This window comes from Phascolarctos cinereus, unplaced genomic scaffold (assembly GCF_003287225.1).
Source record: "Phascolarctos cinereus isolate Bilbo 61053 unplaced genomic scaffold, phaCin_HiC Scaffold_2;HRSCAF=192, whole genome shotgun sequence".
Taxonomy (NCBI): Eukaryota; Metazoa; Chordata; class Mammalia; order Diprotodontia; family Phascolarctidae; genus Phascolarctos; species Phascolarctos cinereus.
This window is the reverse complement of record NW_027555625.1, coordinates 119,258,073-119,330,161: the sequence shown is the minus strand read 5'-3', so window position 1 is coordinate 119,330,161 and position 72,089 is coordinate 119,258,073. Positions and strand designations below refer to the sequence as shown.

General features: G+C 38.9%; 1 pseudogene; it reads right to left on the bottom strand.

Moving 5' to 3' along the window:
- Positions 1 to 49,987: 49,987 nt before the first annotated feature.
- On the bottom strand, positions 49,988 to 67,998 carry LOC110207545 (ubiquilin-4-like; annotated as a pseudogene).
- Positions 67,999 to 72,089: the final 4,091 nt, after the last annotated feature.

Genomic DNA, 72,089 nt, shown 5'->3' with positions numbered 1-72,089 from the left:
AGGTGTTGTGACCCCCATTTTATGGATGAGAAGATTGGAATTGTGGGAATTGAAGTGATATGAAGAGGTATGACTTTAGAAATAGAGAATCAGATTTCAAATCTGTGCTCTGTCTGGAGGATGGATGAGAGGTGAATCCCTTTAGCTCTCTCCAGTGCTTAGCACAGTTTCTGGGGCAGAGTAGACACTTACTAAATCCTGTTTGAGTGACCCCTCTGGGGCTTCCTGTTTTCTAAAACGAAGAGATTAAATCAGACGGCCTCTAAGGTCTCTTCCCAGCTTTAGGATCAATTCAATTCAATTCAATAAACATTTATTAAATGCCAGGCACTGTGCTAAGTTCCTGAGGTACAAATTAAAAAAAAAAAAGACAGTCCCTGCCTTCAAGGTGCTTGCAATCTAAAGGAGGAAAGCAATACACAAAAAGAAGCTGAAAAGTAGGAACAGGAAGGCAACAGGGGATTCTTGGGAAAGGGAGAATTGGAAGGGAGTTTGAGGCCTGGCTCTGTGTCCAAGCAACTGTGTGGCCTTACACATGTCACTCCAGTGCAGTGTTCCTGTTTGTCAGCTGAAAGAGCTGAATTAAATGGTGATCCCTGCTAACTCTAAGGTTCCATGGTTACTATGTGCCATTTCAAATAGAGAAATAATGACTTTGGATGAGACATCAATCTGTGTGGCCCTTCTTTTTTAGGCAAGTATCCTAAAATAGGAGAATGGTGGTTTCAGAGCCCCCCACCCGCACCCCAAACATGATCATATCTGAACCAATAAGCACTTACAAGATATTATCTAACACCTAGCACTATAGCTGGTCCTTAATAAAAGTGTACTGACTGACTACCGTGTGTGAGGTGCTGGAGTAGCTACAAAACAAAGCATAGTCCCTGTCCCCAAGAGGCTTATCGTTTACTACAGACATACAACATATTAATAAGTAAATATATACAGGATGGTTTGAGGGTGGGGAGAGAACAGTAACAACCAGAGGCATTAGAATGGGCTTCCTATCAAACAGTGAGTGGTTCAGGAGCTGAGCTTTGAAGGCAGCTAGGGATTTTAGGAGGCAGTCATGAGAAGGGAGTGGATTTCTAGCATGGTGGGAGAGGCAGTCTGTGCAAAGGCATGGAGGTAGAGATGGAACACCAAGTTCAAGGAGCCCCAGTGGGCCAGTTGGGTTGGAATATTGAAGGGGAATTAAATGAAATAGGCCTGGAAAGTTAGGCAGAAGCCAGATCGAGAAGACCTTTAAACGTCAATATGAGGATTTGGGTTATATCCTAGAGGCAAAAAGTAGTCTTTGGAGTTCCTTGAACAGAGTAGCTACAGAGCCAGACCTGAACTTTAGGAAGATTATTCTGGCAGGTGTTTTGAGGTTGGATTGGAGAGGGGAGAGCCTGGAAGATGGGGTGGTCCAATTTAGCTGCATCCCAGAAATTCTGGCATGTTGCCTTGTTGTTATCATCTTTCCCATAATTACATATGCTTCAATGATTTGTTCTTTGACCCACTTATTGTTGAGAATTTAATGATTAAGTCTTCATCTATGTCTTTAAGTTTTGTCTGTGTTCCCTTGACTGATTAATATTTTTATTGCACTATGGCCTGTAAAGACTATGTTTACTATTTCTGCATTTTTATATTTATTTGCAATATCTCTGTTCCTGAATAAATGTGGTATTGAGAAATACATATATATATATATATATATGTATATACACATACATACATCTATATTTGCCTATGTGTATGCGTATATTGTTTGGTTATCTTCTTCATAAAACACTACATCTTTTAGCTCTAATTTCTCCAACAATTTTTTAATCCTATATTCTATGCCTTTACTTTTTAAGGGTTTTAGCATGAATGAATGTTGTGACTTGTTCAAAGGTTTTTCTATAGTAGACATAACCATGTGGTTTTAATTGTTTTTGTTTTTAATATGATTATGTTAATTGTTTTCTAGTTATGAATTATACTTATATCCTAGGTATAAATCCAACTTATTCATAGAGAACAAAATTTATTTATCTGTGTATACAGATATAGATATAATTTTAGGGATTTTTTTGGCTAGGAATTTCCTTTAAAATTTGACACTGACATATATAAATGATATGGTCTATATTTAGTTTGATTATTCTTCCTTTAATTTATTTCCCTTAAATTCTTTCCTAACAATTTTGAATAGTGTGTTATAAGCATATTTAGATATAAAAAATGTATTCTTACTTCTTCCACACTTGTTATAAATTCATGTTAGTCTTTTTTATTTTGACAATTTTATTTTTCATTCATTTTATGATCAGGTTAGCTAAAGATTATAAATTGTTAGTCTTTTCAAAGAATCAACTTTTAGTTTTTATCACTTTTAGTTTTCTATTTTTGTTTTCTATTTCATCTAGGTATCCTCTAATTGTCAAGATTGATTTTTTTGTGTTCATTTTCAATTTCTTAATTAAAATTTTTTAGATTTTAAAATTGCATATTCAGTTCATTAATCTTTTTCTATTTTAATATAAGTTTTAAGAGATAATACTTTTCCCTCTGAGGATCCCTTTAGTTATATTTTTTGGATTATTTTCACTTTTTTCACATAGTAATTAACTGCAGTAATGATTTGCTTTTTGTTCACTCATTTAGGTTGTCATTATTAAGCTTTCATTTAGATCTAATCTTTTGCTTTCAGCACTAATGTTATTCATATTGCATTAGGGTCTATAATAATAATAGCAAAGCTTTATATATTGCTGTGGCGTGCAAATAATTTCACATATCTCATTTAATCCTCACAACAGTCCTTGGAAATTCTATTCTAATTCCAATTTTATAGTTGAGGAAACAGGTGAGAAGGGGAAGTGACTTGACTGGGTTAATAAATATCTGAGGCAGTATTTGAATTTCCATCTTCCTGACTCCAAGTCCTAACTCTCACTATACCCCTTAGCTAGTCTATAAAATATATTGAATATTTCTGCCTTTCATTTTAATAGTGATTTCTCTGTGCTCTAAAATGTTATCAATTTTTGTGAAGGTACCATAAGATGCTGAGGTGTCAATAGAACAGTCCTCAAACTTTTTATCCTCAATCTCTTGACATTCTTAAAAATTATTGAAGGCCCCCCAAAGCTTTTGTTTGTGTGGGTTATATCTATCAATATTTATTGTATTGGAATAAAAACATCTTAGTATTATTATAAAAATAGTTTTGATCCCATGGACCCCCTGAAAGGGTTTCAAGGACCCTTAAGGGTCTCAATACCATACTTTGAGAATTACTGCAATGGAAGATGGAACAGGACAGAGCCAACTAGAGGAGATGGAATTTTAATGCTCAAGGGAAAGAGCATCAGACCCCTCTCTGGAGTTACTTCTCTCCCCCATAAAGTTTATTATGAGTAGAGACCCATCTGATCCTCATACATTCCATCTCAAGGAGTCTGAGGATGCTTCCTGTGAGTACACGTATTGTAGGAAAGTTATGCTCTATAGCAGTAGAAGGAGAGACCAGTGAGGTAGGAAGCAAAGATATACTACTGGTAATATAACAAAAACAATGAAAGACAAAAGTTCCAGGAGAGAAAGATTGAATATAAGCCTAGCTCTCAAGCAAATAAACCAACAGACTTATTTTAAAAAAAAGGAAGAAAAATGAATAAGAAATGCAGTCCCTGAAAGTGGCCAGGGGAGTTTAGCTCAGCTCCATACATGCTTTAAAGAAGATCCCCTTGATTACAATCTCCATTACCCTCCCCATTACATACAAAATTAACACGTGGTTAATCTGTAGGTCAGTAGCAGTTGGAAAATTGGGAAAGCCTTCTGTAAAAGGAATATCTTTCGAGTCAGAAGATCTGGTTTTGAATATTGACTCTTACTAGCTATGTGACCTTGAATAAGGCATCTCAGTAGCACATTTGTCATTTATAAAATGGGGTGATTGATTACATGCAATCCAATCCAGCAAGTGTCACATGAGCTCCTACTATGTGCAAAGCTCAAAAGCATAGGTAGTGCAGTGGATAGAGGGCCTGTCCTGGAGTCAGGAAGACATCTTCCTCAGTTCAAATCTGGCCTCAGACACTTCTTAGCTGTGTGTCCCTGGGCAAGTCACTTAACCCTAATTGCGCAAATTTCCTCATCTGTAAAATGAGCTGGAGAAGGAAATGGCAAGCCACTGCAGTATCTTTGCCAAGAAGATCCCAAATGGGGTCATGAAGAGTCTGACAGGGCTGAATCATTGAACAACAACAAGATGTGTAAGGCACTGTGCTTGCTAATACAAAGACAAAACCTAAAGTAATCCTTGCCTTCAACAAACTGAGGTTTTACTGGGGGGCTGGAGGTGGGGGATGATTGTTGAAGTCCCTTCAGGTCTTAGCATTTTGCGATCAAGTCAGTTGCCTAAGCCAGCTTCTTTAGCTCACAATTGCTAAATTTTCATTGTGAGCAGCACACTGCAAACTGGGACTTGATTTGTTGATTTACTATATTTAAGAAAGTCATGAAGAAATTGTTAATAAATACAGATTAATTTAATAGTGTGTCTTATATACATTTTCCCGGCTCGCTCTCCCTCTCCCCTCCCCCTCAAGCTGGTGTGAAACATTTACCAGCAGACTCCTGGCTTTAGGTCACCTATAGATGATCTTTTGATTTCTAATATTGCGCTTTTTACATTATGCCATCCTGCCTCTCAGGTTTTTTTTCTTTTGGGAAAATATCATCCTTTTAAAGTCCAAGAGAATAAGTGGATTTTAGATATACAAAAGAGGGAGTTGATATATAATTCCAGCTGTCTTGAGGAGTGTATGGTTGTAAGTACTATTGCTCTAAATGAAGACCAACTTTTCTTATCCATCCTCACCTCTGGTTCCTCTTTTAAAACATCATATTTCCATGAAACTTGACTCTGTAGGGTATTCATAAGCAGGACTGAATGAACTCATACTTTATAGTATCAGACCCAAAATGTATCCTTTCCTGGTCTGAGGTAGCTCCTTCCTTTTAAAATCATTCATTTGTTAAAGCATGGTCTTCAGAGATTTCTTGCTATAATGACTACCTTACATGGAACAGGCAAATTCTGTTTGGTGTAGAAGGGGTTTGGAATATTGAGTCTTGCTAGTGTAAGATAGGATGAGATGAAGCACAACATTTTTAGGTCTGGACATCCATAAATATAGCATGAGGGCCCATGACACTTGAGAGAGATATGAGGGGACACAAAAGACCCATCTTACATATTTCACAATTTGACCCAGAGCCCAGCCCTATTCATCCTTTTTCCATAAACTGCTATTTCAAACAGAACTTCAGAGGAAACAAGAGTGTTTTCCTGGCCCTTTAAATACAGCAATTATGGGGAAAAAAATTACCTCCTAATTAATCCTGGCAGTGAATGATGCAACACAGCTGAGAACAAGGCAGTCTAGTATAGCCTCAGAGGCAGTTTCTGTAAAAATGGATGAGTTGAAATGTGGAGAAGCCTGGACCCTTTTGGATTTTTAAAATGGAAGCCAGATACATCTAGTACCTGAATTATGTGCATTAATCTTGGAGACTTTTAATTCTCTGTGCCTGAATGCTAGGCTTGTACTACCTAGGAAGACACCATCCTCTCTGCCTGTGAAAGGCAAACAGCTTGCAGCATAGCTTCTTGGGGTCATGTCTTACGTATTCATTAAGTGGTAGAAAACATTGCAACACCTCACTTTAGCCTTAGGGCAGCTATTTAGTTTAGGCCTGAATGTATAGTAATTCTTTTTTTTTTTTTTTTGTGCAAGGCAATTAGGGTTAAATGACTTGCCAGGGTCACACAGCCTTAATCCTTTTTTCAAAGAAAAAATGGAGTGTGTGTGTGTGTATTGTTCATTGTACCAGTGAAATTTAGCTTAAGAAATGGCACATAATAAGCATCTAGTAAATACTTGTTGACTCACATGGAAGCAAACCTGCTCCTATTTGAGGAAACTGAGGCAGACAGAGGTTAAGTGACTTGCCCAGAATCCTATAGCTAGTAAGAATGTACACATTAGACCTTACGTGAACTCTGACTGCAGGCCCCATACTACCCAGCTACCTCTAAGGGGGTAGGGGGAAGGGGTGATGGCTAGGGAGAGGGAGAGGTAAATATTTTGTCCATTTCTATGGCATTACTCACCTTCCACTCATCTTTTAATAAAACTGCCTATTCAACTATAACCACACTTCCCCCTACTCCCCAAAATCACCTTTGCAGGCAGAAACATGTTTTCCATTTCCCTTTCCCTGCTAATACAACAATTACAGAGAAAAGAAGTTAATCCTTCTGACTTCATCTGACAATGAGTGATGTGTCATGGCTGGGAATAGAGCAGCCTAGCATAGCCACAGATATAGTTCCTGCCAAATTAGATTGGAGTTGAAATCCTTCCCAGGCTACTGAACAGACTCATCTCTGCTCTTATCTGTTGCCTCTGAGTGGCAGGGATGAGGTGTACCGCCAGGACAGAGTTTCAGGGCCTACAATGCAAGTTTGATGAGATGGGGATCACTTCCCACAGACTGAATGAGGTTTATTGTCAATCTGGCTCTGAAGTTACTTTTGGAAAGTTTCTGTCAGCTTGTCAAAAGCAGGATCTTGAAAATAGAAAATATCTCCCTTCCCAGTTTTGGTGTAGTCTAGTGATAAACATCAGAAAAGGCCAGCTGAAAAATTCCAGGAGCCTGTTGAATTGAGGAGCTCTTAAAGCTGCTTTCTGTAACCTTGTTTCAGTTGTTTGCCACTGCATCCAGGGCCATCTCCAGTGGTCCTGATCTGTATCTGGCCACTGGACCCAGAGGGCTTCAGAGGAGAAAGTGAGGCTGGTAACTTTACACAGTCCTAACTCACTTAAATCCAATTCATTTGCATGTCATGGCATCACCTCCCTGAGGTCATGGTCCTCTTCAAGAACGAAGGAGAAACAACGATAACAATGAGGACAGCAGGAAAGTGGAGAGCAGCCAGATAACTTATCTCCATACTCTGATATCATGTGTGAGGGAGGGGAGAGGGGAAGGGAGATAGTTTTTATTGGACTTGGGAGAAGAGGAAATAATGCATTGTCCCAATGAATTTTATGTTGACCAAACTCGATGGGTAACTACTCAACTCCTCACTCTAACTTTTGCACAATTCTGTAAAATTAGTGTTTTAAAAATCTACAATTCTGTACAATTCTACACTTCTACATGAGTATTTTACAGTTGTTAAAATAAAAAAAAATAGACTGTCCAGTGGTGCGCAGTAGGCCAAGAAGCAGTACCACTGGAAGCAGTCAACAGTAAACCAAGCTATGACTAAGCACTGGGAGGTTAAGTACAAGTAAAGAGAAAGAGAGTCCCTGCCCTCAAGGAACTTACAGTCTAATGGGAGAAGACAACCCATAAAAGTGGGAGGTAAGGAGGAAGATGCGGTGGCAAAGTTGGGAGAATTAAGAATGGATGATTTGGGCCCTTCCTCAAAACGGAGTTTGCAGGAGGAACTCATCAATGGGAAAAAAGGGCCACAGTCACAGAGGGAGAAGGCAGTTAGAGTATGGAAGCAAAGAAACAGAGCTCAGATACTCAGAGATTCTCAGGGCTTCATTCCTATGGGGAAGAGGTAAATTATTCAGCAAAATTCTCCAGTCAAATCAGATTCCCTGTGCACATGTGCACCTATATTGTGCAGGTATCCCTGTTTTATGCAATGAATGTGTTCTTCAAAGAGATCAAATGAGATAATATATGTAAAGTATTTTGCAAACCAAAAGAGCCAAATTTTTATAAATCAGTTTATTTTTAAATGCACTCTGGAAACTTGCTATTTATGGAAAACCTAACATGAGTCCTTTTGTGAGGTGAGAAATTTTTTGTTAAAGCAAATTATTTTATCTTTTAGGTAAGTTCAGATATTTGCTTTGAATAAGACACACCTGTGTATCTTAAAGACAATGTGTCTCATAGGAAGCCTCTTAAGTTCATTTGTTTTCTTATGCCAGTGGTATAAATGGGGCTCTCTCATAACAGCTAGGTTTTCCCAGTGTCTGAATGGCACATTCCCCCTTTTTGTGTCTCCCTTTTTTTTCTTTTTTGTACCCTGCCTCATGCTTCTCATGTCATCTCCTTTCTGTATTTCCCTATTTTGACCCCAACCCCACTTTTACTCTTATTCTCTCTCTGCTTCCTCTGTTCTGGATGCTTCCCTGATGTTCAGGCACAGAAAAGATTACTGCTGCTCCTTTTGGAGGAATGAACTGGGGCTCAGACATAGATGGCCACAGTCATGGCGGTCCTTCTCTATCTTTTTCACAGTGTTTATTTATTTATAAAAAAACCCCCACTATTAAATGCAAATCTATTCACAGTCCACAGGTCCTGAGTGTTAAGCATCTTGGGAAGAAAGGGCAAATAAAACTACAAATAAGCATCAAAGACATGACAAAATACCAAAACACCCCTTTGTACAAAAATACATCTTAGTCCCCATCTTAATGGAGTTGGCAGTCTACTTGAGGAGATAAGTGCATGAAATAGTTAAATAACAATAAAAAATACCATATGACTAACACAAAAACTGAATGAAGACAGTGAAAGTTACAGCAGTTTAGTTAAGGGAGATATCAGTGCAGACTAGAGAGCGGGATCCAGAACACCAGGAAGGGGGGATGGGTGGCTATTGTGTTTCATCTGGAATGAAAAGAAGAATTTGGGTAGTTTTTCATCTTTCTTCCAGGTATGGATAGAATCATGCTGAATGCACAAAATAGGTAGGAGATTTGTTGGCAATTCATTTTTTTTTTCGTGAAGGTAACTATAATGCACACACCCTTCCCCTACACTCCTATTCTTACAGGTTTAGGTATCAGCAAACAACCAAATACTGTACTGCTCCATTCACAATGCCATGTACAATGACCAAGTGACTCTCAGTTTACAAATTATTATATTTACAACACATATAACTCCAATATATGATAAAAAGGAAGTCTATTTTGAAATATCCCTTTAAAATAATTTATGCCATCTTACCATATAGGAATGAAACATAGAGACCATTAAATTGCCTTTGTTATCAATGTATTTTACATGAAGTCAAACTCAACTAGGAAGGCCAGATAGACTTATTAAAAACCTCTAGGAGGAAATGTATTTTTAATGAGCGGTGACATCAAATATAGTAAGAGAGAATTCTCATTTGAAATATGCAGTTGGGAAGCTATACAGCTGACTTTAATGTTTCCATAATTTCTGAAAATGAAAAGTATATAGAGCTGAACAATGGCAAGGGTGTGGTTGAAAGGAGCTGGAGTCAGGATGAATGAGGTCATGGTCATGGTCATTTAGCCTCTATAAGTAGCAGTAAGAAGAAGAGAATAATATTCATACTGCCTACCTTCAGAGGGTTGTTGTGATCTATCTATCTATCTATCTATCTATCTATCTATCTGTCTATCTGTATAAATTAAGGTTTATAAAACCATGTATATAACATATACAAAATCATACATATGTACACATATAAATATAAATATAAACCGTATAAATACACATATATACATGTGTATACATACGTATATTCACACACATATACATACACACACACATACAAACAGTTTTGTGAACCTAAAAGTACCATGTAGTTGCCACCTATTACTTCCCACACAACCTTGTAAGTTAAAGATTGTATTTCCAGTTGCTCCAGCTTTTAATCTCTTCTTTTCAGTTTTTTGAATTTGAAACCCACAAGTAGGAAATCAACATTGTAGGGGCAGTGGGGCTAGTTATTAATGCTACAATCCACTTTATCTCCAAACATATTAAGCAGTCAGTTTTTCTTTGGGTTAGAATGGACTTACACATGAGATGACATTCTGGTGTTGGGGGAAGAATACAGGGAGAGTGTTATTCTTCTAGGTGACCAATACTTGGCAGCATTCTTAATTTTATTTCTTGTCTTCCTTTTGAGTCCTAAGATTTTAGAATAAAGGAAACTCAATTCACCAAGCATGTCTCAAGTGCTTACTGTTTTTAAGTGTAACAATACAGAATTACCGCTGGGCCTAGTGGGGTTGAGTGCTCATCTTTTCCCTCTTCCACTAAAGGGCCCCCAACTCTGAAATCTTGTGTGTGGACAGCTTCAGTATAGGGGAAACTTGGCTCTTGAGAGGCATCAAACTCTTTAAACAAACACAATCGTCCCCCCCAATTCTAGCTCTTTAAACCTCACCTCCCATGGACACAAACAGGAACTCTGGGAAAACCACTTTCAATTTAGGTTTGACTTAGGTCTCTCCAAAAAGGAGGAGAAAGGTACTTAATGTGCAATATAGATCATATATAGGACAGTTACTTTTTTTTTCACAAAAAATTTAGCCAGACAGCTAGCATTTATTAAGTGCCTACCATGTGTTAGACCCTGTGCTAAGTGCTAGGCACATAAAGACAGTCCTTGCTCTCAAGGAGCTCATAGCCTTGCTGCAAACATGAAAGACTCATAAGCATGCACTGACAAAAACTTCAATAGGAAGCAAGTTATAATTATTTTACTCTCCTGAAATGGTGGCACTTAAAACCCCAAAGCATGAAACATTTTGCAGCCTTGAAGAATGAGGATTTCACCTTAGCCTTGGTCCTGCAATGTTTCTCTTATGGCCTAGGTCTTCTAACAAGCCAGACCAGGGGCTGGGATTTCCTCCTGTTAGCGGTTATCTTCTCTAAGAAGCTCTGCAGCACCTGTAAGGGGGCACCTCCCATAGTGCGGGTGGCACAGGCTGAGGGACCCAGGAGCTCTTCACATAGAGGCTGTGTATATTGGTGGGAGAGTAAGCCCCAGGTTTATGCGGGAGATGTTCTATAACTATTGCTCTTCCTAGGTCATCTGAGGAGATACCTTTGCTAAGAGTAATTGTGTTTATTGATGCTACACAAAGAAAAAAATTTAGCAAAATCACACATGATTGTTATTTTGTCTGATAACAGGTCAAACATTCTGCCCTGGTAATTCCCCTCCCCTCTAGCTTGAAGAGGGAGATATATTTCATTTTTTTCTCACAACACTGGTTTCTCAAAAACTTAGAATTTGGCTTCCTTCAATCAATCTTTTATTTTACATAGTTGTAGCCATTGTATATATTGTTCTTTTGGTTCACCTTATTTTGCTCTGCATCAGTTTGTAAAATCTTCCCTTGGTTCTCTGATTTCCTCATATTTATTGTGACCCTTTAATATTCTGTATGCAGTTCTTCATTATCATGTAGATTTTAGACTTTTGTGTCTTTCCCCTCCATTGGAAAATATGCTTAGTAGTGAGATTACTGGGTTAAAGGTTAAGAACAACTTAATCGCTTTTCTTACATCATCTCAAACTGACTTTTGGAATGGTTGTATCAATTTACAAATCCACTAATGGTACTTTTCTTCCCAACTCTTTGCAATATTTACTCAAAGTCAACATGGCCAACTGAACTCATCATCTTCCCCCAAATCTTCCCTGCCTTCTAATTTCTCTAATTGTGTTGATACCAATATCCTTCCAATTACATAAGCTTAAATCCATAGAATCATTTTTGACTCTTCTCTTTTCCTCACCTTCATGTATCTAATTACTTGCTTAGTCCACTCAATTCCATCTCTACAATACCTCTCACCCATATTCACTTCATTTCTATTTGCTCTCCCACAAACCTAGTCCAGATTCTCCTTACCTCTTGGCTGGACCATGCTAAACAGAGATCTAACTTGTCTCCATTCGTTTACTTTTAGTCCATTTTTTTTTTGGGTACGGCTTCCAAAATAATCTTCCTAGTGCACAGGTCTGACCATATTACATTCCTGCTCAGAAACTTTCAATGGATCTCTATTACCTATGAGATAAAACTAAAATGTATTAACTTAGAAATAGAACGAAAGAAATCCAGAACTAGGAAATATAACTCCTTATTCTAGATCTTACTGGCCACCATATTCTGAGACACCATGATATAGTGGAATGAGTACTGGATTTAGAGACAGCTAGGTGTTATAGTAGAGACAATGCCAGACTTTGAGTTGGAAGACCCAAGTTCAAATCCTGCCTCAGACACTTACTTAGCTATGTAAGTCACTTAATCTCTATCTGCCCTACTTTTCTCATCTGTAAATTGGTAGTAATAACAATAGCATCCCCTTACAGTGTTGTGAGGAACAAGTGAGATAACATGTAAAGCATTTTGCGAACCTTAAAACACCATTTGCTATTGGGAGTTGGTGAATCTGGGTTGAGTCCTGGCTCTGATATTTACTTTCTTTGTGAGTTCAGGCAAGTTACTGAACTTCTTTGAGCTTCAGCTTCCTTATCTATGAAAAGGAGGTGGACTAGCTGAACTTTAAGAACGCTTTTATCTCTAAACCTGTGATCCTATCTTTCTGGCTTTTTTTTTATGGTGCTTTTATGGAACATACACTCTATGTTCCAGCCAAATCAGATAAGTAGCTGTTCCAAAATCTGGGCATATCATCTTCTTTCTCTGAACATTTATGGAAGCCATCCCAGATTCGAATGTATAATTTTATGATGAAAGAAAGAGTTATTCCCCCCTCCTTTCGATAAGCCAAAGTAGTATGCACCTGAATCAGACATGAACAGATTTAAAGAAATCTCTAAAGTAGACCAGATGAGACTTAAATTTCAGACTTGAGCTGACAGGGCTATCCTAGAATAGTTACAGCTAGTAATGGTGGTGGAGCATGGAGAAACTCTAAGATATATGTAAATAATGACCATAACCTCCGGATTTACATGAATTTGGTACAATTTTGGGAGCTTTCTCAAAATTCTCTCTTTTTGGCTCATTTCTTCAATCAGTCAGTAAACATTTCTTAAATGCTTACTGTATGCCAGGCACTGGGCCAACCACTGGGGATGCAAAGAAAGGCAAAAGATCCCTTCTCTCAAGGAGCTCATAGTCCAGCAAGGGAAGCAAAATGCAACAACTACATATATGCAAGCTATGTACAGGATAAATCAGAGATAATCAACAAAGAGAAGACACTAGCATTAAGGGAGATAGGAAAGTCTTCATGTAGAAGAAAAGATTTTATCTGAGACTTTACTTTTCATTTTTTGCCTTTTTGCTTTTTGGTGAGGCAATTGGGGTTAAATGACTTGCTCAAGGTCACACAGATAGTAAATGTTAAGTGTCTGAGGCCGGATTTGAACTCAGGTCCTCCTGACTCCAAAGCCAGAACTATATCCACTATGCCACCTTGAGCTGCCCCCTTTATCTGAGACTTTAAGGAAGCCAGGGATTGGTGATGAGAAGGAAGAGCACTATATGCATGGGTCCTGGAGTCAGGAGACGGAGTGTTTTACACAAAGAACTGCAAGGAGGCCAGTGTCACTGGATCACAGTACTTATGGGATGTAAGAAGACTGGAAAGGTGGTAGGATCAGGTGATGAAGGCCTCTGAATGCCAAGTAGAGGATTTTATATTTAATTCTGAAGTGACAGGAAACTTGAGTTTATTAAGTGTGTAGGGGTGAGGGAAGATTATATGGCTGGACTTGTGCTTTAGAAAATCATTGTTAGCTGAGTGGAGGATGGACATGAATGGGGACAGGTTTGTGGCAGAGAGACCAGTCAGTAGATTATTTCAATAATCCAGAGATGAGCTGAGGAGGGCCTGCACTAGAGTGATGGAAGTGTCAGAGGAGAGAAGAGGACATATGTGAGAAATGTTACAACCAACAGACCTTGGCAAAATATTCAATATGGAAAGTAAGAGGTAGTGAGAAGTCAAGAATGATACCTAGGGTTAAAGCCCAGGTGACTGAGAAGATGGAGATACTCTCCACAGGGATAGCGAAGTTAGGAAGAGAGAAGAATTTGGGGGAAAATGTGAGTTTAGTTTTAGGTCTGTTGAATTTGAGATGATTCTAATACTTCCAATTTGAAATGTCCAATAGACGATTGGAGATTTGAGAATGGAAGTCAGCAGAGAGATTGGAGCTAGATAAGAAGATCTAATAATCTTGGATATGATGGATATGATACAGATATGATAATTAGATCCATGGGAACTGATGAGATTACCAAATGAATTAGTATGAAGGGAAAAGGTAAGAGGGCCTAGCATAGGAACATTTAGAGTTATGAGGCATGACCTGGATGAAGATCCAAAAAGGAGACCGAGAAGGATGAATAAAATAGAAGAAACACCAAGAGAGAGTGGTGTCCTGAAAACCTAGAAATAGAGATTAACAAGGAGAAGAGTGGGATCGACAATGTCAAAGGCAGCAAAGACATAGTGAAGGATGAGTATTGAGAAAAGGCCATCAGATTTGGCAATTAAGATATCTTTATTACTGTTAGGGAGAGCAATTTTGGTTGATGGCTAGTAAGAAAGTATAGCTAGTAAACCAGACTGTAGAGAATAAAGAAGAGAGTGAGAGTAGAATAAGTGAAGGCACTTATTGTAGATGGCCTTCTCAAGAAATTTAGCCATAAAAGAGATGAAAGGTAAGGGATCATAGTTATTGGGGATGAAAGGATCAAGTGAGAATTTTGAGAGAATGAGGGAAAGGCCATCTTCTATAGCAGCTGTGAATGATGAAACATGAAACATTCTAGTCCTACAGTTTACCTCTTCTAAAAAGAGAAGAAATAAGTGTATATTATTAGCAATCATCTGGAACCAACATTGGTCATTACATGTGATCTGAATTGTGTTGTCTTTTAGTGCTATCTTCATTTTCATTATTATTTTCAATATGTATACTGTTTTTCTGGATCTGCTTTCTTTGGTCTGCATTAATTCATACAAGTCTTCCCATGTTTCTCTGAATTCCTCATATTTGTCATTCCTTTTGATTTCCATGTTATTTTTTCAAAATTTATTTCATTATTGCCTTTTATCTTTGCATTACAGTTATTTCCCATTTACTTTATGCCAAAGTCAAGTTAAGCCAACAAATATTAAACACTATTAGATACTAGGGGCTGTGCCAAATTCTGGGGAAACAAAGAAAAGAAAAAAAAGTCTCTGTTCTTGAGTATTCAGCTGCCTATTGGATATTTTGAACTGGAGATCCCATGGGTATCCTAAGTTCAACATATCCCAAAATGAACTTATTATCTTTCCCCCCAAAATCATCCTGCCTTACTTTTGAGGGTACCACCATCCTCCCAGTCATCCAGGCTCACCACTTAGTTATCATCCTTGGCTCCTCTTACCTCCCCCCAAATCTAATTTCTTGCCAAATCCCATCAATTCTGCCTTCACAATATTTCTCATATACCGCACCTTCTCTCTTCTGACACTGTTACCCCTGGTGCAGGCCTTCATCAACTCATGCCTAGACTTGTGACAATAGCCTGATAGGTCTCTTAACCTCAAGTTTCTCCCTGCTTCAGTCCATCCTCTATTCAACTGCCAAAGTAGTTTCTCTAAAGTGCAGGTCTGACCATGATACTTCCCTACTCAATACACTGTGTTGACTCCCTATAACCTCTAGAATAAAATGAAAATATAATTTGGACACTAATGCACTGTTGGTGGAGTTAGGAAGTAGTCCAACCATTCTGGAGAACAACTTGGGACTATGCCCAAAGGATTGTAAGATGGTGCATGCCCTTTGACCTAGCAATACTACTACTAGGTCTGTATCCCAAAGAGATAAAAAAAGGGAAAAGGACCTTATAACAGCTCTTTTTGTGGTGGCAAAGAATTGGACATTGAAGAGATGCCCATTAATTGGGGAATGGCTGAATAAGTTGCAGTATATGGTTGTGATGGAATACTTTTGTGATGTAAAAAATGATGAGCAGGATGGTTTCAGAAAAACCTGGGAACTCATGCAAAATGAAGTGAGCAGAACCAGGGGAACATTGTACACAGTAACAGCAATATTGTAAGGATGATCAACTGCTCCTTTATGTGGTAGCTGCTTGGTTTTGTGTGATCCTGACTGTGGCTCTATGGTATTTGAATGTTTTCTTTTTTGCTGCTTGGAGTATTTATCTTTGACCTGGGAGCCCTGGAATTTGGTTATAATATTCCTGGGAGTTTTCATTTTGGGATGTCTTTCAGATGGTGATCAATGGATTCCTTTAGTGTATATTTTACCCTCTTGTTCTAGGGCATCAGGTCAGTTTTCCTTAATAATTTCTTGAAATATGATGTATTGGCCTTTTCTTTGATCGTGGTTTTTAGGTAGTCCGATAATTCTTAAATTATTTCTCCTTGATCTATTTTCCAGATCAATTGTTTTTCCAATGAGATATTTCACATTTTCTTCTATTTTTCATTCTTTTGACTTTATTTTATTGTTTTTTGATGTCTCATGGAGTCATTAGCTTTCATTTGCCCAATTCCAATTGAGCTTTTGTACCTCTTTTCCCATTTAGCCAATTCCATCTTTAAGGTGTTATTTTCTTCAGCATTTTTTGTGCCTCTTTTTATCAAACTGTTGTCTTTTCATCATTTTCTTCCTTTACTTTCATTTCTTCACCTAATGTTTCCTTTTTGACTTTTTTTTTTTTGATTTTTAAAATTATTTTTTAGCTTTCCACGAATTCTTATTGGGCTTTTATCCAAATCACATTTTTTTTTCTTTTAGGCTTTTAGCTGTTTAGACTTCATTTTCTTCTGAGTTTGTATCTTGATCTTTCCTGTCACCACCGTAGATTTTTATTGTCAGATTATTTTTTGTTGTTGTTTGTGCCTTTTCCCATTCTATTTCTTGATTTGGAACTTTATGTTAATATTGGGCTCTGTTCCCAGCATGGGGGGAGGGGGAAATAGGGGGCTCTGTCTCAAGCTTAGACTTTGTTGAATGCTGTTTTCAGAGCTTGTTCTAGGGGTTTGAAAGTTTTTGGTGCTTCCAAGGCATTGTGATCTGGGGAGAGGTGTGGGCACTGCTGTTTTGGTCTGTACTCTTGTCCTTACCCAGGAAGGGCCCTTGATCCCTTGGAACTGCAATCAGTACCCCTGCTCAGGGCCCCTCCTCCCTTGGGTCTGGAAATTGTTCCTCAAGGTCCCTGATCCTTTGGGGCTAGAAGTGATACTGCCCCTCAGAGTTTTCACTCCCTCTTGACTGAAAGTACTTCCCTCTATCCTTGAACTATAATCTAGAAGTGGGTTATAGGCAATGGAGTTGTCAAATAGTGTCTTGTCCTACATCTAGTTCTAGCACAGGTGCACTCTGTAATCTCTCTCTCTTTTTTTTTAAAAGGCAATTGGAGTTAAGTGACTTTCCCAGGGTCACACATGTAATCTCTTTCTGATCAGTTGCCAAGTCCCTTACCATTTCTGACTTGAGAGCTCCCAAAGCTGCTGCTGTCTCTGTCTCCATCATCTAGTCCCACTCCTAGTATTTCATTTACTTGGGCTCTAGGCCAGTTGGCTCTCCCATATCACAAATCTCGCTTTCTGATCTCCTATGTTGTCTTAGGCTGGAACAATATCTCACTCTGATCTTTTGTTGGCTGTGCCACTCCAAAATTCAGTTTGAGGCATTATTTTAAAGTTGTTTGGAGGGGAATCTTGGGAATGCTCAGGTTTCCCTACTCTGCCATCTTGGCTCCACCCCTGGAAGACAAATATTACATGACATTCAACATTTTTCAGGCATTTTCTAATTGAGGGACATACGTTTTGATTCTAGATTTTTAACTACCACAAATTATCCTACTATGAATATTTTGGCTGTCAATCATTCTCTATCTTGGAGCATAAGCCCAGTAGTGAGACTGCTGGGTCAAAGGACATATATCATTTAACAAATCTGATTGAGTGATTAAAAATTATTTTACAGATTATTTAAGACACTCCATAGTTCCATCAGTAGCATATTAATGTACCTATATTTCCACAATCCCTCTAATTTTGACTTTTTTCATTTTTTACTTATGATTTTTACCTCCAAACTCACCACTCACCCTAACATCTACTTCTATTGAGAACACCACCATCCTTCCATTGACCCAGGTTTGAATTAATGGAAATATCTCACTCCACTCTCTCTCAACCCCCTTAAGCAACTAGCTGTTGATTCTACTCCCAAAATGTCCCTCCTACTCATCCCTTTCATTTTAGTCAGTCACTACCTTTCTCAGTGATCTTATTATCCTTAGGCTGCATGATTTCAATAGTCTCCTAACTGGTCTCCCTACTTCTAACCACTTCCTTCTCTAATCCAGCCTTCACAAATTGGCCAAATTTATATTTTTAAGTTTAGGTTCTCTAATGTCACTCTACCATTGCTTAAGAGACTCCAATGTCTCCCTACTTTCTCTAGGACAAACTACAGGATCCTCTGTAGTTTTAGTATACCACCATCTGGATGCACACTCTTTCTAGAATGATGTCACATTATATCAAATTATACATTTCTATGTTCTAGACACATTGGTTAACCAGCTATTTCCCACATACTAGGCTTTTGCACAGACTTTTCTCTATGAAATATTCTTTCTCCTTACTTCTGCCTCTTGAAACCACTTGTCCCTCCACCCCAAAGAGAGTGAAAATCCCTTGAGGGGAGGGATTATTGCATTTTTTTCCCTTTATATCACTAGCACTTGATAAATACTTGAGAATAAAGGGGTGAATCTTTTGTTAATTTGATGTAAGATGATACTCGGAAGTTGATTTAGTTTGCAATTTTCTTATTATTAGTGATTTTAAAATAGAGTTTATACTTTGTATTCATTCTTCTGAAAACTGTGTCTTTTGAATTTGTATTGGGGAATGGCTCTTAGTTATATAGATATGTTTCAGTTTTCTACATTTTGGATGTCAAATTTTTATTGAAGATGTTCAATACAAATGTTTCCTCTCAATTAGCTGTTTTTCTTTTTATTCTACTTGTGTAAATTTTGTTTGTGACAATGTTTTTTACATTTAACATACTATCCAAATTGTCCCTTTTGTCTTTCATAATCGCCTCTCTATGTGTTGCCTGATTATAGACAGCTAAGTGGAAGAGTGGATAGAGGACCAAACATAGGGTCAGTTAGACCTGAGTTGAAATCCAACCTCAGAAACTTATTAGCTTACTTTAATTAGCTTTGTTTCTCATCTGTAAAATGAGGATAAATATAACACCTTCCTTCCAGGGTTGTCTTGAGGATAAGTAAGATAACATTTTATAGCATTCTGTAAACCTTAAAGTACTATATTATACTACTATTATTATTATTTTTATTAATTTTCCTAATCAGAGTCATGACCTTTTTTTCTCTAATTTTTTAATGGTGTGACTTTTTATGTCACTTGTTTGGAATTTGTGAACTTATGCTATATCTTTTGATGATGACTTAGTATCTCCAAAATACTTTTTCATTGATTATGTTTTTCACCTCTCTGAAAAACCTCATGAGGTAGGCAAGGCCAGAATCATAATCAATAATTTACAGATAAGGAAACTGGGATAAGTGTCCCAGAAGCCAGCCTTCCTGACTCTTAGTTCAGGATTTCTTGCTACCACACTTTGCTCTACCCACCCCCTTTTTAATTTGTGGACCTTAATTAATCTTGTGGACCTAGTTGCTTCTATTACCACCTTCTGTATTTCCCCCTTTCTCTTTTTTGTTGTTAGTCCAATTTGGCAATCTTCCCAAGTACCGTTATTACGCTAGGAACATTGAAGCAACTTCTAGAACTTCCCTTAAATCTCTCATTGTGGGGTTCCAAAGAAAAGAGAAATGCTGTGTTCGTTGAAGAAGGGGGCTGCTGAACATGAATAAATGTACCCTTTGAGAAGTTTCTGGCTGGACTGATTCTTAGAAATGGCTTTTAGCTTTGATCACAAAGGAACTAAAATGATTCTTCTTCAGCCAATAATAGGGAAACATTATTTAAACAGAATGGAATGTACAAGGAAAACCAATTTTAAACAATTTTTTTTAAAAGCAAAAGAATAAGTAGTTCCTGATGGCTATTCACTTACTGAACCAGATGGGTAATACTCTGGTTATGAGGTCAGATATATGTGTGGAAGTTCCATTAGGGGTTTCATGAGACAGTGTACCATTTAATATTGTTTGAGAATCATCATTAAGTGTCAAGTAACATCTTGTTTACTAGTTCCATGGTCTTGTAAGACCCTACTGACTTTTCAAAGTTTCAGACACTTGGCCATCAGGAGGGAGAATTTTTTTTTGCACTATAGCAACACATGTGACTGTGTCCTAAGGAGCAAAGGGCTTGTGATCTGTTCTGTCAGAGACAATACCCAGCCTGATGAAACCTGACATTGTTTGAGGCATTGGAATATTAATTTCATCTTTATGACAACCTGATGATTAGCTAGGGTGAGTAGCTATTTGTAGCAATTAGACAAGGGATTCTAAACCTTTTTTTTGTGGCGTGGACACCTTTGGATATGTGGGAAGTCTATGTAGTCAATCTCAGAATAATGGTTTTAAGTGCACAAAATACATGGAATCACAAAGGAAATGAATTATACTGAAATAATATTAACAAAATATTTTTAAAAATTCAAGTTCATGGATCCAAGGTTATGAACCCCTTAGCTAGACTGTGGTAGGTCCTAAGGGGTACAACAGGGAGAGAAGAAGCTACTTAGCACAGGCAAGAATAAGATGACATTTATTCCCTCCAAGAAAAGAATTGTTCTTGGCACAATATTCTAGCTAGAAATAATGAAAGACCAAAGAAGCATAAGACCTCAGGATTTATACCCAGAATGAACATTAAGCATCATCTAGTCCAACTTTCTCATTATACAGATGAAGAAACTGAGGCCCAGAAAAGTGGCATAACTTCCTCAAGGTAGGAGAGGAAGCAAGTCGTGGTGTTAGAATTTAAACCCAGATGCCTATACTCCCAATCTAGTGCTCATTTCACTACATCATGTTGACTCTTAACCCTTTATACTTCCTAGTTTGACATTCAAGGAGTTAAGCAACCTAGCTCCAATTAGCTTTTCTCACCTTTTCTCCCACTGCTACCCTTTATACATGGCACACTACAGCCAAATCAGAATCCTTGTTATTCTGCAAACGCACTCTGGATTTTCTTGACTCCATTCCAAAGAGTCCCAGGGTGTCATAAATGGAAGGGAACTCAGAGTCCAACATCTACGGGAACATGAAGCCCCTCTACAATATGGCAGGAAGTGGTGAGGAGAGAAGCTCATAGAAATCCTTTTCAATTCTATCCAATAAACGTTGTGAACAGAACACTGGGGAGATATGGATCTTAGATAAAACAATCCTTAACCCCATGAAACTTACAGTCTGGTAAGAAGATAACACACATGCAAGGAAAACTACAATACATGGTCATATAAAAGAGTGCAATGTGAGATTGGAGGGGAGCATGAACAATAAACATATGTTATTAATTAAAGCACTATCTTTACATTTAATTAATTTGAATTGATTGAATTGATCTTTTATTTTTACATCAATTTCTTTTCCAAATATATCATTTCCTCTTCCCTCTCCCCAGTGAGACTTCTCTTACATTAAACAATAAAAAAAACTGTCTAACAAAACTAACAATATGTTAACTGAGTCTAACAGTATATGTAGTGTTACATTTCCATTTGTTTGGTACACTTTGCTTAATGAAGTCATAGAAATTAGACCAGTAAAGGGCCAATAGCCTAAAATTGGAGGTGGCACCAACCTATTCAGATTAGCAACAAAGACTGACTTTTCTGTATACTCACCAGTAAGCTACAGGAGAGATTAGCTTAGTTTGCAAATTCTGGTGGCCTTTAGTTTTTAGAAAAGTTGAAATAGGTCTTTGCCTTTGCAAAGAAGAGAACTGCATCAATGAAAATATTAATGCAAGTATTTCTTTTTAAATTAAATTAAAATTAATTTATTATAAATTAATCCTATATAATATAATGAATTATAAATTAATTAAATTAAATTAAATTTCTTCTTTAAAAAAATTAAGGCAAGAAGAACTGTGAAAGAATATCAAGGAATTTATTCAGAAAAAAATGTTTCAAAATTCATTATTTCCTGTTTGAGTACAAATTCTTAGGTTTATTGCTAAAATTTGCTATAGCTCGTAGTTATTTTTTCCCTAGCCATATAAAAGCCAATTATTTAAGTTATGAATATCCATATAGTTTTAAACATAATTTTATTATCATTAATTTTTTAAAAAGACAATACTACATGTTGGAATTTCTATGGGAAAATAGGAACAATAAAACCCTGTCAGTGTGGCAGCAAATGAGTACAACCATTCTGGAAAGTTAATAGAAATTATGCTAAAAAAGTGACTAAATTTTCCATACATTTTGACCCAGATAGTCCATTACTAGGCTTATACCTTCCCAAAGGTCAAAGACAGAACAATCCCACATAGTGTAAAATAGTCATAACATTATTTTTGTTTGCTGCTCAAGCACAGGATAAGAAACAAAGTAGGTGCCTTTCAGTTGGAAAATGGCTAAATCAATTATGATAAATGAATGTAATAAAATAGAATATTATTGCACAGTTAGAAATAATTACTATGAAGAACTCAGAGAAGTAAGAGAAGACTTATAAGAGCTGATACAAAATGAAATAAACTGAACCAGGAAAACAATGTCTATAAATGGCCGAAACAATATAAATTGAAAGACAATAGAAACAAAGTAAATGATGTGTAATTATAATGACTAAAGATTGGTCTGAGAGAAGAGTTTAGAAAACATACCTCCTTGCCTTTATTACAGAGGTGGGGTGAGGGGAGACTATGGATGTAGAATATTACAAGGACTCTAGGTTATGGTTGCTGAATTAGTTGACTTTTCTGACCTACTTTTCTATTTCTCTCTTTTTGAACCTTTGTTAAGGGTTGTAGTTTGCTGAGTAGAAAAAGAGGAGGGATCTATTTGGACATTAATATAATGTAAAAACAAAAAACATCAATAAAAAGAAAGTAGAACATTCACATAGATCACATAGGCTGGACTGTAAGCCTGAACTACCAATTCGACAAAAATTTATTAATTTCCTACTGTGTGGAAGGCACAGTACTTCGTAGGTGCTAGAGATTCAAAGACAGATGAGGGAGGTAGAAAGATGAAGACTGGGAATGGGGAAAATAAATGTAAAATGGCTAATGACCACATCATTTTCCAGGGCTTGCCTCATTTCTGGAAGCAGTAAATGGTATTAGAACAAAAGCCTGGTCTGCTATCAGCCAATTATTTTTAGTGAAGTAGGAGTTTTGAACAAATACTTCATCCCAGAAGTATTTCAATCTGATACAAGAACAAAGAATAGCAGAATGGTGCCTTTTCTGAGGAAGAGATTTGGGGTTCATGCAGAGGCTGCAATTAGTCAGTGTTACCTGGTGGGATTATAAAAGTCGCAGCATTTCTCTGTTTTCAGAAAGTTCATAAATATTCCAAGTATATTCACAATCCTTATTTCAAGTTTGCTTCAAAGTTGTAAAAATATCATTCAATCTAACCTTAGAGCCTAGATAATTTTTAATTCAATAACTCATTCATTCTGGAAAGGCCTAAATATGGCACACCCTCCACTGGTGCTGATCACCACTCATCCATGCCTTTTCATCTTCGGTAGTGTTTGTCCATGTCCTTCCATGAGTCCTCCATAGAGGATCTGTCCAAGGTGCTAGATGTCTTCCTTTGGGTCTTTTCTTATTTCATAGATATTGGTGCAATTCTTTAGCTTTTCATTGCCCCTTGCCTTTACAATTCATATATGTCTTTGGTAATATCTTTAAAAATTTTTTTAAATTAATTTATTTTGAATTATCAATAATCATTTCCATATGCTTTTGAGTTTTAAATATTTCTCCCTCTCCCTCTCCACCTCCCTCCCCAAGATGGCGCACAATCTGATGTAGGCTATACATATATACCCTATGAAACCTATTTTCACATTAGTAATGTTGTAAGTAAGAATTAGAGCCAATAGGAGGAACCACCAGAAAGAGGAAACAAAACACAACAGAAGAAAAAAATAGCAAAGAGTATGCTTCGATCTGCATTCAAACTCCATAGTTCTTTCTTTGGATGTGAATAGCATTTTCCAACATGAGGCCTTTGGAGATGTCTTAGATCCTTGTATTGTTGAGAAGGGCTAAGTGTATCAATATTAGTCATCGCACAATGTGGCTGTTACTGTGTACAATGTTCTCCTGGTTCTGCTCACTTTACTCAGCATCAGACCATGCAAATCTTTCCAGGTTTTTCTGAAGTCAGCCTGTTCATCATTTCTTATAGCATAATAGTATTCCATTACATTCATACACCACAATTTGTTCAGCCATTCCCCAATTGATGGGCATCCTCTCAATTTCCAATTCTTTTGCCACCACAAAAAGAGCTGCTATGAATATTTTTGTCCATGTGGGTCCTTTTCCCATTTGTATGATGTCTTTGGGATATAGCCTAGAAGTGCTATTGCTGGGTCAAAGGGTATGCACATTTTTATAGCCCTTTGGGGATAGTTTCAAATTGCTCTCCAAAATGGGTGATCATCTCACAACTCCACCAACAATGCATTAGTGTTCCAATTTTCCCACATCTTCTCCAACATTTATCATTTTCCTGTTTTATCATGTTGGCCGATCTGATGGGTATGATGTGGTACCTCAGAGTTGTTTCGATTTGCACTTCTCTAACCAATAGTGATTTAGAGCATTTTTTCATATGACATAGATGGCTTCAATTTCTTCATCTGAGAACTGTCTGTTCATATCCTTTGACCATTTATCAATTGGGGAATGGCTTGTGTTCTTATAAATTTGACTTAATTCTCTATATATTTTAGAAATGAGGCCCTTATCAGAGAGACTGGTTGTAAAAATTCTTTCCCAATTTTCTACCTTCCTTCTAATCTTATTGCATTGGCTTTGTTTGTGCAAAAACTTTTCAATTTAATGATCAAATTATCCATTTTGCTTTTCATAATGTTCTCTATCTCTGTTGGTCATGAATTCTTCTGTTCTCCATAAATCTGATAGGTAAACTATTCCTTGCTCCAGTTTACTTAGTATCAGCCTTTATATCTAAATCATGAACCCATTTTGACTTTATTTTGGTATATGGTGTGAAATTTTGGTCTATTACTTGTTGCTGCCACACTCTTTTCCAGTTTTCCCAGCAGTTTTTTGTCAGAGTGAGTTCTTATCCCAGAGCTAGGATCTTAGGATTTATCAAATAATAGATTACTATAGTCATTGACTACTGTATCTTGTATACTTAACCTATTTCATTGATCCACCACTCTATTTCTTAGCCAGCACCAAGTTGTTTTGGTTGTTGCTACTTTATAATACAATTTAGGATCTGTAATGGCTAGGCCACCTTCCACTGCCTTTCTTTTCATTAGTTCTTTTGATATTCTGAACCTTTTGTTATTCCAAATGACTCTTGTTATTATTTTTTCTAACTCTTTAAAATAATTTTTTGGTAGTTTGATTGGTATGGCACTGACTAAGTAAATTAGTTTAGGTAGAATTGTCATTTTTATTATATTAGCTTGGGCTACCCATGAGCAACTGACGTTTTTCAGTTATTTAGATGTGACTTTATTTGTATGAAAAGCGTTTTGTAATTGTGTTCATATAGTTCCTGGGTTTGTTTTGGTTTGGTAATATCTTTATGCCACTTTTTGTGCATAAGTAATCTTTGGTAGCTATTGCTGCCTCCTTTCACTCATCCTTCATTTCTCCCTTGCCCTTTGGGCTGTTTGCAAATTTTATCATTTGGACATTCTAGTTTTCCATGAGTTGTGCTCAAATATATGGCATATATATGATAATGTCCTTCTTCCACCAATGACTTGTCATTTGACCACTTTACTTCCTTAATAGCAATATCAGTGGAAGATATAGGAGTGATGGGAACAGTGATAGAAACTTTCATACTTGGTCATCTTTAGCAGTATTGTAGTTGATACCCAATCATATTCTAGCTATTTTGAATGGGGAAGTATAGTAACCCCTCCTGTCTTCACTCAGCTCAAACTAGAGAAATTGTGTACCCAAAAGAGTATTGATTTGAGATTACTTTCTTCTTATTAATGAGGCCTATTTGATTCAAATTTTTATTGTCCCGAACACAGATCAGGTAGAGATTGGACTCTTCCATTTACCTTCATCTCTGGTAAAACTAGAGATGAAGACAATTTGATGTTTCCTCTAATGCCAAAGAAGGAATATCTGAGCAAAGCCTATGTCTTAGCATGTGACCTCACTGGAATGGAAGCATGAGACCTGTGCTTTTAAGACATACATCTTCTAAGATTTCTACCTGGGCAGGAAATCAAAGGATTCTTCACTGTGTTGTCTTTTCTTTGCTCATCTTCTCTTGAAGTACAGAGCCATAGGCAGCATCTGAACTGTTGACCTTTGATATGGGCAGTTGTGGAGTGAAGAACATTCTGGAAGGCACAGGAAGAAGTAGCAGTGTCTCTCTGTCTCTTCCCCTCTCCCTCCTTCTGCACCCAGTTTTTATCAATTGGGAAGTTTCTGTGGCTTCAAGTCAAAGTAAATCCAACTGGGCCTTGAAGAGCTCATACATTATCATTTTCTTTTCAGAAACAATTATTTCCTATTTTTAGTATTGTTATCAATACATCTGAGCCCATTTTGCCATATATTTTTGTCTGTATTGAGCTAAATATTTCTGCTGATAGCTCATTAGTGCTTGACAGTCTTCACTAACTCTCTCTCTCTCTCTCTCTCTCTCTCTCTCTCTCTCTCTCTCTCTCTCTCTCTCTCTTTCCCTCTCTTCCTGTCTTCTCTCTCTCTTTCGCTCTACCATGTGGAAAGAGTATTGGCCTTTAAATATTTTGAGTTGTTTTTCATTGTAATAGTTTCTGGTAGGAGGATATAGGCATAGAATTTATAGTTGTTGGGGTAGTAGAAAGAATGCTTAATGAGAAACCTGGGTCTGAGCTCTGCCTTGACACTTTCTAGTTGTGTGATCATGGGAAAATCACTTAAGCTCCATGCTTTTCAGGTTCTCATTTGTAAAATGTGGACAATAATACCTACTGAATGTCCTTCATAGGTTTGTTGTGAGGGTCATGTAAGTTACTATTTACAAAGTGCTTTTCAGCTCTTAAAGCACTAGATAAATAGTGTTATTATTAAATATTTTCCCCTATTCCAGGCTCTGTAACTGAATTTTTTTTTGTGTGTGGAATAACATAGGCAGTATGTCCCTGAAAATCTATATGCTTTAGTACTCATAGAAGATAATTGATGGTGAAAAACAAGCAGTGTTGGTAACAATAGAAAGAGAAATAAAAATTCAAATGGTATGCTGGTATGATGAGAGGGAAGGTCAAAACAATTTAAGATATTCCCTGTGGATTTATTTGCCATACCTTGACCTCCACCTCAAAATCTGGCTATTTTTCCAAAAATGCTACTTGCAGTATCATTCAGTGACTATAGAATTTTGGTTCCTGAGCTGCTGAAGTTGGTGATATAGTGGAAATGTCAGTGGATTTATAGTTAGTTGGCTCTAGGTTCAAATCTTACTACCTCTCACTTATTGCAAGTGTGACCTTGGACAACTTAAGATTTCTGGTCTAGGTGTGTTTATTTGTAAAACGTTGAACCAGATGATTTTCAAGGTTTCTTCCAGTGTAACCATCCTAGACCACTGCCTGGTAAGTACTGCCACAAAGATGTTAGACTTTGGAAATGGTCAAACAGCTGCTGTCCTAGAATTGATCGGTTTGGTGATATTTTGAACCTGGCATTGAGACTTCTAGGAAGGAGAAGCCAAAATAAATTAGATTCTTACTTGTGAGCCGCAAGGAAGCATAGAGCTAGGTTGGGATTTTAGAGGGGCATTATTGGCATGAGGCAACCTTCATTTATTTCATTTTATCCTCACAAGTACTCTGAGAGGTAGGTACAATTATTATCTTCATTTTACATATGAATAAAGCTGAGTAATTTAAATGACCTGCTTGAGGGTTGAACAGCTAGGAAGTGTCTGAAGCTAAATTTGAACTTAGGTCTTCCTGATTCTAGATCCAGCATGTGACCTTGGGGAAACTCCTAAGGCTTTGTTCCCCTTCTATAACATTTCATTTGGTTATTTCATTGGCTCTAATGGTTTCAGCTATCATCTCTATGCAGATGGTTTTCATCTTTCTTTTTCTAGCCCTAATCTCTCTCCTGAACTTCAGTCTCACAGCTCTAACTGCCTATTAGACATTTCAAGCTACGTGTTTTAGAGACATCTTCAACTCTTTGCCTTCTCTCACCCCTCAGATCCAATCAGTTGCCAAGTTCTGTGGTTTCTATTCTACTTTCACAACATCTCTCATTTACACTCCTTTCTCGCCTCTTACAATGCCACCTTATGCCACTTCCTCACCTCACCCTTGGAGTATTTCAGGTGACTGCTGACTCGTCTCCATCCTTCATGTCTCTCCACACTCACCATTCTTCTGTCAAATAGATCAAATTGTCAAACCTGATGAAACTGATCTAACGTGCAAATTTGACAGTATCACCCCCTCCCTCATTTAATCAACTCCAGTGGGTCCCTTTTGCCTCTAAGATCAAATATGCCATCTCCTAGTGTTTTCACTGTTGTGCTCCATACCTGGAATGTCTCTTTTCCTCATCTCTGCCTTTCTGTTTCCCTGTTGTTGTTCAGTCATTTCAGTCATGTCCAACTTTTTGTGACTCCATTTGGGGTTTTCTTGGCAAAGATACTGGAATGATTTACCATTTTCTTCTCTAACTCATTTTACAGATGAGGAAACTGAAGCAAACAGGGTTAAGTGACTTGCCTAGGGTCACACAGCTAGGAAGTGTCAGGCTGGATTTGAACTCAGGTTTTTCTGACTCCAGACTTGGTGCTTTAACCACTGTGCCACCTATCTGTTTCACTGGCTTCCTTCAAGTCTCAATGAAAATCCCACCTTCTGAAAGAAGCCTTTCCTGATCCCCCTTGAGGCTAGTTTCTTCCCTCTACTAATTATTATCTACAATTATATCTATCTATCTATCTATCTATCTATCTATCTATCTATCTATCTATCTATCTATCTATCTATAGATCTATGTCTTGATTATTCCTAGTTGTACATTGTTGCTTGCATGTTGTCTCCATTACACTATATTTTCTTTGAGGGCAACAAGTGTCTTTTAACATTTTTTTTTTATCGCCAGCACCTAGAACAGTGCCTGGTACATAGTAGGTGCTCAATAAATTCTGTTTGCGAACTGACTGACCCATTCCCACCACATCTGTTCACTTTTCATTAGGACTCTTGTGAATTGCTATTGCAGGATGAAGCAGTGGGAACTGAGGGGTACCAGAGACTTCTGAGAGCTGAGAGTGTGGGCTAATGAGGAAGGTATTAACCCTCCTTCTACTCTGTCTTCATTCAGGCTCTTGTTAACTATCTAACTCACCCAGTTTCTGTCTTGTCTCTCTTCTGTAGAGGGGGAAGAAGGTAAAGTTTGGAGAAGCTGATTATGCCTTTGGAGCTGCAGTATCTTACCATTCAAATGAAATATTCCTTGGCCAGCTTTCCCCTAACACTGTTCATTGTTCTTTTATTGGTGATGCTTTATTCCTTTTGATAAAATGGAAACTTGGTGCATACTAATCCTTGTTTGTATGATTAATATGGACAGGCTAGGAAAGAGATTTAACCTATTAAAGAGATAGGAGCTATTTTCCCCTTTTCAGCATGAACTGGTGGAAATAGATATGAATCCTGTTTAGATTTTCCCACAAGCAAAAGAGTACACTGTAATCACAGCCCCCAAACTAATGTAAGCTTACCCAGGAGAGAATATGGCCCATGTGAAGTGAATGCTGGGGAATTTCAGAAACTGCTTCTGTGAGACCACTTCTAGCTTAGCTTCAGGCACTGCTGTTTTGGCCTGAGGCAGTTTGGTTCCAGTTTACCATGACTGGCTTTAAACTGAGAGTTTTCCTAGCATGTATACAGCTTTATAACTATATCTATGTCTCTGTCTTTATACATATCTATACATACATATACATATATTTGTGTACCTTATGTACGCAGGCTGTATTTAGCATATGCAGCCTCATGCCAATTTTATCATATTTACCCACTCTTCCTTAAATATTCTGCAAGGGGGATTAGATGCATCTTACATGTGGTAGCTTAGAGTAAAACTGCTGCCTTCCCCAGCCCTAGGGACCCAATAAACAAGAAAAACTACATATACTAGTTTTAAATCTCATATTCAATCTATTGATTTTCCTTCTTAGACCTTGGGAATTGCCTTTAAAAGTATATTCAAATGTTGCTTACTATAAGGGGTACAGATGGTATGCTAAATATATTAGTTCTATTAGTACTGGTGAAGAAAACCCTTTTTTTAAGGCTCATTACATAAATGTAGATTCTTTCATTAGCAGATTTCTTTTTTCTAAATTAGACTAATCTCCCCTCTAAGGAACTCTTGGAGTGATGTTCACTCTGCTCTTTGAGGAGCTCATTAGACTTTTGGAAATGAGATAATGGTTGTCTTTTTACTCATTCTAGGTGATGGTCCATTTTTTTCTCTCTTTCTTCTCTCTCTAATGTCCCAAAAGGTAAAATTTTAAAAGGTCACTTGATTCTAGATCACAAGCGATATTACTATTCCTTGAAGTAAAAATAGATTTGCAACTTAATGAAGCCCCATTCTGAGATACTTTCCAGGACTGGTGTGATAGGTGGGTTTCTCAGTGCTCTCAGAAGCTTTGCATTCTGTATTGAAACTCTAGTTCATGGACACAACCACAAGGTAGCATGGGAGCTCTAAAGTCAGGAAAAGATCAAACTTGGGTGGAAGCTGTGAATCTATTGAAAGTTTTAAAGGACTTTTGGTTATTGCATTAGAGCTGTCAAATCTAATGTAGGGGTGTGTGTGTGTGTGTGTGTGTGTGTGTGTGTGTGTGTGTGTGTGTATGTGTGTGTGTGTGCGTGCACACATGTGAGTACATTACGTAAAGATTCACAACTAATTATAAATCTCCTCTATTTCCCTTCTTTTTTCTTTGCTAAGCTTGTGTCTGTGAAGCTCTGATCTTGCTGGAACCACTGAAAAATATAGCCCTGACTCCACCAGAACTAGTTGTGCTCTGAGAATGGTTGGCTTAATATATATTATCTTAATGTATGGTTAATATATGGCTTAATATCAATTATTGTAATTCTTATATCTTAATTATATAATAATCATGAATAATTAGTACATGGTTATTGTATAATATAAATTGTTACTATTATATACACCATGCTTATATTATATATAACAACATATGCTTATATAATATGTTTATATACTGCATACAATAATTATATTATCCTTGTATATTATTATATATATGCTTATATTATATGTAATATATGACATGTATTACAAGTACTATACATGTGTGTATATTTTGAATCAATTATCCTCAAATATATATCTATGTCTATATATATACATTCTGTCTGCCTATCAATTAACATGTATATCCAATGTATATGTGTACTTATATCTATATCTTATCTATATCTATATTTATACCTATTTAACAATTTGAGAATTCATGTCATTAACTACAAATTTTTCAGTTTCCAATGTTCAAAAATGATTAAAAATCAGACACTACATCCGCCTCCCTTGTTTTCTGGTGGAGCACTTGGTCTAGGATGAACAATCAGATTATGTTTTAATTACATAGCAAGTTCTCTTTATGGTTAGAGAAATGCTATCGTGCTTTACACACTGGAATTATAAATAGCACTGGCCATCATCCCAGATTGCCTGACCTCATTATCCTTATTATCATTATGCAGCTTTTATTTTGACTTTCGATTTTCCAAGTGGTTGGTTCTCACTAATTAGTTAACAGGAGGTTTTCTGCCTTCTAAGTGGTTATTTTGGGGGCATGCCTCAGGAAGCAGTGGAGATGAGTGGCCAAAGCTCAAAATGATTTCAGCTGCTGGTTCCGTCACTAGCTCTTTTCCATCCTAAGCACATCTCTCCATGTTTCTGGATCTCTGAGGGCTCTTCTGTCTTCTTGCTTAAGAGCACTTGATCAAGAATTGTCTGCCTGGTTCTACTGTTAGCCCTGAAATTGATTAGCTCTGTGACCTCAAACAAATCATTCAATTTCTCTGGGCCTCAGTTTTTTTCCTATATGAAATGATGTGAACAGATTAGGTGATTTTTAAGTCCCTTCCTAGTGCTATTTTTAAAACTATTATCGCGGTAGTGCTATTTAGGGCAGAATAGGTGCTGTACCCTACAGAGATACCAGGATAAAGATTATGTATATTAGCGTTATCCTCCTAAGTAGAAAATAAGAGTTATACTTCTCTAGTAGCACCTAGAACAAAGGTTCTTATCCTGGGGTCCATATAGTTAAAAAAATTCATAATCACACTTCAATATAATTAACCCTCCCCATTTTATACATTTTAAAAGATTATTCTGAGACAGGGTCCAAGGGCTTCACTAGACCACCAAAGTGGTCTCTGACATATATACACAATAAGGTTAAGAACTCTTGTAAAAGATATAGTATAGTAGCAAAGAACAAGAAAAAGTTATTTTATTTTATTTTATTTTTTTGCTAGGCAATGGGTTAAGTGACTTGCCCGGGGTCACACAGAAAGTTATTTCTTTTAAAGTTATATTAGAGAAAATGTGAAGATCAAAGGAAGGATAAAATTGATGATAAGAATTGATGTGAGGATGATAACAGATGATAGAAAGCAGGACTCTTTTGTTTGTTTTCTGTGCACACATATGTGCACATATATACACATATATACATACATCCACGTATAAAATGACCTTTGAAATAGAACAAAAAAGGGTAATAGGCAATGGCTAACCAAGAGAAATAAGAAGGTGATAACAGAACATGTAACTGTCCTTGAAGAGCTAAGTCAAGGCCAAGAAGATATAGAGTAATGAAAAGACTGGTTCTGCTTCCGACTTACTGGAGTTTGACACTACGTCTTAGTTGCCTCTCACCCTAGAACCTGTGCCTGGGTTCAGTGCCTGGGACTTCCTCACCCCGGAGTATCCCTCTGCTCTGCTGGTCTTTATCTCCTGTTGGTGAGCTCCTCCCAGGACCTCCATTTTGAGGAGGGGCCCAGGGTGGGCACCCTTCATTTCCCTCTACTCCTCTCTACTCCTGCCTTTTTGGATTTTGACACCATGTTCACATGTGGGTACTGCCTCTTTTATGTATTGTCTTCCCTCATTAGAATGCGGATTTCTTGAGGGGTAACAACTATATTTCTTTGTGCTTCTGTTTGCGTACCCAGAGCTTAGCACATAGTAAGTGCATAACAAAAGCTTGTAGCCTGCCTTCCTGCCTGCAGATATGGTTCCTTGGTCCTTCTCAGTAATATTTGAAAGATCTTAGGGAACTGGGGAGGTACTATAGGACTGGAGGAAAAATGTCACAATTTTCCAAAAATGAAAGAAATAGAAAGACTAGTGAATGTGATTTCACTTGTTGGCAAAATACTAGAATGCATTTTTAAAGGAATATTAACTGAAAAGGAAGCAATGATAACAAAGAACTCTCATGGTGCTATTAAGTAGAAGTAGAGCTAGATTAACATTTTTTTTTAAAAACAGGTTTATTGGTCTATAGATGGAGGAAATATAAATGTAATTCACCTAGCTTTTAACGAAGCATTTAACAAAAATCTTGTGTTTTTGTTGGTGAAAAGATGTGGAGGTTTAGGCTACATGACAGAGGCAGCTAGGTGACTTGGAATCAGGAAGACCTAAGTTCAAATCCGGCTTCAGATCCTTACTAACTGTGTGACCCAGGGCAAATAGCTTATCTTCTCTCTGCTTCAGCTTCCTTATCAATAAAATGAGGTTCTTTCCCAGGTGTCCTGTGGTACTTCCCAGGATTGTTGTGAGGGTAAAATGAAATTATAGTTATAAAGTGCTTTGTAGTCCTTAAAATATCATAAATTCTAGCTACATCACTACTATTATTGCTGCTACTGCTACTGTTGCTGCCGCCACCATTACCACCATCACCACCACCACCACCACCACCACCACCACCACCACCACCACTACTACTACTACCACCACCACCACCACCACCACCACACTACTACTACCACTACCACCATCTACTGCTACTACTACTACTACTACTACTACTACTACTACTACTACTACTACTACTACTACTACTACTACTATGCTACTACTACTATACTACTACTACTACTACTACTACTACTACTACTACTACTACTGTGCTGCTGCTACTACTACTACTACTACTACTACTACTACTACTACTACTACTACTACTACTACTACTACCACCACAACCATTAGTACTACTATTACAGCAACAATTATGTGTCTTTGGAATTGGCTAGGTAGCTATTTTCCAGGGACAGTCATTAATAGTTCAATGACTCTTTGGAAGTGGGAGTGCCCCCAGAATCATGTTAGGCCCTTTGTTGTTTGACACTTACTATATCAACAACTTGGAAAAAAACCAAATTTGCTCAAAGGCTCAACAAATTTGTAGATGACAGAAAGATGGGAGGGAAGCTAACATGTTGGATGATTATCAGGCTCCAAAATTTTCCTGATAGGCTAGAACATTGGACTGATGAAATTTAAAATGATGAAATTAAAATGATGAAATTTAAAATGATGAAATTTAGTAGGGAGAAATGTAAAGTCTTATACACAGATTAAAAATATCAACTTTACAAGTATAAGATAGAGGAGATATGATCTAGACAGCTGTTATTGTTCACTTGTTTCAGTTGTATCTGACTCTTCGAGACCCCATTTGAGGTTTTCTTGGCAAAGACACCAGAGTGCTTTGCCATTTCCTTCTCCAGCTCAAGGCAAACAGGGTTAAGTGACTTGCCAAGAGTCACATAACTAGTAAGTGTCTGTGGGAAGATTTAAACTCAGGTCTTCCTGACTCCAGGCCTGGAGTTCTATCCACTGTATATCCACCTACCTGCCCATCTGAAAGCAGTTTATCTGAATAAGACCTAAAGATATTAGTGGAATGCAAATTCAATATAAGTCAATAAGATAATTTGCCAGACAAAAAAGCTTATGCAATTTGGGGGCTCCATTAAAAGAGCTTACAGAAGAAAGGAGGAGATAGCCTCATCTATTCTCTCCTGGTTAGACCACTTCTGATGGTCTGTGTTTAGTTCTGGGGAACCCATTTAGGAAGAACATTGTGATAAGCTATATATGTGCAGAAGAGGTCAGCCAGAAGGATAAACAGGCCTTGGGTTATGGGGATTACGTATAGAACTGCTGATATTTAGCCTAAACATGGTAAGTCTTAGGGGAAGATATGATGGTTATCTTCAAATATTAAAGACATAGAACATGGGAGAGGGATCAGACTTGTTCTGTTTGATTCCAAAAGGCAGAATTAGGAGCAAGGAGTGGACATGGCAAAGATATCATTTTAGCTTGATTTCAGGAAAAACTTCCTCATGGTTGAGGCTTCCTCCAGAGATAGTGGGGCCCTCCTCACTACCAATTTTCAAGAAAAGATTAGATGACTACTTGTCAAGTATATTGTGAAGGAGGCTTTTGAATAGGTATAAATTGGAGTACATAGACTCTGAGGTACCTTCCAACTCTGGAATTCCATGATTCTGATATTCTTCTGCTAATGTATAAGTTCTGTAAAGTCGGGGACCATAGCTTCTCCCTTTGGATTATGCTTTCTCTCCTGTTTCCCTGGATCTAATACAAATTTTAGTCCAGGGTAGGGCCTCAACCATGGTGGTACCACCAAGAGGTATGTAATAGATGGAACTGATTAGTATGGTCATCTCTGTGTAGAATTGACATATTTGAGTCCAAATTTGAGTCCAAAGTGCTATGGGACTTTCAGATCATGAATGGACCAAAAAACCATAGGAAAAAGAAATGAAAACTAGCCCCTTCCCTCAAGGAGCTTATAGTCTACTGTGGGGGTGTGATATTTGCATATAAATACACACAATATAAGGGGCCACTAAGAGGTACAGTGGACAGAGTGCCAGGCTTAGAGTTAGGAAGACCTGAGTTCAGATTTGCTCTCAGACACTAGCTGTGTGACCCTGGGCAAGTTGCTTAACCCTGTTTGCCTCAGCTTCCTCATCTGTAAAATGAGCTGGAGAAGGAAATGGCAAACCATTCCAGTATCTTTTCCAAGAAACCCTTAAATGGGGTCATGAAGTGTCAGATATGACTGAAAACAACTGATAACAACATATGTGATGAAAAATGAGGAGGGAAAAAATACTGATAACCAGGCTCATCAGGAAAGGTTTCCCATGGGAAATGATACCTGAGGTGAGTTGTCCTTCTTCACTCATTTTTCAGTCATATCTACTTCTTCATGACTCCATTTGGGATTTTCTTGGCAGAGATCCTGGAGCGGTTTGCCATTTATAGATGAAGAAACTGAGGCAAACAGTTAAGCGGCTTGCCCAGGGTCACACAGGTAGTAAGTGTCTCAGGCCAGCTTTGAACTCAGGAAGATGATGAGTCTTTTTGACTCTAGGCCCAGTGTTCTATCAACTGTGCAACTTTTCTGCCCCTATAGCTACGAGATCTATATATATATAAATATCTATATATCTATATGTCTATATATCTATATGTCTATATATCTATATGTCTATATATCTATATGTATGTATGTATATATGTATGTATATGTGTGTGTACACACACACACACATATACACATACACACATACACATATACACATACACACATATCAATATTTAACCCTACTAGGTGTCACTATATGTAACCCCACTAGGTGTCACTGTGGAGACCTAGGAGAGCTGCCTGGTGATTCCCTTTCCCTCCCACCCAGAAAAAGCAGACAGTTCCTATAACATTTTTTTCTCTGCCCGGGGCTTTGCTTAGCCACTGTCCCCTCTCCGTCCTCTTTTTCTATTTGGAGCCTGGGAGTAAGTAGGGTGGTAGAGGAAATGCCAGGCTCTCCCAGCCAGCCACAGCAATGATTATAACCATAGAAATGAAAGGCAGGATGATGTAGTTTGAAGGAGAGAAAACCGCCGCATTCTCTTTCAATTCTATCCTTAAGTTTACAGCTATGAAACATATGGGATAAATGTCTCTATAAAATGTTCCCCCAAGTTGTTCCCTTGACCATCAATAAGTCCTGCAAACTACAAAACCTCCTCAGAATTGCCCCTGCTCCCCTCTAACACACGCAGATGGTATTTGCAGTCATATTTCATATTTAGAAAATAAATGTCTTGATTGGCCAAAATTTTATAGTCATGTGGAACATGCTCTAGACTCACTTTTCCAGCCTCCATCCCTACTCTTATCGACAAGCCAAGGCCCAAGAGGGTTGGCATTAGAAAGATTTCTAGTGCCATCACTGATAAGCCCCCACTAGTATGTTCCCTATTTGTTATCCAAATGATAGTAACAAGGCAAGCAAAGTTAATTAGCTTCTAGTTAGTGGTGTTATCTGAGATAACATAATAAGAACAGCAGGTAAAAGCATTACTCCTAAATTTTGGGGTACTCTCTTCCTTCTGTACATACGAAGTCCAAGAGAAAGTGGGCTCAAGCTTAGACAATGGCAAGTGTGTCAAAGAGAGAATTTACAGTTCCTGGTTAAGTAAAAGTCCTTCCTGAAGTTGTTATGAAGTTCACCTGTGGTGTGTGTATCTCTCTGCTAATCCATGAGGATTGGAACCCTGGTAAAATCCTGAAGCTGCTCTTCCTCAGTATGTCGAGTTTATCCTCTGGCCACGGCTATTCCTTAGAATGCTGTTATTATCATCAATGGGAAGGCCAAATCTTCTAGCTCTCTGGCGGTCACAGAGTTTTCCTCTGGTCAAGTGTGTGTGCAGTGGTATGTAAGAAGAATACCGAGATTCTCTCCTCTTCCCTACAAATAGATTCTCTTTCAAAGATTTGGCTGATACTGCCCCATCACTCAGATGGCCACTATTGTGATGCTAGTTTCCAAAGTGGCTTACTATGATATCCAAGCCCTATAAGGTGTGACATTCTTGTCAACCGATCACAATACACTTCCTATGTAGAAGCATCATATTTCATCTTATGGCTCAAAGCACTTCCCCCTTTCACAGATTGCTTAAATAAGTTGTTTGAACCTGGTTTATTTCTTATTTTGATTGATTCAGTAGTACCATCTAGGGATTGTTCACATTGCTTCACACCTTTGATTTTATAGCTAAATCAAAGAGATGTTTTCACCTAATAGAAGCATTAGGGTATAGGATATCTTGTTACATTAATTGGTATTGGAGTGTGGGACACACATGCCCTCACAGTGAGAAAAGTCAAAAGCCAGGATAAAGGAATAGCTTAGCCCACATGCAGAGTACAAATCACAAATAAAATTTATTGATACAGAAGCAAGCAGAGCTGAGAAGGGAAATTAGATAGTGATGGTTCATTTCCTTCTTTGTCCTGTTACCTATGTTTGTGGTCAGCTACACTTTTCTGAAAACTGTCTCTACAACTTTCTGAAAACTGTCATTTCTTCCCATCATCTTCCCATCCCATTTCTTGGTACAGGGAATGGAGGGCTGCTTCTTTTGGCTTCTCTTGCTGCTGCTGCTGGTAGTGGGAGAGTGAGTCCAGACATCTCTCTCACTACTAACCTGGTATTCGTACAGCTCCAGTGGAGCAAACCCTATCCCCCAACCCAAAAGAAAGTATGAAAACTTTTGATATTTTGATAACTCTCCCAAATCTTTCCCCTTGATGGTAAACTACATCTGAGAGGAGGCTATGTGATTAGTACCTAGAAGCTCATCCTGCTTGTAAGGGGCTATGTATATTATTCATATTGTTTCTCCTGCCTAGACTGTAAAATCCCTGAGGGCAGAGACTGTTTAACTCTTGTCCTTGTATCCCCAGTGCCTAGCACAGTGTCTGGTATATAGTAGTTACATAATAAATGCTTGTTGCTTGCTTAATTGGAGAAGGGGTCATTTTAGGGGAGAAGACAGCATGAATTTTAGCTATGCAGAATGTGAGATACCTATAAGAGATCCAGTGGAGATATATAGCTAGATTCTATTGATGCAAGACTGGAGCTCAGGGGAGAGGCTAGGGCTGATAGATTTATTTGTGAGCTGTCTGCATAGAGAGGGCAACTGAACCCATCTATAGGAACTTATGGGATTGCTAAAAGCTCACAAGAGAGAAGAGGGCTCAGGTGTAGTCTTGGAAAGCGTACACATTTCAGTAGCAAAGAGGATGCTCTGACAAAGCAAATTGAGAAGTAGTCATACAGGCAGAAGGAGAATTAGAAAAGAACACAAACCCCAGCGAAAGGAAGCATAGAATAGTGGAGAGCTGGCTTCAGAGTCAAGGTGACTATTTTGAAATATATACAACTTTTAGCAAAGTAAGTGACAGTGATTCCATATGTAGCTCAATCTTGACTGCAGCAACTCTATCCTATAAACCTGTATCCACAAAAGGTTGTCCACCATAAATTAATGTAAATGTACACAAGGGAATGAGCCATAATGATTAGGCAGTAGGTATAGGCTTTTTCAAGGGCATGCCTCTATAATAAAGACTGTTCTGTCTGAAGGTGATAGGCCTAGAATTAACACAAATGCTTTGTTGTTATTCTTCAGTCATTTCAGTCATGTCCGACTCTTCATGATCCCATCTGTAGTTTTCTTGGCAAAGATACTAGAGTGGCTTGCCATTTATTTCTCCAGCTCATTTTGCAGATGAGTGACTTGGCCAGCATCACACAGCAAGTAAGTGTGTGAGGCTGGATTTGAACTCAGGAGGATAAGTCTTCCTGAGTCTAGGCCTTGAAATCTATCCACAGTGCCAACTAACTGCCCTAATGCTTACAACTACATATTATTCTCAAGCTCTTCTCCAGAGAGAAACATGGTGCTTTGGAAAATGCTGGATTTGAAGTCAGAGGATCATACCACCTCACATCTATCAGATTGGGTAATATGACAAAAAAAGGAAAAAGAAGAATGTTGGAGAGGATGTGAGAAAACCGGGACACTAATATACCATTGATGGAGTTATGAACTGATCCAATCATTCTGGAGAGCAATTGGAACTATGTCCGAAGGGCTGTAAAACTGTGCATACCCTTTGATCCAGAAATACCACTACTAGATCTATATCCCAAAGACGTAAAAAAAAACCCAAAAGGGAAAAGGACCCATTTGTACAAAAATATTTATAGCAACTCTCTTTGTGGTGACGAAGAATTGGAAATCAAGAGGATACCTATCAATTGGGGAATGGCTAAAGAAACTGTGGAATATGATTGTGATGGAATGTTATTATGCGATAAGAAATGATGAGCAGGTGAATTTCAGAAAAACCTGGAAGGACTTAGATGCATAGTGAAGTGAACAGAACCAGGAGAACATGGTACACAGTAACAGTAATATTGTATGATAAAGAACTGGGTAACAGCTATTCTCAGCAATCCAATGATCAAAGATAATCCTAAAGGACTAACGATGAAGCATGCTGTCTGCTTCCAGAGAAAGAACTATATTGTCTGAATACAGACTGTAGCATGTTATTTTTCGCTTTCTTTTTTTTCATTTTTTTTATTTGAGTCTTCTTATACAGAATGACTAATATGGCAATGTTTTACATGATTTCACATGTGTAAATATATGGGATAGCTTATTGTTTGGGGTGGAGAGAGGGGAGGTAGGTAGGTACAGAATTTAGAACTTAAAACTTTAAAAATATTAAAAAATTATTTTAACATGTAACTGGGGCAAAATATTACATATATGCATATGAATATATGTAGTAAGAGGACCAGGCTTCAAGTTTCAGCTTTGCTACCTGTGCGATATTGGGAAAATAATTTAATCTCTCAAGGCCTCAGTTTCTTACCTGCATGTTGAGGAGGCTGGATTAGATGACCTCTAAGGCTTCTTTCTATTTTAAATCTATGATCCTATGAAGCTAGTTCCCTACTGGTTGCAAGTATAAGTTTCATAAACAGCCTTGAGTAAGTAGAAAAAGCAGCCTGGCCAAACTTGGCCCCTTCCTCCAGAGGTCAGAAGACACACATCTAAAGCAGAACTTCTCAACCTTGCTCTTTTATTTACTGAAGCCATTTGGCAGTCTGGTGAAAGCTATGGACCTCTTCTCAGAATAATGTTTTCAAATGCATGAAATTAATCATAGGATTACAAAGGAGATCAATACTATCCCTGGGTTAAGACCTCCTGATCATAGATAGAAACAGTGACAAAGCTAAGGGCATGCCAATCTTGTATGTGTGAGGTAGCCAGGGGGTGCAGCAGATAGAGTGCTGGGCTTGGTGTCAGGAAGACAAGAGTTCAAACCTGGCCTCAGACACTTACTAACTCTGTGACCCTGGGCAAGTCACTTCACCCTGTTTGCCTCAGTTTCCTCATCTGCAAAATGAGCTGGAGAAGGAAATGGCAAACTGCTCCATTGACTTTGCCAAGAAAACCCCAAATGAGGTCACCAGGAGGTGGACAAAACTGAAAAATGACTGAATGACAACAAAAATACCCTTGAGTCAGGAAAAAAGGGACTTAAATATGACTGTCTCTTAGACTCACAAATGTCCTCACTGAGTATTTGTTTTGGTATCAGCAAATTGTAGCTACCAAGTTCTCTGCAAGGTTGTAGGATTATAGAGCTAGGATTAGAAGGAATCTTAGTGGTTATCTGGTCCAACCTCTTCTTATGATATTTGAGGACGCTGGGGACCAAGTAGGTTAAGTGACCTGTCCAAAATGGGACAGGTAGTAAATGGCAGAGGCAGGATTTGAATCCAGAACTTCTGACTCCAGAGGGAGTGCTTTCTTCCTACAGTGTGCTGTATCTCTTTCTTTTTAAAGTACTAAATAATTTGAGATACACACACATGTGTGTGTATATGTATATATATATAGATATGATATATATCTATATATATATATATACATACACACACATTATATATATTCTATACCAAGACTGAACATCCACAGTGCACCTTGCACTACCCTCTAAGTGAAGGTGAAAAATTTGAATTAGGAGGACCTGAGTTCATATCTGGCCTCAGACATTTGCTAGCTGTGTGACCTTGTCACTTAACCCCAGTTGCTTCCACCAAAAAAGAAAATCTATCTGAGGTGACTAGGAACCACAATCCTTTAAGTGCTTTCTCATTTACTGCCTGTCCTAATAAGCATCTGCTTCAAGACCAAGAAGGCTAGAGAAAGATGGTGGCTCTCACCACCCCTGTCATGAGCCACAAATAGACTGGAGTATAATTTCACCTTGTTTGGCCACTTTTATCCTTGGATTCAAAGTGTTTGTACTGATAGAAATAGCTTTCCCTTTCAAAAAATTCATTCCCCTGGCCTGTCCATAAAAGTTGTACCTGTGCCACAAGTGGAAATTTTGGGGGGCCAAAGAGTGGATCCTTTGTCCCAGCGGGAGCTGAAGATTGTTCCAATCATGGGGGCAGGAAGTTCAGCACTAGCTCGGGAAAGAGCAGCCTTGAGGATGACTAGAGTAATTTTGCTTAGTATAACTTACCTTTTACATGGCTCCCCATGCCTAAAGACTCCTCAAGTCTTTAAATAATTGTGTTTCATGGTCTGGCTATTGCAGCAATACCTGTCAGAAGAGGAGAAAATAGTTGTCTTCAATGATAGGACTGGAGACTCATCACTCTTCCAATTCTGTCCTAGTTTGTGTCTTGGCTTCCTTGTTCCTCTGGCTTTGCTGCTCCAGGATTATTCAGTGCCTATCATATGCTCCAATGCCTTCCTTGGTGGATCGGCAAGGATGGGACAGTTTGCTTCTGATTCTTGTGGCTGACAGCTGCTACATTCCACAGGACCACAGGGCATGTCCTGAGGCTGAGGCAATGGTCTAAGGAAGGAGATTGAAAAGACCCTGGTGTAAAACCAACTGGACTTCATTTTCCATGAATTTGATTTGGAAGACTAGATTACCAGGGCGACTTCAGAGATAAGGTACGTTAGAAATCCTGACTGTGGGGCAGCTAGGTGGCGCAGTGGCTAGAGCACTGGCCCTGGATGTGGCCTCAGACACTTGACACTTACTAGCTGTGTGACCCTGGGCAAGTCACTTAACCCCATTGCCTAGCAAAAAGCAAACAAACAAACCCAAAAAAGGAATCCTGGCTGCGACTTGGTTAAACATAAATATTTGGGCAAGGTTAGGATGTTCAGAACAAACTTAGTCTCTTTAATTTCTAACTCAATATAGCAGAATCTTACTTATTATACTGATGATCACAGGCCTCTGCCTCCACGAAAAGTTTTCTGAATCATTGTGAAAAAAGACACAGTAGACCTCACCCTAAGCATGAGGATTCTGGTTTAACTTCAGGAGTGAACTCCAACTGCACAAAATCAGACCATTTTTAAAGCTGTCTGGCTGCACTGGTGGGCATTTAAAACAACCGCAGGGCTTAGCTCAATCTCCCATATGGAGCAGTCTAGAATCTGAACTAGACTTAGCATTTTGGAACCAGAAGGAACTTTAGAGATGATCTAGCTCAGACTCCTCATTTTCTAGGCAAAAACCATTCTGAGCTTCAGTTATGTGACGTATCCAAGGTTACAGTCTGTAGGAGAGTCAGAACAAAGATCTTTGTCTCCTGTCTCCCAATCCGTTGCTTTTCCCACAATTCTACACAACCTGCTGCTCTCTTGTCATTCATTCTACAAGCATGTGTCTTGGATACTCAAATTATAAAGTAGGTCTGTGAATGGGGCAGCTAGGTGGTGTAGTGGATAGGGCGCCAGGTCTAGAGTCAGGAAGAATCCAGCCTCAGACACTTACTAGCTGTGTGACCCTAGGCAAGTCACTTAACCCTGTCTGCCTCAGTTCCTCATCTGTCAAATGAGCTAAAGAAGGAAATGGCAAACCAATCTGGTATCTCGCCAAGAAAAACCCCAAATGGGGTCATAGACAGACAAGACTGAACGGCAAAAGCTCTAAGAATCCTTAGTAGGCTGTCATGTGGGAAAGCTTTACAACTTTTTTCTGAATTCGTAGAGTCATAGATTTAGAGCCAGAAGGAGCTTGGGAGATCTAAATCAACCCTTCCATTTTATTGAAGAGAAATAAAGGAACAGAGAAAGGAAGTGATTTGTCCAAGGTCATACAATTTATAAGTAATAGAACCAAGATTTAAACTGAGGCCTTTTGGCTTCAAATCCAGTGCCTTTCATTTTTGAAAGTAAATATTTATTGATATAATTTCTTTTAATATCGATGGCGTTTCCTAATGTATCCCTAATATGTTTTTCCTAATGTATTAGAAGCAGGGAGGTGGTGCAGTGGAGAGTGCACTGGGCTTCGAATCAGGAAAATCTGAGTTCAAATTCAGCCTCAAACATACATTAGCTGGGTTGGTCACAACCTCTGTTTGTTTCAATTTCCTCATCAGTCAAATGGAGATAATAATAGTACCTACTTCCCAGGGTGGTTGTGAGAATAAAATACAATAAAATTGTAAAGCACTTAGTATAGTGCCTGGAACATCGTAAGGACTATATAAATGTTAGCTATTGTTATAGAGCACTGGACCTGGAGCGAGGAACCTGACTTCAAAATTGGCCTCAGATACTTACTAGCTGTATGACCTTGGGCACGTCACTTAATTGCTATCTCTTCAGGTTCCTCAACTGTAAATCAGAGATAATAGCAATTATCTCAAAGGTTGTTGTGAAGATCAAATGAAAAAAAATTTGTAAAATACTTAGTATTTTACTTAGTATCGACTAATTTGTGTCACTTAGGTGATGCTCACTAAATGCTTATCCTATGCCTCCTCCCACCATTCCCAGTGAGCCATATCTTATGACGTAATGTCATGTAATGGTGACCACCCTGGCCCCTTTCCTCTCTGGAAGCCAGGTTGGTTACATTTCATCCCTCCTAAGGAGTTCTTCCTACTCTTAAGAGAGTTTGGGTTGGGACAGTTAGGTGGCATAGTGGATAGGGCACTGGCCCTAGAGTCAGGAGGACCTGAGTTCAAATCCTAGCTCAGACACTTGACACTTAACTAGCTGTGTGACCCTGGGCAAGTCACTTAACTTCATTACCTAGCTTCCCACCCCCTCCCCCCCAAAAAGAAAGAGAATTTGGGCTGTCCAGGCTCTCTGCCATTAGCTTGAGTTCCCACTGATTGTATTCTTCAATTCTAGGAGGGTCTACTACACCCCAGTTCCATTTAATCTCTTAATAGCCAGACCAGTTTTACAAAAAACATTTACAATATCCCCTCTCCATACTCTGTGGATGGAAGGTTCATAGTTTAGCTTAATTTCTTTCTTGTTCTTTGAGGCAATCGGGGTTTTTCGACTTGCCCAGGGTCACACAGCTAGTAAGTGTCTGAGGCTGGATTTGAACTCATGTCTTCCTGATTTCAGGATCAGTGCTCATCTGCTGTGCCTCCTAGCTGTCCCACTCAATTTCTAAGTAGCACAGTCCCACTAAGCTCCAAGCCCAAAGCTCCCCTTGGCCTCGAGTCTCTGGCACCCTGGCTTCTCAGGACTTCCCTGCTGAGCAGCCTGGCCGCATATCCAGCCCAGAATCTTGCCTCCAAGACCATCGTGGCTCAGACTCCAGGGGCCAGTGGGTAATATCACGTCTTGCCCCTAAAACTGAAAAGGGCGAAGAAAACAGAAGAAAACAAAACTCCAGCCCCAAGCCCATTTCTTGAGTCCACAGGGAATGGTAGCCCTTCTCCCCGCCACCTGCCTCGGTGCATGGTATGTGCACAGTGGGCAAAAGTGACCTTCACCCTTTCTGGATATTGCAGGAAAGAGAAAGAGAGTGTGTTCTGGTCTCACGGTTTTTATAGACCCAGCCTGTTCTGGATGTTCAGTGAATCAAAAGAGACTGCTTCTACCCACGTAGTAGGGGAATGCACAATGTTTTCTTGCTGAAAACCACCACTAACCCCTCCGTTTTAGGTGATCTGGACATGCTCAAAGGGAAAGAGAAACAAAACAAAACTAAGACTGTTGAACTAGCCAAGGCATTTAAAAAGTCTGACACTTCAGTTTTCTACACTCTCCATCCCTCACCTCTGCAAAGAAAAGAGGGTGGGACCTTCTCATAGCTATTCTTTGGGGGTCAAGTTCAACCCCATTACATATTCCATGCTGTGGGTAGCAGGTAGGTGGCAGCTAGGTGCCACAGTGGGTAGAACACCGGCCCTGGAGTCAGGAGGACCTGAGTTCAAACTTGACTTCAGACACTTATTAGCTGTGTGATCCTGGGCAAGTCACTTAACCCTGTTTGCCTCAGTTTCCTCATCTGTTAAATGAGCTGGAGAAGGAAATAACAAACCACTCCAGTATCTTGGCCAAGAAAACCCCAAATGAAGAGTTGGACATGACTGGAAAATGACTGAAATAAATGGTATCAGCATCAGGAATGAATTTGAGGCTACCTGACTCTAAGCCTAACACTCCATTCATTACATCATTACTTCCTCTCCATGAATAATGCAGCAAACACTAAAATCTTGTTGTTGTTTTTTTCTGAGATATTAAATGTTTTGATATTTTTAAGAAGAAACTCAATTTTAATTCAAACTTGGAAAACCTTTTGAATGTGGGTTTGTCCATTTTCCTGATACATTGACTGTAATTGAATCATTCTTGGATGACTGATGATCTTTCAGAACGTTTGAATCATCATTATGAATCATAATTCTCCATGCTCAGGGCCATAGACTAAAACAGAGTTAACTAGACAAGGCATCCCTGAAGTAGCTTTCTAAAAAGTCTCTAATATGAAGTCATTTTGGTATCACATAAAGATTTAGATCTGTGTTGTATTCCTACCTTTTCCCCAGCTAGCTGGGTGGCCTTGGGCAACAAGTTGGTCAACTTTTCTCAGTTTTTTCACCTGCAAAATGAGGGTATGTGAACAAGATGATACCCTTTATGTCTTCTACAGTAAATGGTTGTTCAGACTATTTGGAGACCTTCCCTGGTAGGGAATGCATTCTATCTGGACACAATTCATTCCATTTTGGGGGATAATTTTAATTGTTGAGTTTTTCCTTATATTGAGCTGAAGTTTATTTCTCCATAACTTTTATTGTTTGTAGTTGTGCCTTCTATGACCAAACAAAATGATTGTGCTCACCTCCATATAATAGCCCTTTAAAAAAAATTCTATTTTCATTGGTTGTTCTCCATGGTTATAATGCTTCCTTGCCTCAGTGCTACTTCCTGGTTTCTGTGGCTTCTTTTAAATCTCAGCTAAAATCCTGCTTTTGGTTTCTCTCAATGCTAACATGCTTGAGATTACCTCCAATTTACCCTCTATATATTTTGTGTGTACATAAGGGTTATTTCCCCATCCGAGTCTGAGCTCTTTGAAAATAGGAATTGTGTGCTTTTGTTTATATCCTTATCATGTAACACAGTGCCCAGCACATAGTAGGTACGCAATAAATGCTTGTTGATTGACTGACTGGCTTTAAGACAGCTACCGTGTCCAATCCATGTTAGCTCTTTTCCAAACTAAATAGCCTCATTTCCTCCCACTCATTCTCACATAGAACGATTTTTTTTATATCCCTCTATCATGTCGGTTGCTCTCTGGTGCTCCAGCTTATTAGGTTTTCATTTGGTTCTTGTACACGGTTGGTTGGTTGGTTTATGTCCTTTTTTCCTTGAAGTGGACCAAAGTGACATCCTTATGTTGGAGTCAAGGTACAATGTGTCCCTACACTTTAGTCTTGACTTCTTTCTTTCACATACAAATGCAGTGAAGACCAGGGCAAGGATTCTTGACTCTTTTTTCAGTGTCATAGACACAATAATCTGGTGAAGCCTATAGACTCATTCTCATAAGAGTAACTATGATTATGATTATTATTTTTTTGAGCTAAAGATGTCATTTATTTATATGGGATTGGGGGGATAGGGTAGGGATAAGGCTCCTTTCCTCTAACCCCAGCTTCATCATTACCACCTCCTTCAGACAGAGTTTTTTGGCATATAGGAAAAAAGGAAGAGCTTAGAGCCAGGAATGAACACAGAGGTAAGAAAAGCATAGGATCATGATGCAGAGGCTGAAGTCCCCCATCCCTCTTCTCTCCTACAATCTCAAGGCACTTACTAGTTTTCAAAGGTGATTGTGTGTGTGTGTGTGTGTGTGTGTGTGTGTGTGTGTGTGTGTGTGTATGGCTGGATGATATTACTGCTCCTTTTCAAAGGGGCATGTTTATCCTTATTTGGCATCAAGACTTCTGTATACCAGCTACTCCCATCTACCCCCCAGACTGGCAAAATTCCATTTCTCTTTGGGGGAGATGGTTCTGAAACCAGAACCTAGGACCCTCCCTCCTATAACATTCCTGAGAGGCCAGGAAGAGATCTCAGCCCCTTCTGGGACAAACCCTAGTTCCTAGGGGAGGGTCAAAGGCACTGGTTACATCAGACCTAGACATGACCCTGGTGGTCTTTAGCACATGGAAAATGTATTTGTGTCTGGGAGGTGGTGTGTGGTAAAGGAAAAGTGAAGGGAAAGACATCAACATTTTGGGCTTGGGGCTTATGTAGTTAACAAGGACCACTGGTTATTGAGAATTACCATTTCTCCTTTCTAATTGCAATTCTTTTTTTTTTTTTTTACTTTTAGGCAATTGGGGTCTTGCCCAGGGTCACACAGCTAGTGTCAAGTGTTTGGTCTCAGGCCGGATTTGAACTCAGGTCCTCCTGACTTCAGGGCCGGTGCTCTATCCACTGCGCCACCTAGCTGCCCCTCTAATTGCAATTCTTAATAAGGATTTGTAAATCCCTTCTCTTGGATTCTCTCTTCACCCCAATCTAGCAAACTACAATTTGCTCCTAGGGCTACTGGCTTTTTCTAGCTTCTGTTTCTACCCATTCTGACCAGTCCCCACAATTGGAACACCAATTCCATCTTCCAGAAAGCCTTATTGCCCCCCAACTAAAGACCCCACTCCATATCTGCAGTACTGATATCTAGACCCCTACCTGGCAGGATCACCCCACCTTGTCCTCATCCTGAAAGAGTGATTCACCTGCCTCTCCAAATGGGGAAACAATTTCTTCTTTCCTTTCTCACAGTAGAGCCCATGAAAGGGCTGTGCACACAAAGGGTGAATAGGAATATATGCTGGGAGAACAGAAAAACGGGGGAAGGGTGTTTTAAACAGACTAACTTCTGGCTTCACCTGCCCTCTCCTGTTTGGACACAGAAACTCACCAACCTTCATTAGGAAGGGAAGGATAAAGTTGGAGATGGGGCTGGTGGGGACTGTTGTGAGAGGGTGCTGACAAGGGAGCAGAAGTAGTCATAAGAAGATTACATAATCAATTAAGGGGGCAGGTCAATGTCCCCTCATAAATTAAGCCAATCAATCAGGTCATCCTATAACTCAGTTTCTTTAATGATAAATTATGGAGAATATGAAGGGTAGGCAGGGATGGAGTTGGGAAACGCAAATAAAAGTTAAAAGCGTTTAAATATCTCTGCTGAAGGTCAGGCAGGGGCAGAATGGAGGAGAGATGTACAATTAGAACCAAGAATTTCTAATTTTAATTTTAATTTATTTATTTTGAATTATTAACAATCACTTCCATAAGCTTTTGAGTTTAAAATTTTTCTCCCCTTCTCTCCCCAAGATGGGGTGCAATCTGATATAGGAGATATATATATATATATATATATATATATCTATAATATATATATATATATATATATATATATATATATATATATACACACATATATATGTATATATATATGTATATATATATACATTCCTATTAAACATATTTTCATATAGAACCAAGAATTTCAAGACAGAGAGCTACGGGGTTAGGTTGTCATACCCCACCTGCCCCCACCCCTGCTATTTGAAGAGGCTTGAAGACTAGACAGACAGGGGTGGAATCATAGGAGATGAAGTTATAAATCTGGAGAGGTGGGGGAGTGTCATAGGAACCAAACAATGTGGGAGAGGTCAGTGTGCAGGTGTACGTGGATGGGGGGTGATGGTGGTGGTGGGATGGGGGCAGGGAATTGACTCAGGGATTGGGAGGACTGAGAACCCAGCAGTTTCGCAGTGGCTGCATTAATATCTCCACCCGTAGCAATCAGGGACTGCAGGTTAGCCTCTCAATTGAAGAAGCCCATGGCTGAGCTTTCCCTGCTGTTGTTGAAATCAAATCTGTTATCTGCACCTGGGAATTTCCTCCTCCAGCCAAAAGCTGAATCACCTGTTGCATTAGCTGCTGCTGGGGGTTGGTCGTGCCCCCTGCTGGAGAGGCATTAGCTGGGATGCATGGGGAAGTGATGGTATCTGTGGGGTTGCTGCTACCTCCTGCAGAGGGAGGTGGGATTCAGGGCATCCCCAAGTTGCCAAGGCTGGGCACCAGCCATGGGGCCACAGTCTGCTGCATCAGCAGCCCCTGTTGGATCTGTAGCAGTGCCTGCATGAGTTTGGTGAGAATGGACAGGGAGCCTGGGTTTTGCATCTGCTGTAGATAGGGAGCTGAATTTGGAGCTGCTCCTGCAGCTGGGGGCTTCCTACAAACAAGAGGGCATTCACCATCATCTGAGCAGCAAAGTTGGCTTTCTAGTCAAGTGTCTGCTTCATACTTAGCAAGTATGGGACAGAGATCATGTTTTTGCATTAGCTGGGGATTCTCTGAAATTTGCTGGAGAGGACTATTAGCCATTCCTTTTTTTGTTTTTTTGATTTTTGCTTTTTTGGTGAGGCGATTGGGGTTAAGTGACTTACCCAAGGTCACACAGCTAGTAAGTGTTAAGTGTCTGAGGCTGGATTTGAACTCAGGTCCTTCTGACTCCAAGGCCAGAGCTCTATTCACTGGGCCACCTAGCTGCCCCTTACCTATTAGCCATTCCTGACCCCACACTAGCTGCATCAATCCCAAAGGGCTTGCAGACTGTTGGGTGCACCTGGCTGATCCATGAGCCTCTGGTGCCCTCCCTGTGGGCCCTGGGACCTGGGAGGTGGGGACTGAGGGGCTCCAAGAATTAGGGAGGGACTTCTGGTTTGGTCTTGAGAAGTTGGAAGGAGGAACGGTCAGAATTCCCCGCCAATGAGGAGGATGGGTTGTTCTCAAGGTGTTCCCCAAACAGCATTGAACATGTGTTCCTGCATGTCTCTGCACGTGCTACATGGCATCGTATCCCTGAAGGAGGCTGTCTAGGTTGCTCAGGGACCAGTCCTGTTTATGCATCATCTCTTGCATTGTGGCAGGGTTTTGAGCCAGTTCCATGGTCTGCCTTATTAGCTCTGGGTCATTGAGCATGTGGTTGACCTCTGGATCCTCTCCATCAGCTGCTGCACCAGTGGATTGGCCAAGATCATGTAGCACATGAGGTCAGGACTGAACGTCATGTCTCGGCCAAGAGGGCTCTCTGTGATCTGGGACAGCACCTCAGGGTTGGAAATCAGTTTCTTCTGCACCTGCTACTGTAGCTCTGTGAAACTGACTGAGCCAAAGCCCAGACTGCTTAGCCTTAGGACGCACTCAAAACCACAGAGTATGGATGCAGGACCCCAGCCCCTGCTCCTCTGGTTTCCATTAACAGCACCAAGGACAGCACTGATTGATGGCTGAGCAGGGGCAGCAGGGACAGCAGCTGAGGGGGCTGGAGCAGAAGCAGCAACTGAGGCAGAGGAAGCAGCAGCAGGAGGATCTTGGGCTTTCTGAGGGGCCTTGATCACCGAAATGGACAGTGAGCCCGTCCTTGACCCCATGCTGATTTAATATGTCTCCATCTTTGAGAGTTGCCAGTGAAGATCAGGACAAGCCAGTCTTGTTGGGCCTTCAGTCCCTGGAGATCTCCTCTTTGGACTCCTTCCCTGAGATGTGATCACTGATCGTGATCTCCAACTTGTCCTTGGGGGTCCTGACGGTGACCCTGATTGGGGTGCAGGTCCTACTCAGCTCCGCCGTGCTGCTGCTGCCCGCCCACCCACATAATTATGTTTTAGATGCATAATGTAACATGCAGAAGATTACAAGGGGAAATCCATTTTATTGAGATCTGGTCATCCCATATATATGTTTTTTGAAGAACTCTCTCTAGTAGGTATGGGTATCGAGGCTCATAGTCCTCAGGTACAGGCCACGAATGACCTTTTCTAATTGTGTGTGTCAGGCTTGTACATATTAAGCCTCGGGTAACTCTTTCCTTGGAATCTCAGAACTTGTGATGCTGCAGGGCACTGGAGAAGTAGCCAGGGATGGTCTGATTGATGCAGAGCATCTTTGAGTACTGATCTACAGAACAGGTTCCAGAAGGCTTGAAATGAACCAGGGTCATGACATTCTTAATAGCATTTTGGAAAATTATCAGAAGCAATGGATTTCAGGGCAGGTAGGGAGCACAGGGGAGAGAGGGCTGCACCTGGTGAAAGACCTGAGTTCAAATTCTCTTCTGCTTCAGTCACTTAATAGCTGTGTGACCTTGGGTAAGTCATCTAACCTTTGGGTACTTTGGTTTCTTCATTATAGAATGAGGATAATCATAGCACCTACTTCACAGGGTTGATATAAGAATCAAATGAAATAACATGTGTATAACATTTTGTAAACCTTAAAGCCTGACATAAATTATTGAATCACTTCAGTCATTTCCAACTCTTTGTTACTCATTTGGGGTCTTCCTGGCAAAGATACGGGAGTGGTTTGCTATTTCCTTTTCCATTTCATTTTACAGATGAGGAAACTGAGGCAAACAGGGTTAAGTGACTTGCCCAGGGTCACACAGTTAGTGTGTGAGGCCACATTCAAACTCAGAAAAATGAGTCTTCCTGAACTCTATCCATTGCACCACCTATCTGCCATGACATGAATGTTGTTATTATCATGATTATTATTAATCCTTACACTCCCTTATGTGGACCTCAGATCATGAAATTTGCCAGTAGGAATACAATATGAGAATACCTAGAGGCCTGAGTGAACTATAGTAGCTAGCTACCTGGTACACATCACTGTAAACCATAATGAATTTCCAACTCACAGAAAAAAATAGCCACGCACTGAAACCTAAAGCAATCTAGAAGACTGAGCTGTAATCAGCCAGCATAATCTCCATTTGTCACTTTCTTACTAAACAGATCATGCCAGACCAATCCCAGAAGCTGAAGGTGGGGAAAAATCAATTAAGGAAGGTTCTGAATTTTTTCTCAGTCAGTCAACATTAAGCATTTATTAAGTACCTATAGAGGCAACTTGGTGGTCTATTGAGCCTGGCATCAGGAAGACCTTTGCTCAAATCCAACCTCAGACACTTACTAGCTGTGTGACCCTGTAAGTCACTTAACTTTTGTTTACCTCAGTTTCCTTAACTGTAAAATGGGGATAATAGCACCCTCACAAGATTGTTGTGAGGAACAAATAACATTCCTACAAAAACACAGTATCTGGCGCATACTAGGGGGACTCGAGTGAAAATGTTCCAACTTTGAATAGTTAAAATTTGAGTTGAACACAGACGAGAAGCTGGTTGATGCAGGCTGTTCTATAGCTACTTTGGCAAGCCATTCACTTTTCCTTTTGGTAAAAATTTTGCTGCAGAATGTTCTAGAAACTTTAGGGGTCAATTAAGCTCAATGTGCTTGCATTGTCTAAATTGACCTTACTTTAGGAACACTGGTAATGAATGAAAAGAAACAAATAGATTCTGAGAACCCTTGAGAAAAGACCTCCTGGTGGTAGGGGTGGAGTATGTGTGGATGCGAGCGTGGGCTTTTGGGAGGAAATGAAGGTGTTCAGCAATTCTCTTACCCACTCTCTGAGATTACAGAAAAGAAGACTGAAGAAGAAAATGAGAGTGCATTTGTGTCCTTAAAAACAAGGCCAATCTGCTGAGGGTAGCTTTACGCAATTTTATTTATTAATATTTCTCAAAGGCACCTAGTCTGTGCAAAACACTGTGGTTGGTTCTGGGGATAAAAAAAAACAAGAGGAAAAAGAGTTTCTGTCTTAAGGAGCTGCTGTTCTCTTGAGGGAGGGGTGCTTATGGAAGGAGGGAATTATAATGTGCATACAGGCATAGATACATGGGATAGTATGAAAAGAGAAAAAGTGTCAACTAGGGGGATTGGGATGGGCTTCTTGCAGGAGGTGACATGTGCAGAGCCTTGAAGAATACTAGAAATGAGGGGAGAGTGGGATAAACCAGGGTGGGATACATATCCCATGCAAAAACATGGTGGACTCAATTAGAATGCCAAGATTGGGGAACAGCAAGTAAGCAAATCTGGCTGGAACACAGAGTGCATGAAGGGGGATAATAAGAATTAATCCTGGAAAGACTACTTGGAGCCAAATTGTGAAGGGCTTTCAAAGCCAAGTAGACCCTCTCCTGGTTATCATTGATTCAGTTCCAGAAAACCTAGTTTTAAGATAAAAAAACAAAATTAAAGGTATAAATGTCAGCAAAGAGGAGGCAAAATTATTCCTACTTACGGATGATGGATTGGTATACTTAGAAAACCTCAGAGAATCAGCAGTGTGGTTTAGTGGATAGGACAGTCAGTCTTGAGTCAGTCAGACCTGGATCCATATCCTGATTTGATCAATTATTAGCTGTGTGGCCTTGGACAAGTGATTTAGCCTTTATGTGCTGCATGTGTAAAATGAAGGAAGTTGGACTTCAGGGCTTCTAAAGTCCTTTCTAATTGTAGATCTATGATCCTAATTGAGATAATTAGTAGTTTCAGTAAGGTAGCAGGGCACAAAATAAATTCACAAATATCAACATTTCTATACAGTACTAACAATTACTAGAAGAAATGATAATGAGAGATTCCATCAAAATGCCTACAAAACCCACAAAATACTCTGGAATTAGCCTACCAATACAAGCATATAAATATGAATATAAAACACTAATAAAATGAATGGAAACAAGTAATTGTAGAAATATCTAACAGCTCATTGTTAAGCCTTACCAATGTTTAAAAAAGCTGATGTGATATGAATTTATAGATTTAATACTACGCTAACCAAATTGTGTTGTTGTTCAGTCGTTTTTCAGTCATGCCTGACTCTTTACGTCTCCATTTGGGATTTTCTTGGCAAAGATGCTAGAGTGGGTTGCCTTTTTTTTCTCCAGCTTATTTTGCAGATGAGGAAACTGAGGCAAACATGGTTAAGTGACTTGCCCAGGGTCACACAGCTAGTAAGTGTCTGAGGCCAGATTTGAACTCAGGAAGATGAGTTTTCCTGACTCCAGGCCTGGCACTCTATCTACTGTGCCACCTAACTGCCTGCTAATCACATTTAATAACAATAACAACAACAACAACAACAAAAACATCTAACATTTTCATAACCACTACTATGTTCTGGGTACTGGGTAGCTTTACAAATATCCTGTCATTTGATTCTCACAACAATCCTGGGAGGTAGGCACTATTATTATCCCCATTTCATAGTTGAAGAAACCGAGGTTGTGACTTATCCAACATCATACAGGTTGTGCCTGAGGTGAAATTTGAACTCAGGTATTCCTGATTCCAGGCCCAGTACTCTATCCATTGAGTCACCTAGATGTCTCCAATTACATAATTACATAAGAGAGAATTTGTAGAATTAGACAAAACACTAACAAATTCATTTGAAAGGCAGCATATCTATAAAACTAGATCAGCGGAACTCACTAGATAAGAAAGAAAAGGCAACAATTGAAAATCACAACCCAATGTTTGATAAACCCTAAAAGATAAAGTAGTGGAGGAAGGACTATCTTTTTGACAAGGCCTAGTAGGAAAACTGGTAAGTTTGGCAGAAATTTGCTTTAGAACAACATTTTCCCACTATATACCCTAGTGAGCTCAACATGGATATGTGACTTGAATTAAAAAGACTATATCATAATACATTTAGTGGAGAATGAGGAGAGGTGCTTTTCACAATGATGACTAGAGGGAGAATTCTTTTTTTTTTTTTAGCATTAGCAGCTCACATTTTGTTTTAAATTTTTTTTTCCATATGCTTTTGAGTTGAAAATTTTTCTCCCTTATTCTCCCCTCCCCCCCTCCCCAAGACGGGCACACAATCTGACATAGGCTTTACATTTACATACCCATTAAACATATTTTCACATTAGTGAAGTTGTAAGTAAAAATTAAAACCAATAGGAGGAACCATCAGAAAGGTGAAACAAAACTCAACAGCAGGTAAAAATAAGTGATAGCGATTCGACTTCCATAGTTCTTTCTTTGGATGTGGACAGCTAGAGAGAGAATTCTTAACTAAAACTGGGATAGAGGAAATCATGAAAAACAAATTAAAAAATTGATTACATAAAGTTAAAAAGCTCTTGGATGAGTAAAATCAATGAAGATGGAACAAGAAGAAAAACTGCCAAATGGAGAAAATATTTGCACTAAATATTATTGATATGTTGAAATCCAAGATTTACTGAAGAATTGACACACACATAAAACCAAAAGCCTTTCTGAAATAGTCAAAGATGTGAAGAATTACAAATAATAAATGGTCATTTTAAAAAAGCTACGTACTACTAACAGTGCGAGAGAAGCAAATTAATCAGATCTGAGATCTTGTCTCATACCCTGACAGTTAGTAAAAATTACAAAACAGTAGAAGTCATTGTGAAAGGGGATGTGAGGAGAAAGGTACATTAATCCACCTTATTGTAGCTGTGAATTGGTCCAAATACTCTGAATATAAATTTAGAATTATGAAAGAAAAAGGACTAAACTGTCCGTAATCTGTGATCCAGTGACTCCAGTGTCAGGCACATATGCTAAGGAAGTCAAGGATGGAAGGAATGGCCTGAAAGGAATCACAGTATTACAGAAATCCTCTTTGTGGTGCAAAGGACTATGATTGTTCAATCAAACAAAAGACATTTATGAGTGCTTGCTATGTACCAGGTACTCTGCTAAGTGCTGGGGATATAAAGAAAGGGAAAACAACAATAATAGCATCCCTTTTCTCAGAAAGCTCCATTTTGGTGGGGCAGACAACATGTAAAATGATGTGCATGAAAAATTAAAACAATATGGAAGTTAATCTTCGAGGGAAAGCACTAGTCAATTCATTTCAATCAACATTTATTAAGCAATTACAATGCATGAGGCACTATGCTAAACACTAGCACATATGTGTGTATATTAATGACAGTTAGGTGGCACAGTGGATAGAATGCTGGGCCTGGAACTGGAAAGAACTGAGTTCAAATCCAACATCAGATACCTACTAGCTGTGTGACCCGGGGCAAGTCACTTCACCCTGTTTGCCTCAATTTGCTCATCTGTTAAATGAGCTAGAGAAGAAAATGGCAAACCACTCCTGTATTTTCATCAAAAACGCCCCAAATGGGGTCACGAAGAGTTGGACATGACTGAAAAAGGACTCAACAAAAACAACAATGTGTGTCCATATGTGGTGGGTGAGTAGGAGATTAACAAAGGCCTCCTGCAGAAGGTGACTGAGTTCTGACGGGAGCAAAGAAGCTAAGAAAGGGAGGTGAAGAGGGGAGAGCCAGGAAAAAGGCACAGAATCTTGAGCTGAAGCTAGAAGTGACCAGTGTAGCTGATTGTAGGACATGCAGAGGGTAGTCATGTGTAAGAAGACTGGAAAAGTAGGAAGGGACAAGGTGGTGAGGGGCTTTAAATGCAAAACCGAGGGCTTTATATGATCCTAGAGGCAGTAGAGAGCCACCAAAATTTAATAAGTGTGTGTGTGTGTGTGTGTGTGTGTGTGTGTGTGTGTGTTGGGGGAGGAAGGGGTTGCTATAGTCACATTATTTGTTTTAATTTACTTTATTAAAGAGCTCTTTACATTTATATAAATCTCCTGCATTTATTGGTAGCCTAATTCCAGAGTATTTTATGGATTTTGTAGTTATTTTGAATGGAATCTCTCATAATTTCTTTTGGGTAATTGTTAGTACTGAAATGCTGATATTTGTGAATTTATTTGATAGTTTTCTTTAGGAAAACCATTTTGGCAGCTTTGTGGGGGATGAATTGTAAAGAGGGAGAGACTTGAGGCAAAGAAAACAAATAGAACACTATGTCAATAGTCCATGTGTGAGGTGATGAGGGTTTGTACTAGGGTGGTAGTTGTATGAGTGGAGAGAAGGGTAATATACTAGAGATCTTGTGAAGATAGAAATAGTAAGACTTGGCAAGAGATTTTATAGATGACTCCAAGCATGACGCTAAGGTTGAAAATTTGGGTGACTAGGAAAATGGTGATAACCTCTACAGTAATTGAAAAGTTGATGGAGGAGTGAAGGTGCTTTAGGGGAAAAAAATAATGAATTCCCTTTTGGATGTGCTGAGCTTGAGATGCCCATGGGACATACAGTCTGAGATGTCCAGAATGCAGGTGCTGATGCAGCATCATAACTCAGGAGAGAGGCTATGGTTAGATACAGAGCTTTAGGAATCATCTGCATAGAGATTATAATTGAACTTGTGGGAGTTGATAACCATTCTTGATAGTATAGAGGGAGAAGAGAAGAGGGACCGGGACAGAATCTTGAGGAGCAACCAGGGTTAGTAGGCATGAAGACATGGATGAAGATCCAGCAAAAGAGGCTGAGAAAGAGCAGTTAGTAGAAGGAGAATCAAGAAAGAACAGTCACAAAAAGAGAGGAAAGTTTGGTGATTAGCAGTGTCAAAGGCTGCAGACAAGTCAAGAACGATAGGGATTGTGAAGAGACCATTAGATTTGGCAATAAAAAGTTTCATCAATAACTTAGGAGAGAGTGGTTTCAGTTGAATGTTGAGTCCAAAAATCATACTGCAAATGTGTTGGAAGTGCATAAGAGGAAAGAAAGTGGAAGCTCCTGGTGTAGTTGGCTTCCTAGATCATGAATGATTGCTCTTAAAGATGGTCAGAAGAAATGAGGGATTTTCAAAAATGGGGAAGACACAGACATGCTATTAGGCAGAAGGTAAGAAGAGAGATAGATTTAAGATTAAAAAGAGAAGAAGGGTAATAGTGAGGGCAATCTCTTGGAGAAGACGTAAAAGGATAGCCTCCAAGGTCCACGTAGAAGAGTTTGCCATTGTAAATGGAAGAGCCAGCTCTTTATCAGATGTAGTAGTGAAGGGCAAGACAATGTGGGAAGTTGTCTGAACAAGGAAGAAGAGGGAGCCCTCATCAAATAGAGTACTTTTTTTTTCAGTGAAGTATGACTCTGAGGTGGGATAAAAAAGGTTTAGATTATCTATCGTGGTAAGTGAGATAGTGAGTCAATTATGGAGGTGTACAAACATTGCTTTGCTGCAATGAAGGCCCAGTTGAGAGTATATTACATAAACCTGTAGTGGGCTCAATCAGTATAGTTTTTTTTTTTATTTTCCTCAGTTCTGTTCAGCAAAACATGTATAAAAAGATGATTTTGGATACTATATGAAGAATGGCTTGGAAGAGAGAGAAGCCAGAAACCAATAGCCTAAGTCTGTATAAGCTTTCCAGGGTATTGCATATTACACGTAGTCTCCAGGAATCCAAGTGTAGAACTTTACGTTTGCCTCCAGTAAATTTTATCTTATTGGATTCATCCCAGCTTCTAAACTGTCAAGACCTTTTGATTCTTGCCTGTGTTATCCAGTGTGGTAGCTATCTTTCCCAGCTGTGTGTCAACTGCAAATCTGACAAGCATGTCATTTATAGAAGTCATTGATAAAAATGTTCGAGAGCAGAGGGCCAAGCACAAATTCCTGGGGAGAGTAGGAAACAAAGATACTGATAGAATTCAGCAGCAATGAGACCCCGAAGGGGTAGTTATCCTGGGAGAAGAAAACACAAGAGAGATAATGTGGAGATTTTCTTTTTTATCTTGCTAATCATTTTGAAGATCAAAGACATTTTCATTGCTCCTTCCAGACTGATACTAACAAAAAAATTGATGTGATATGATAATGCTAAACAAGGAAAGAAGAAAGGGTTTATGTGGTAATGATATGTACTGGAAGAATCTCTTTCTCCACCCTACCCCCTCCCTTACTCCTGACACCTAAAAGTATGGTGTGGGGCTGAGCCTAGGAAAAAGGAGAATGAATTAAAAACTTATCTTCAAAGCATTTCCTGAATCTTCCTTCTATCTTACTTTCCCTCCATGGCTTTTCTGGCCCCTTCAGGTGTCCCCCTGCTGTCAAGCTGATTCCCCTGATCCTTGCCAAAACCTACTCCAAGAAATGATCTGACAGTCACTTGCACTTTAATGTGTCAGTCTGAAACCTAAAATAGAATGTAGGAGTAGGAAAGGAAATAAACTATGTAGTCCAATATCCTCATTTTTACAGATGAAGAAACTGAGGCCCACAGAGTATGTGACTTGCATGAAGTCATATAGTTAATAAGAGGCAGAGAAAGGATTGAGATCTCACTCAAGTATTGCTTGAAGACTCCAGAGACTTGGTTTTGTTTCCCAGCTTGGCTATTCACCAACTATGTAACTTTGGGCAAATCTTTTAGCCACTCTGAGCTTTAGTTTACTCATCTGAAAAGCAGGGATGTGGAGAAGATGATCTCTAAGAGTCCTTCCATGACTAATAATCTAGGACTCTAGGAGTCTTATGATTTCTAGTCCTATGCTCTTTGGAGTAAACCACTTTGCACTTCAATTTTATCTTTAATTGTGACATTAAAGACTTTTCTACTTTCTAAAATAATATCAGTGAGGGATGAGAGAAGTATTTGGTGAAGAGACTTTCCTTGGTGACTCTGAAATCATATTGAGGGAGTGGCCATCTGTTTGCAAAGACATGGCTGGGATGTAGTAATTGCTGGGGCTGTGCCTTACAGTGTCCCCATGGAGAGGGGAGGAGAGATGTCCTGTTCCCTCATCTTGAGGCTGAAGGTTCTCTGCCAGCCTATGCCTATAATACAACCTTCTTCTCTTGGCTGATCCCCGGGCCACCATCCCTAGTGTCCTGTCTCTGTGTCATCCTTCTTCTGGTGCCCAATATACAACCCCACTCATCTCCTTTGGTAAAAGAGACAGTGTGGCATAGTGGACAGAGTGCTACATTGGAAGTCAGGAAGATCTGGGTTCAAGTCATGACACTTACCAACTGTGTGACTATATACATTTAACCTTTGAGGCCTCAGTTTTCTCATCTGTAAAATGGAGTTAGAGTCAATGATGTACAAACAAGATATACACGAGATAAATTGGGGGTTAGTCTGAGAGAGAAGGCACTGAGATTAAGGAGAAGTAGGAGCACAGCACAGTGGAAAGTACTAGGTTTAGATTCAAAGGTTCTGGATTTGAAACCTCAATCTGCTACTTATTGCCTGGGTATGACCTTGTTTAAGTTACTTAACTTTTCTGGGCCTCAATTTCCTCACTTGGGAAAAAAGGAGTTTGGATGAGATGACTTCCAACTTTATCTCTATGATTTCTTGATCCTAAAAGCCCATATGCTCTGGGAAGAAAACCTTCAAGAAATAATGATAAATAGACCTGGAATAACTTAAATAATGCTAGAAAAATTACTAGATTGTATACTCCTTTAAAAAAGGTCAAAGATTCCAACTCTATTTTCAAATATTGGGTCATAGCCATTGGATTTCTAGGCCTGACTCTTTACCAGGTGTCAGCTGCAAGGCCTAATACATTGGAACTGTAAATAAAGGGTACCCATGGAGTGTAGGTAGCAATTAACCCATCAGAAACCTCCAGAACTGTACACTTTGGTTGTGCTTTTGCCTGACAGAATAGGAATCAAATTATGGGGAAAGCTATTGTCTCCTTTTTGTTGATGTTGTTGCTCAGGGAGTGGAGATGCCGCAGTGATTTCTCTAATTGCCAACGATTGCAAATCAAATGGGGAAATCAATATAAATTAATTTATCTAGAGAGACAGTGGCATAATGCCCAGATGATATTCAACCATGCAGAAGCTGAAGGTTCCCCTGGAAGAATGAATGATAAATCACAAATTCCTCGAGTGTCTAAAACATAGACAGTCCATTGGAAATTAGCCTTAATTTCTCTTTCTCTCTTCCTGAAATTTGACTGCTTGAATCACAAAGGATTGAAATCTAGGGTAATAACAGGGACAGTTTGTGTTGTTCTTTAGGAGCAAGTAAGTTTCTGAAGCCAGATTAGAACTCAAATTTCCCTGATTCTAGGTCTAGCACTCTATCCTTTGCACCATCAAACTACTTCAGAATTTTGCTAGAAAGTGGCTAAAACAACCATACCCTGTGACCTAAAGATCACACTGCTGGGCATATTTCTCAAAGGAATCAAAGATAGAAAGAAAGGTCCTATATTTTTGTTGTAGCAAAGACCTAGAAACAAAGTAGATATATCTATCAAGTTGGAAACGGCTAAACAAATTGTGTCACAGTATATAAATATTATGGAATTTTATTTCACTATAAGAAATGAAGAACATAAAAATATAGAGAGGCAAGGAAAGAATTATATAAACTGATATAAAGTCAAGTAAGCAGGACCAGGAAAACAAATATGTGTGTGTGTGTGTGTACGTATGTACACACACACACACACACACACACATATATACTTAAAACAATGTAAATGGGAAGAAAAAAACAAAAAAGAAATTGAATACTATGTAATTAAAACGATCAAGTTAACATTATGATTATTATTATAAGGATAGGTCATTGAGGAAAGGAGGAATATATTAAGAATTGAAAGTGATGTAAAAACAAACAATAATGAATACTATTTTAAAAAAAATGAATTGCTGCTCTTTATTTTAGCCTGACATGCCACCTCTAAATGAATAGGATTTTCCTCTACCACACACTGCAAATTATTCTCTCCTCATTAGCTATCCTTTATTCCCATCTGACCCCGCTTCCTTATCCAGAAAGGAAAGTACTGATGATCGCCATTGAACATATTGCTGAGATTCATACCTACCTTTTTTGCTCCTGGGTATCATTGCTTATTCTGCTATGAGGAGTCAGAAGAGAAACGTTTGGCATTTCACATCTGGGTCACTAATGTTAGGGCCTCATTTTAGCCAGGAGACTGCTGACAGCTGCTGATTAATCATCCAATGCTCCATCTAGCTCAAATAATATTTTTTCATTTATTTTTCATAAGCATATTCTTCCACTGCCAGAATTTTATTTGAACTATACCATTTATTTTTAAATTCTCTCTACATTTCTGGAGACAGAAAAACTGCCAGGATGGATAATTTTTATTAACATAATCAGTGCAAAGATGAATCAACACTAGCTATTTGTCAGGCATGAGGAAGCAAAGAGCTAAAAGCCAAAGAATTAAAAGCATTCCAGAGATACTTTAGCAAAGTGATAAAAAGTTTGGGAAAATGGTATTCCTTTGACGTGGGGCAGGGGGGAGGGAGAGAAGATACTGAGTATTAAAATATTCAAAGGCCCATTCTTTTTTGAGTCATAAGAATTAAAAATTGAGTTTAACATCATTAGGCACAAACCTACCTAAATGTAATTTTTTTTAAAGGGAAAAGTACTAATGATCCTTTTAAAGAGGTATGAGTTGTTCCTGTAGAAGTCTTTTCTGTACATATCCAATTCTGACTCAGTAGATGATTAAAAAGGCATTCAGGAGGGGGACCAGAAACAGTCAAAAAAATTAGCTGCAGAGCAGTTGTTAATTTGAGATTCTTCATTCAAAAATTCCCTACACCAATGAAATGAAAGGTCTGGACAAATACATACATATACATATACATATACATATACATATACATATACATATACATATACATATACATATACATATACATATACATATACATATACATATACATATACATATACATATACATATACATATACATATACATATACATATACATATACATATACATATACGTGTATGTGTGTGTGTGTGTGTGTGTGTGTGTGTGTGCATATTTTTTTTCTTTCCCTGGAGTAGAATATAAACTCCTTGAGGGTAGGGACTATTTCATTTGTTTTTCATCCTAAGCATCCAGCACAGTGCCTCGTACATGGCAAGAATCTAATGAATTCTTGTTGAATGAATGAAGAACTATCCTTTGACCAATTTCAAGTGAGGCATAAGGCAAGGAGATGCTGGCTTAACCACATGCTTGGCACTGTCATGGAGGATGTCCAGAACAGATTCTCACTAGAAAAGGACTCCCTGTAGACAGTGAGGTTCTCTAGATATTCCTGTTTTCAGACTACATTATGCTAATTACTCCAAACTCTGAAGTACTCCAAAGACTCCCAAACAATATCCATAACCACTCAAAAGAGTCCAGTTTAACAATGCATAGAGGGAAAATGGAGCAGGTGAAGAATACCTGTTATCTGTAATATTATTTAAAGTTGATATTGAGTTGGTTCAAAACTACATACATCTTGAAGACACATTGTAGAAGGACAAGACGATGAGGTGGGCCAAGAATCTTATAGAGTAGGATAGATTACTTTTGGCAAAGTGTGCAGTATTTTCTAAGACCCTACACTTCCCCCCCCCAAAATCAAACAACACCCCCCAACACTTTTTTTTGAGGCAGTTGGGGTTGAGTGACTTGCCTAGTGTCACACAGCTAGTGAGCATTATGTGTCTGAGGCCACATTTGAACTCAGGTCTCCTGACTCCAGGGCCAGTGCTCTATCCCCTGTGCCACCTAGCTGCCCCCCACGTCACTTTTTAATGCCAATATTTTTCTAGAAATGTTATGTGCTTAGAAAGGGTTATAATCTCCAAAAAACCTCAGTAGTTAGTAATCCAGAGATCAATGGAGCAGCACATGTTGTCATTTCAGTTCAACAATCCAGCCACGGTACTAGGTTGTCAGTTAGCAAACATTTAGTAAGAGTCCACCATATGCCACGCACTGTGGTAAGCACTGGGGATAGAAGGAATGGCAAAAGACAGTCTCTGACTTCAAGGAGTTCTGATGGGGAAGACAACAAGAAAAAAAATATGTATAATCTATATATAGGTTAAATGGGAAATAATTAAAAGAGCAAAAACACTAGAATTAAGAGCGGTTGGGAAACACTTCCTAAAGAAGGTGAAATTTCAATTGGGACTTGAAGGAAGGTAGGGAAGCCAGGAGGTGGAGATGACAAGGGAGAGCTTCCAGGTATGCAGAACAGCCAGAGAAAATGCCAAGATCCAAGAGATTGTATCTTGGTTGTGAAACAGAGAGGCCAGGGTCACTGGATCGAAGAGTACATGGCAGAGAATAAGGTATGAGAAGCCTGGAGAGGTGCAGGTAGGGGAAGTAGGTTATGTAAAGCTTTCATTGCCAAATAGAAGATTTTGTATGTGATCTTAGAGGTGATATGGGGTCACTGGAGTTTACTGAGTAGGAGGGTGACATGGTCATGCCTTTGTGGGAACACAAAAATAAAACCAAAATAGTCTTTGCCTTTAATGAGTTTATATTTTACATGTGGTGGATCAAAGTAAGCTGTAGTATATTAACAACAATGGTTTTCTTTTGCTCAAGAAGTGGAATAAAAAAACTCATTCAGGAGGTATGTCCAAGAAATATGATCAGAAAAGGTGGACTAGGTATTTAGTAAAAGGGAGTTATAACAACAGATGGAGAATATAAGTGTTATATTGGTATTTTCACATTCTTGGGATTAACTTCTTGGACTTGGCACATTGTACGGCCTTCCTATGGAGGATTTATGGGAGGAGGATGTGGACAAGAGTCACACAAAGTGAAAAGGTATAGATGAGCTGCAACTTGCACCATTGAAGATATTATGCACTTTGGTGAGATCATGTTTCCATTGACTTATTGAAGCGCTGAAATGATACTTGCGACATTATATTGGTCAAGTTGACATTATATCAAGTGTGCCCATGGTACTTTTCCAAAATGTAGAATCATGTCAACATGTTTGAAAGGGAAAGGATCATTTGTGTGACAGTAGTGGTGAAGTGGAGAAAAATAGTTTGGAATACAAATGCCATGACTTTGACTTTTATATTTCTTGAAGGTCTGAATAAAGTTTTTCTTAGCTGAAGATTTTCAAGTGTATGGTTGAGTCTGATCAATATTTCTGATGAGTCTTAATCTCTAGGACATTCACTTCTAAGGGAAGATCATCTATAAACATTGCTGTAATAAAATAGCAATGACCAAATGAAGACATTTGGTCAAGCTGTTTATAATAGTGTTCTCTTTCGATGAAAATCTGCTCTACGGTGATCACGATCCAAGAGAAATAGCATTTAATACTAATCTACTTATAAAGAGGAGATAAATGGATTAGGATTCTACTAATCTTCTGGATGTTGTAGATGAGAGATTAGAGACAAAACCTTAGGACCAGCAAACTCAGCAAATGGGAACAAGCAGAATGTACTTTTATAGTTATTCTATTTAATATATAATTTGGATGTTAAGGTTATTGAATAGATGCAGTCAGATAAGTATTAATCAGAAGATAAATATGAGTTATCTCAATGTGATTGTCACTCTATATTTAAAATCAACTCTCCCAAAGTGAAGGAAAATTTAATCTGATTGTATTTTGGGAGATATTTTTAACTGACAGAATTAAAGGCAGTGAAGTGGTGCAGTGGAGACAGGAAGATATGAGTTCAAATCCAGCCTCAAACAACTACTAGCTATGGGACCCTGGTTAACCACTTAACCTCTGCCTCAATATCCTTGTCTGTAACATAAGGATAGTAAGAGTACTTATATCCCAGAGATGTCATGAGGAAAAAGCAAGACAATATTTGTAAAGCACTTCTCAAACCTTAAAGCTCCATATAAATGCTACCTATTATTGTTATTTTTCATTTTATTTTATGGAATAAAATAAGCATTTCCATAACATAGTACAATGCAAAAGATGATTGTACATGAAACTGCAAATCTACTATGCACAACTTGTCATTCCTTTCAAATATACAACAGAATTACCATGTAAAATTTCTTTTTTCTTCCCTCTCCCAACTCCACCCTAGACATAGCTACCATTGGACACAAATAGGTACACACATACACACACACACACAATCATATACATATGTAAAATTATTCCATACATCTATTTATCAGTTCTTTCTCTGGATGTAGATAATGTCTTTCTTCATATGTCTTCTATAGTTAATTTGGGTATTTATAATAGACAAAATAACTTATTTGCTTAGTCATTTTAAAAACAATATTGCTGTTACTGTATACAGTGTTCTCTTGGGCTTTCTATTATTATTAAGATCATAGATTTAGAACTGGAAGTATCCTTTAGAGGTCATTGAAACAAACACCTTCATTTTAAAGATGAAACTGAAGCATTCATTCATTCAATTAGTCCAAAAAAATTTGTTAAGCACTGACTATATGCAGAGCAATATGCCAGCATCTAGGGATACAAAGAGACATCTGAAACACACACAAATGTTGTTGAAAGGTGTATGACAGTTTTTAAAAGAGAAAAATTTCCAAGACGTAGAGAAGAGATATTAAGAACTGATATCACCTTCACATGAAAAGCTGGCCCTACTGCTTGCCGAGGCAAACCCTCCACATGCACAAGTGATCCCATTGAATTCTATTCCATTTCGTAGAAAGCTCCCTCTGTCATCCCACTTTTTTCATTTATATTCAATCTCTTCCTGTCTATTGGCATATTCCTTATTGCCTAAAACCATACTCATGTGTCCACCATCCTCAAAAACCCCTCTCCTGATCTCCATTAAATATAATCTCATATCTCTTCAGCCCTCTGTGGTTAAACCCCTTGAAAAGGCTATTCAAAAGATGCCTTCATTTCTCCCCCAAGTCTCTTCTTAGCTCTCTATGTTATGGTTTCTGATCTCACCATTCAACTGAAGCCATCCCTTACAAAGGTGCCAGTGACCTCTTAATTGTTAAATTCCATGGCCTTTTCTCACCTCCCATCCTTCTTGACCTCTCTGCAGTCTTTGACACTGTTGATCACCATCTCCTCCTTGATGTTCCACTTCTTCTCTCTAGGTTTTTGGATCATTCCCCTGGCTCTCCTACCTATTTGACCCATCCTTCTTAGTCTCCTTTGCTGAATCTTCATGGGGTCAAGCCCACTAACTGTGGGTGTCCCACAGGGCTCTGTTCTGGGCCATCTTTTCTTCTTCTCTAGATTACTTAGCTTGGTGTTCTTATCAGCTCCCACGGATTTAACAATAACAACAATAATAGATAGCATTTTTATAGCACTTACTATGTACCAGGCACCATACTAAGGGCTTTACAAATATTTTCACAACTTGAAAGGTAGGTGCTATTGTTATATTACAGTTGAGAAAACTGGGGCAAACAAAGGTTAAGTGATTTGCCCGACATTACATAGCTAAGAAGTATCTGAGAAAGGATCTGAACTCAGTTCTTCCTGACTCCAGGTCCAGGGTTCTATCCACTGTGCCACCTAGCGCCTTCATGTTGATTATCCTTCAATCTCCCTAATCCAGCTCTAACCACTCTGCTGACTTCTGGTCTAGCTCCAAATGCCTATCAGACATCTTGAAATAGATGTCTAATAGATAGCTGAAACTCAATATGTCCAAAACCAAACTCATCTTTCCACCAAACCTTCCCCCCTTCTAAACTTCCCTGTTAGTATCAAGGGTACCACCGTCCTTCCAGTCACGGCCTAGGTATCATACTCAGCTCCTCACTGTCTCTCACCACTCTTCCTTCCCATATAAATTGTGTTGCTAAGGTCCATCAGTTTTATTTTTGAAATATCTCCAGTATAGCCCTTTCTCTGATACTGCCACCACCCTGGTACATGCCCTGATCTCTTCACACCTGGAGGGTTACAATGGCCTGCTGGTTGGTCTGCCTACCACAAGTCTCTTCTTACTCTAGTCCTCATCCTTTCAACTACAAAATTGGTTTTCTTAAGTGAAGGTCCAACCATGTCACTACCCTACTCAATAAACTTCAGTGACTCCCTATCACCTCCAAAATCCCCCGCCCCAAATCTTCTGTTGGCATTTAGAGCTCTTTATAACCTAGACTCCCCCACCCCTTTACAGTCTTCCTACACCTTATTACCCCAGCCCCATACTCTTCAATCCAGTGACACTGGCTTCCTTGGTGTTTGAATAAGACACTCCATCTCTTGGTCCTATACATTTTCTCTGACTGTCCCTTATGCCTGGAATGCTGTCGCTCCTCATCTCTGCTTCCTGGCTTTCCTGACTTTTTTCAAGCTCTAGCTTAAATCTTACCTTCTATAGGAGGCCTTTTCCAATTGCTTTTCTTCTGTTAATTATTTCCCATTCATCCTGCATGTATCTTGTTTGTCTGTATCCGTTTGCATGTTTGTCTCCCCCATTAGATTGTGAATTCTTTGAGGCCAGGGACTGTCTTTCACCACTTGTTGTATCCCCAATGCTTTGCTCAGGATCTGGTAAACAGCAGGTGCTTAATAAATCCTTACTGACTGGATGATAGCATATCAAAACTATCCGGGTAACTGACCTGGTTTTGTCTGATAGTCATGGCCTAGAGAAATTAGGTGACTTTCAAAAAGTCACCAAATTAGCAAAAGAGATGGAACTTAAGCCCAGGGCTGTCTCTTTCCACAATTCAATAGACTCTCAATCAATACTTGCTTATAGAGCAGACTTTGAGGAGAAACTGGAACTGACCTGGCCACCCAGACCAAGGATGCTCAGAGATGAGGCCTTAATTCCTGAAAGTCTAAGGCCAGACTTTTATCATTCTGATCGCTTTGCTCAACTGTCTGGTAATCTCTTCTCTCTTGAGACTAGCCATCCATTCTCCCTTCACCTTGTGGCTTTATTGAAAGGTGAATCTGCTGCAAAATAACTGCCCATGGGAGTCCAAGAAAATCAACAAAAAGGCCAGAAACAGCTGGAAAAGATTAATGTTAAATTTCAGTGAAGAGGAAAAAAATATACACTAGGTGCAAAACACACAAATGACAGATTTATTCCAAAGCCCAAGTGCCAATCATGAGACTTAAAATCTTCAGCTTCTACTTCTATCAGAAATTTCACAGAGAAAAAGAAAAACCCTGTAATTTCCATATTTCTGCTACTGATCCTATATGAAAGTCAGTAGTAATTTGTGGTTAATAGTGGTTGGAAATGAGCTCACTGACTGGTTCTCCCAACAAGGCCTTGAAGATAGCATCTGTATAACCTAAATCCCACAATCCCCTACCTCAGTCCTCCAAATCACTTCACAATTGTCTGCAGAGTCACAACCTAAGTGTGTTTTGATGAATTTTGAACAGGAAATCATTATGTCCCTCTGACAGCTCATTGAATATTAGCAATTTTGGAAGATCTCTACACCAGACACAAAGGATGAGTTATAAAATATTTATGGGCCCAATTGTGGACCTAACAAGTGAGGCAGTTGGCAGATTGCCACAGCACTAATGCATCTGTGGTTTTCCATCCTTCTGCAAAACCTCATTCCGCCTTCTGTTACACTTTGATACCTAAATGTGCTCTCTAGAGATCTGCAAAACAGCTCATGACTTTATTACAACTGTGTATAAAACATAATTGGGCTTTGGTGAAGAATCCTGTTAAATACCCCTGCATACTAATCCTGGTTTTACTTCTTTGGCTTCCCCAAAGTACGAAGAAAAAGCACCACACAATTAAATTCTAAAGTGTTGGGATTGCGTTTATGCCCCCTGCCTCCCTTTCATATTCCACCCAAGGTTGTATTTTCCTACACTTTTACTCAATAGTAACCAAAAATAGGTATCATGGTGGAATGAAAAGAGCACAGAATTTGAAGTCAAGAAGATGTGGATTGAAATTTTGGCTTTGTCACTTAGTAACTGTGTGACCTGGGACAAGTGACTTCTGAGCAGCCATTTCTTTATCTGTAAAATGAGCAAGTAGTCTAGGTGGGGATTTTTGACCTCTCTTCCAGATCTAAATCTCTAATCCTACAGTCTAATGTGAATGGGCCAGAATGAGGCCCTCTGTTAAAGGTGGTACCCTACTCTGCATTGCATTGACTTCTGCATAATCCCAGTTAGGTTTGAGTACATAACAAGTCAAAGGGACTGGACAACAAGGCAGACCCGGGGGTGCATACAAGGGTGTACACACAAGGGTGTACATACAAGAACCAGGGCCATGGCAATAGCAAATCAGAGGGTTAGGGAGACAATCAGGAACGTGAGCCACATATGTACTAGAAGGAAGAGCAAAGTGAGTAGAAGGTTTGCACATTTTTCTATTGCCCATCATTGGATCATACAATTAAAATGTCATCTAAGATACATTAGATAGGAGTTGGTGGAAACATTAGATTTCCCATTTGGGTAAGGTAATATAAAATAGTTCTAGATTAAGATTTTGGTAGATGTGACAATAGCAAGGGAAAAAAAAACCCAGAAATTTATGTCCCTGAACCCCTCCTGGATCACTGCCTTGTCATGGTGGATGGCCTTGTGTAGTTCAATGAAACTGTGAGCTATGCTGCACAGGGTTACCTAGGACAGACATATAAGGAAAGCTGAGTGCCGTAGAATCTATGCTTTTGAATTTGTGGTGCTGGAGAAGACTTTTGAGAGTCCTTTGGACATCAAGGAGATCAAATTAGTCAATACTTAAAGAAATTAATTCAGGCTACTCAATGGAAGATCAAATACTGAACCTGAAACTTAAATACTTTAGCCACATAATGAGAAGGTGAGATTCGCTGGAAAAGGCCCTGATGTTGGGAATGATTGAAGGCAAAAGGAAAAGGGGATGGCAGAGGATGACATGGATAGATAATGTTGTGGAAGTAATGAACATGAGCTTGGGCAGACTTTGGGTGTTAGTGGAAGACAGAAGAGCCTGGCATGGTGTGACTCATGAAGAGTCTGACATGACTGAAGAGCAGCAGCAAAGGTCTCACACTATCCACACTTACTTAAACATGATAAATGAACATGGCAATTGAAACTTGAACAGATAATTGAAAACTTCATTAAACAACTACACCAAATTTGCATGCCTACAAGAGTAGGGATCATTTTCTGAATGTTGCTGCTCCTGGTTGCTAATGAAGCACAGACTCTGACTTCCATGTTGGCCAGTGTTTGTCAGTATTCCGTTA